The 70,651-nt window shown below is 43.4% G+C and overlaps 4 protein-coding genes and 2 pseudogenes across 4 annotated transcripts; 3 read left to right on the top strand and 3 right to left on the bottom strand.

The window, feature by feature from the left end:
- Window positions 1-332: 332 nt before the first annotated feature.
- On the top strand, window positions 333-6,830 carry LOC130890441 (HLA class I histocompatibility antigen, alpha chain G-like). The gene is made up of 5 exons (XM_057794355.1): window positions 333-918; window positions 1,151-1,429; window positions 4,094-4,369; window positions 4,469-4,579; window positions 6,712-6,830. The coding sequence occupies exons 1-5, from the start codon at window positions 333-335 to the stop codon at window positions 6,750-6,752; spliced, it is 1,293 nt and encodes a 430-aa protein (XP_057650338.1). The 3' UTR covers window positions 6,753-6,830.
- A 6,687-nt stretch (window positions 6,831-13,517) lies between these two features.
- LOC130890440 (HLA class I histocompatibility antigen, alpha chain G-like) lies at window positions 13,518-17,232 on the bottom strand. Its single transcript, XM_057794354.1, has 5 exons — window positions 16,650-17,232; window positions 16,137-16,415; window positions 15,166-15,441; window positions 14,954-15,064; window positions 13,518-13,848 (listed from the first exon to the last, which is right to left on the bottom strand). The coding sequence occupies exons 1-5, from the start codon at window positions 17,230-17,232 to the stop codon at window positions 13,802-13,804; spliced, it is 1,296 nt and encodes a 431-aa protein (XP_057650337.1). The 3' UTR covers window positions 13,518-13,801.
- An 8,084-nt stretch (window positions 17,233-25,316) lies between these two features.
- Window positions 25,317-27,380, bottom strand: LOC130890439 (class I histocompatibility antigen, Gogo-B*0101 alpha chain-like; the record flags this gene model as incomplete). Its single annotated transcript, XM_057794353.1, has 5 exons — window positions 27,299-27,380; window positions 26,848-27,117; window positions 26,416-26,691; window positions 25,568-25,843; window positions 25,317-25,435 (listed from the first exon to the last, which is right to left on the bottom strand). Coding segments are annotated over exons 1-5 (1,023 nt in total), but the record flags the coding sequence as incomplete, so codon positions are not given.
- Window positions 27,381-31,061: 3,681 nt separating this feature from the next.
- Window positions 31,062-31,484, top strand: LOC130862262 (60S ribosomal protein L22-like; annotated as a pseudogene).
- Window positions 31,485-34,166: 2,682 nt separating this feature from the next.
- On the bottom strand, window positions 34,167-36,555 carry LOC130890438 (patr class I histocompatibility antigen, A-2 alpha chain-like; annotated as a pseudogene).
- Window positions 36,556-56,262: 19,707 nt separating this feature from the next.
- On the top strand, window positions 56,263-60,251 carry LOC130890501 (patr class I histocompatibility antigen, CH28 alpha chain-like). Its single transcript, XM_057794460.1, has 6 exons — window positions 56,263-56,347; window positions 56,562-56,831; window positions 57,037-57,312; window positions 57,897-58,172; window positions 58,296-58,403; window positions 60,042-60,251. Exons 1-6 carry the CDS (start codon window positions 56,263-56,265, stop codon window positions 60,083-60,085), a joined length of 1,059 nt encoding a protein of 352 aa, XP_057650443.1. The 3' UTR covers window positions 60,086-60,251.
- Window positions 60,252-70,651: the final 10,400 nt, after the last annotated feature.

Genomic DNA, 70,651 nt, shown 5'->3' with positions numbered 1-70,651 from the left:
TAAAATTAATGCTTGCAAGAGCTGTTCTCATCCTACCCCCAACCCCTGCCAAAACTAATGAAATGGTACCAGAACATCCTTCTGAGTCTGGTTTTGTTGTTGTTTTTGTTGTTAGCCTTATTTTTATCTTTTTTTAATAAAAAAGAATTCATAAAGGGAACCCTTTATTTCCCAGTAATGTTTGGACACCCACATGTTCATTTCTGCTGTATGTGGGAATTTCAGAGAACCGCTCAGAATCATCGTGATCCGTACCCACACACCCACAACGCTATAAAACTCGACAGAGAGGAAGAAAGACCCAATCTCTTCAAGTTCTCCAAACATCAAGGATGGGGTTCAGGGTGCCATGCGTCCTCCTTCTGTTGCTGATGGCCTCCCTGCCCCCAACTCAGGCCCGCGCGGGTGAGTACGGGGTGGAGAGAGAAACCTTCTCTGTGGGGAGGAGTGAGGGCACCAGACAGAATCTGCACCCAGAAAACCATGTCTCCACCCTCGCCCAACCAAACCTCCCCTCTCCCAGAGATGGGCAGCCTCTGCCAAGTTCCCATCACCAATCCGCATCCGGAGCCCTGCGCCCTGCACCGCTCCCAGCGGGTGAACCAGTTCCCCGGTCTGGCAAAGTGCAAGGTCACCGCGCATTACCCCTACTCTCACACTCCCTGCGATATTTCACAACCACCTTGTATGATCCTGCCTATCGCAAACCTCGGTTCATGGTCGCCAGCTACGTGGACAACACGCAGATCGCAAGCTTCGACAGCGACAATGAGAGTCAGCGGGTGGAGCCGCGGGTGCCATTTATAGCGCGGGATCCAGAGCATTTGGACGAGTTGACTCGACTTGGCAGAGGCATCTTAATACTTGGCCGAATAGAACTGTGGACCCTGTTTGGCTACCATAGCCAGAGAGAGAATGGTGAGTGACCCTAGACTCGGAAGGCTACTCTACAGTGTCCTCATATTCCTAGGGCATTGGAAACATACCTTGGGTTAGTGAAATCTGCAAGTTAAACCATCCTGTAGAAGCTTGCGGAAATTTACTGGAATTTCATTTCAGTTTGAAATAAACTTTGACTAATCACGCACAGGCTTTGTGTATTGAGTGGGGCTAACCTAAAACACCTTGCTGACCTCCCTGGTTGCCACAGAGTCTCACACTGTCCAGTGGCTATTCGGCTGTGACATAGGGCCAGACCACCGCCTACTCCGTGGGTATAAGCATGTCGGTTATGACGGCCAGGACTACATCTCTCTGACTGAGGACCTGCGCTCCTGGACTGCGGTGGATACTAAGGAGGCTCAGATCACCAGGCGCAAGTGGGAGGCAGCTGGTGTTGCAAAGTCCTGGCGATCTTTCTTGGAGGGCAGGTGCGTGGTGTGGCTTCTCAAATACCTGGATAAAGGAAAGAAGATTCTGCAGCGTGCAGGTAAGAGGTGTAGGGTAGTTTTTGTCTGCTCTTGAGCAGAGTTTATAGGTAGGAAAGAAAACCAATTCCTAAGCCACAGATTGTGAAGTACTGTTTCCCACTGTGACACAGACTCTTAATCTGTTAATATTCAAAATCACTGTAGCTGTGATTACCCTCACTGGGGATTCTAGCCATTCACACCCTCCTATGTTCCCTAATTACTAGGAATCCTACCAGCTGCACCTGATACTGACTTACTTGTGTATACAGAAGTTAGAGAGCAATTGGGATGAGTGTAGAGGATAATGGTTTTAATCCCAACATTTTGAGAGGCAGGGGCTGGGGAATGAGTTCAAGGCCAGTCAGAACAGACAGGAAGGGGAGTAGGGAGGTTAATTAATGGAATAAAGTGGTGGCAGGCTCCAGTGAGGCAGGTTTTGTGAGCTGTCATTCATGCTGGAGTGGACTTTTCTGTGACAAAGGTGGTTTTGAGTATTAAGTAACTCCTTACTCCTGTGCCTGTAATTGCCAATAACTTTATGAGATTGCCAAATTAGTGTTAGATAATTAGACTTGGATGGAACTCCCCTCCCCCCCTCCCTCCCGCTTTGATCTGTTGCTGGAGTCTTATCAAGGGTACTTGACACCTGAGTGGGAACTCAGCAGGACCAAAGATGAGTTTGGGAAGATCAGTTTCATGGTTTCTGCTATGGGATATAAAACATGCAAATAAAGCTAAACCATCCATGCAGAGAAACTGCTGATGTGGCCTGCTTTCTCCCTGTGGAGTGGAATGGCATCTGAGAGCTGCACTGCCCTTGGCATGGATGATAAGACTTGCCTCTGAGACTGCTCCATCTGAGGTGGATGCATGTCAGTGCTGGGAACCAGGGTAGTTGTCTTCCTCTACATGGCATGAGGTCTATCACATGAGCACCAACAACAGCAACTCCAGGAATAACACCTGTGGGGCACTGGGCAGGATCCTCAGCAGACAGTGGCAGCAGCTGTGTGGCCTTTGCTGTGGTCAGAGAGACTTGCAACTGAGGCTGAGTCACCTACCCAGAAAGGCCTTGCCAGCCTAAGGAAGGAATGACAATGAGAAAAAGACATGTAAATGCTGCCTTTGTGATAAACTGGCTCACCATTTCTTACACCTGGGGAATGTGAAGGAGGCATAAAGGAAAGAGCAGGAATTAGATCTGTGCTTCTGCAATCCCAAAACCTGGGGATGATGGTAAGAATAAGACTGTAAAAGAATGAAAGTGAAGTAAAAGTAACAGAATACCCCTCAGGCCAACCTTTAACTCAGGGAAAAGACTATGATTCAGCATACAAACAGGGCCTTAGCAGTGATTCAGTCTGGGAAACCTCATAAATGGGAATATTTGCCTCTGAACCTCTTGAAACAGACAAAAAAAATATTAGTTTTAAAATTTAATGAATCCCTACAGAGGGTTCCTGAGACTGTGAGACAAAGATGTAGATAGGATCTGAGCTATTAAAATAGAGAAATAATTGAGCACTGTAACTACTCACCCCTCTATGGGACAAAGGCTGCACAATCTGAGGCAGGATGAAAGGATCATTAGGACAGCAAGAGAATGACTCCCACAAGCTGTCTTCTACCTTCAGATGTGTGCTGCACATGTACAGGTGCACACACACACACACACAGAGAGAGAGAGAGAGAGAGAGAGAGAGAGAGAGAGAGAGAGAGAGAGGGAATTTTAATGTCTGGTTTTAAGTGCAGACTGTGTAGGACAGATTAGGAGGTGTGTCACTGGGAGTGAGTTTTCAGGTTTCAAAATCCCAGGCCATACAATTAGCTTGTTCCTTTCCTTTATCAGTGGCCTTGGTCGTAGTGTGTTGTTACAGCCCTAGAACGGTACCAAGACATTTGCCATTGGTGCCATATCTAAGATGAACAGACACTTGCTCTTGCTAATCTAGAAAGTCACTAACTACTTCTTTTGTCATTGAGTTGGAGCAGAGAAAGCCTCCATGACCTCCACATCCCACAGAATCCACCCTTCTTTCATTCCTGTGACAAAATACCTGAGAGAAACAACTTCAGGGAGGAAGAACTGAAGTATTGTGCCTCTCCAAACTTTGACTAATAGTTCATCGCCATTCAGGGCCACAGCCTAGAAACCTTGCTCACATCTGGGAACATCCAGGAGCAGAGAATAGCCAGACAGACTATAACCCTCAAGGCCCACCTCCCAGCAACCTACTCCCTCCAGTTAGATCCTACATCCTAAATATTCCACTGGAAAATCAGTATCACCAGATACAAACCAAGGCTTCATATACCTGAGCCATGGGGGAATATTTTATATTCAAACCATAATAGAGATTCCATTTATTCAGGGATGGAGAAGTACCAATTCCGAAAAGGGTGAGTGGCAGTTCCCTTTTGATCTCAGCCCCTGATTCTGCCAGTGTTCACAGGTCAGCTATAGCTACTCAGTCACTGGGTTTTACTCCACTTGGAGGGGTACAGGTTCAGCCCTTTATTCTAGAACTTTCCAAGGAATAGAAAGTTTTTTTATCCTGAGCCGACACAGCTTAAGTGCTGCTCTCTAGATCTCCAGCCCATCTCTGGGGATGATCACATGATCAGTGCTCAAGTTGTCCACGGGAAGGAACAGAAGTTTGTTCTTCTCTGACTTTTCCCAGATCCTCCAAAAACAAATGTGACTCATCACCCCAGACCTGAAGGAGGCGCCACCCTGAAGTGCTGGGCCATGGGCTTCTACCCTGCGGACATCACCCTGATCTGGCAGAGGGATGAGGAGGACCTGACACAGGACATGGAACTTATTGAGACCAGACCTGCAGGGGATGGAACCTTCCAGAAGTGGGCAGCTGTGGTGGTGCCTTCAGGAGAAGAGCAGAGATACACATGTCATGTGCTGCATGAGGGGCTGCCTGAGCCCCTCGTCCTGAAATGGGGTAAAGGGGTGTGTAGGCCCAGAGTCTGTTTTAGGGAAAGCAGGAGCCCTTCTGCAGGGTCAGGGTCCCTCACCTCTATCCTCTCCTACTCTCTGGCAGAGCCTCCTCCATCTCCCGCCATCCCCATCATGGGAATCATTGCTGGTCTGGTTCTCCTTGGAGTGTTGGTCGCTGGAGCTGTGGCTGCCATTGTGATGAGGAAGAGTACAGGTAGGATAAGGACAGTGTCTGAGATTTGGGCCTTACTGAAAAATTTCAAGCCCTTGATGTAAATGTGTCTATCTCCTGTTTTGTTACTATAAAGTATGTTCATTCCTGTGTGCTTAGCCACTTCGGGAACTTTTTTATTTTGTTTCTTCCTAAAACTATTTTCTTTTTTTAATTAATTAATTAATTTTTATTGAGCTCTACGTTTTTTTCCGCTTCCCTCCTTGCCTCTTCCCTCCCCTTCAACCCTCTCGTATGGTCCCCATGTTCCCAATTTACTCAGGAGATATTGTCTTTTTCTACTTTCCATGTAGATTAGATCTATGTATGTCTCTCTTAGAGTCCTCATTGTTGTCTAGGTTCTCTGGGATTGTGATTTGTAAGCTGGTTTTCCTTGTTTTATGTTTTAAAACCACTTATGAGTGAGTACATGTGATAATTGTCTTTCTGGGTCTGGGTTACCTCACTCAAAATGGTGTTTTCTAGATCCATTCATTTTTGTGCAAATTTCAAGCTGTCATTATTTTTTTCTGCTGTGTAGTACTCCATTGTGTAAATGTACTACATTTTCCTTATCCATTCTTCGGTCGAGGGGCATTTAGGTTGTTTCCAGGTTCTGGTTATGACAAAAAAAAAAAAAAAAAAAAACTGCTATGAACATAGTTGAGCACATGTCCTTGTGGCACAATTGAGCATCCTTTACATATATACCCAAAAGTGGTATTATTGGGTCTCAAGGAAGGTTGTTCCCTAATTTTCTGAGTAATCACCACACTGATATCTAAAGAGGCTGCACCAGCTTGCACTCCCACCAACAATACAGGAGTGTTCTCTTTACCCCACAACCTCTCCAGCATAAGTTATCATCAGTGTTTTAATCTTGGCCATTCTTATAGGTCTCAGAGTTGTTTTGATTTGCATTTCTCTGATGACTAAGGATGATGAGCATTTCCTTAAGTGTCTTTCAGCCATTTTATTTGGGACTATTTTTAAAAAGAAAAACAAACAAACAAAAAACAGAAAAAAACCCTAACTCTGTAAGGAACACCTGGAAATAGAGGACAAAGGTTTCACATTGAGGTTTCTTGTGATGTGACACAAATCTGAGGTGGAGTCTCCAGGAGGGGGAAATATCTGGGAGGATACTTGATCCTTTCTATCTTTTTTTTTTTGTTTGTTTTTGTTTTTGTTTTTGTTTTTGTTTTTTTGAGACAGGGTTTCTCTGTGATTTTGGAGCCTGTCCTGGAACTAGCTCTTGTAGATCAGGCTGGTCTCAAACTCACAGAGATCCGCATGCCTCTGCCTCCCAACTGCTGGGATTAAAGGCGTACGCCACCACCGCCCGGCTTGATCCTTTTTTTTATGTTTCCTGATCCTGTTCTAGGTCTGTCTGCAACTATACCCTGGAATATTATGAGGTCTAGGATTAGGAGTTTCCTCTGGCACCAACTGGTTCTCCATCTTCTCTGTCTTTATCCTCCCAGAAATCAAAAAGGGTGTAGTTAGTTAACTTTTATCTTATTTTCACCCCATGGTCTCATGTCTTGGCATTGGAACACCCATCTTCCTGAAAGTCTAGAAAGGAAGCAGAGACCTAGTCCCCTCCCCCATCACTCTGCTAAATATTCCGCAGCTGAGCACAGCTTGAGTCCTTAACTCCACCAGTGTGTACCTGTACCTTGTGCAGGACCTGGTGTGGATGGGCTTTAGTGTTCTGTCCCTCGACATAAAGACTCAAGTTTGCAGCTTTTTATTTTTCTAAGATAAAAAAATTTAAGCCCCTAATTTCACATATAGAATTAGTTTATGGATAATTGATAAGAATTTGGATTCCATTATTTTGTCTATAAGTTGGGGATAAATAATATAAATAGCAATCAGTCAGAGACTTACATGGTGTTAATTGCTTCCTATTTCTCATACCTGAGACCAGACCCCATAGGAGAGAAAACGATATGTACCTATCAACTTGACAACTCAGGGCTGATGACGTGTTTGTTGTGGGTGATACTGTGATGATTGATAACAGTGACCTGAAACCTTTTCCTAGAATTCCCAGGCCTCTCTCAGACCCCATTGAATTAGACTGTAAAGCAGGGAGCTCAGATATTACTATTTTTCTCTCTCTTTGGCAGGGTGTCATACAGTACCTCAGGCTGACCTGGAGCTCAAATGAAGCTGCGAGGGCTTCAGCGTCAGCTCTTCTGGATTTAGAATCTTCCAGGACTTGCAATTCTGGATTTGTCTGTGAAGGGTGTTTCCAGAGATTAACTGGGGGGGGGGGGGAGCTGCACTGAATGTGGGTGACATCAGCCTATGATTTGGGGGCCCAGACTGAAGAACAGGAAGGAAAAGGAGAAAACCAGATAAGAGCCAGCGTCCCCACACTCTGCTTCCTGATGCATGAAGATGTGAGTCATCCCAGCCACAGCTCCAGCTGCCATGAATCCTACCAAGCCTTTCCTGCCAGGATGGATTGTATCTTCTTAAATCAAAACCAAAATAAATTCTTCTTGCCTTAAGTTGCTTCTTTCAGGTTATTCTGTCTTTGGTTTGTTTGTTTGTTTGTTTTTTGTTTTTTTTTACATTAATGAGTAAAGTGAGTGATACAGCTTCTATTCCCCTAAATCATCCTGCCTCATCCTGAATGCTGATATTGCAAGCTGTAATTGATGTCTGTTTTACCAGCTGTGAGGTAGACTGATGCATTGCCTAGGGGATCCTGGTCTACATCCTTGCAGCTTGTGAGGTGAACATCAACAGGCTCAGTCCAAGTTTATTATACAGAATTTCACTTCAGACACTCTGAATCTTGAGATATCCAAGGGACTCCTGTACATAGGAAAGTTGAGACTTTCTGTGCCTTTTTTTCTCATATAATACATCCCAACCAAAGCCTCCCCCGCCAGTCCCCCACAACTTCCCCTTCCTCCTCCCAGTTCCCTATAACCTTCCCTCCCCTCAGATCCATTCTTCCTCCAGTTCCCTTCAGACAAACCTGGGCTTCCAATAATACCAACCACACATCTTAAAAAGGTGCAATAAGACTAGGGATAAACAATCACATCAAGACTGGATGTGGTACCCAGTAGAAGGAAAGAAACCCCATATGCAGTCCCCACAAGCAGGCAAAAGAGTCAGAGACACCCCCATCCCCACTTAGGAGCCCCAGAAACAACCCAAGCTAAACAACCACAGAGGACCGAGTACAGATCTATGCAGGCTCCATGATTGCCATTTCAGCTTATGTGAGACCTTATGAGCCCTGCAGAGTTGATTCTGTGGGCTGTGTTTTCCTAGTGTCTTTGACCCCTCTGTCTCCTACAATCCTATTCCTTCTTCCTCCTCTTCTTTGAGGTTCCCTAATGTTTGACTGTGGTTCTCTGCATCTCTCTTCTTTCTTTATTTTTAATTTTTAAAACTTTAATGAAAAAATAGTTTATCCAACAAAGACAGATCAGAATAACATCAAATCCCTTTTCAGCCATCCAAAAAGCATGGAAAGTGTTATTATTTTTTATGCGGGGGGTGTTGTTCGGGAGGGGGAGACACGAGACGCGCGGGGTTGGGGAAGGAGAGACGAGACACGCGGGGTCCCACGTGGGTAAACTTTAATGGGGGAGGGTAACATACAAGGAGCGGGAGTGAAGAGACGAAAGGGAAAGAGGAGGGGAGAGCGCGAGAGAGGAGGAGAGAGAGAGAGAGGAGAGAGAGAGAGGGAGTTGGAACGCCCATTTTTAAAGGGCTCTGGGCATTTTGGGGTTTGTAGTCCACTTGGAGACTGTATTTTCTGCGCATGTGTGGCCTTGTCTCCAAAGGAACAACAGAAAGAATGGAAGAATTTATTTTAAACATTAAAAGTAATTAATTGATATCTAAGAATGCCATATTTATTTAATCTGTCTTGATTAATAATAAAATATAAGCATTCAAATAGCATAGACTAAGCAGTTCTTGACAAAACCTAGCCAGTATTCCAGCAAATACTAAACCTAAAAAAATAGTATATACAGAGGAGGTAGAAAGACAGTTTTAAGAGAAGACAAGAAAACTAAATTAATAGAAGATATAGATAAGGGAGAGTTAGAAAGAAATCTATCCTGTCTAACACACAAAATAGCAAATCCCTAATATTAATAGGGGTGAAAGAACCGAGCACATAATGATCAAACAAGCAGAGAAATCGCCTGTAAAGCCAAAGAAATTAGTAAATCTCTCCTAGGACCAACCTTAATGATAGTAATTGTTTCAGCTGACCCACAAGAAACACATATAGTGGCTGACTGGATCATAACACCAGACCCATCTATCTGCTTTCTCCCAGAAAACATCATCAGAAATGTGGTGAATGTGCAGAAAACAGTGAGTCAAGACAATGGAAACTGAAGACAAAGCTGGCATGGCTATTCTGATATTTGATAAATTTCAAAGCAAAATTACTCAAAAGTGGTTTATTTAGAAAGATGATACTACATATGCTCTGAATAGTGAAATTTCATAAAACAAACATTAATGAGTGTTAAAAAAGGTCTGATGTAGTTCCTGATACAGTAGTAGTGGGTGATTTCAATATTCCACTCTTATTTTTATACATAGATCATCCAAACCTAAAATCAATAGCATAATAAAAATAACCCTCCAAAATCAACTATAGAATAACTCAAATACATCTAATAGTTATCTGCAGAATATTCTATTTGGTCAGAAATTATCACCCAGTGATGTTAAATGACACCTGAGTGTACTGGAGTTTGGGTTTATTGACAGACAGTTAAAATGCAAGAATAGTTTTTAGTATCTAGTACAAAACTGACAGTTATATGGTATATAAACAGAAACATCTGTATTCCCAATAGAACCCATGATTAGAATCCGTGACTGGGGGGGGCGGGGTACTGATCTCTCATCAAAAGAAGTCAAGGTTCTGCCTTTTATCTTTAAAACAGGAAGGAGTTAGTGGGAAATGAAAACATACTGAACATAGCTTTGCACTGATTATTAAAAGTCATTCTTGGTTTTGGAGGTGGATGATAAGGGTAAATGATTTCCTATTTTTAAGAATTTATGGGGTCTACTGCAGGTTTTGTGGAAAAGACATTTGGGGATGGGTACATTTTTGCTCTTTGTTACATGTGGGCTATGGAGTGACAAAGCTTTACTGTTTCTTTCTTTTAAGACATAAAGACTTTTGTAGGAGAGCTCCATAAACTAGTTCCCCAAAGACTATAAAGTTAGTAACTGAAGAAATTTCTCCCTGCAAGTAATCATGTCTCTAAGAAGAATTTGTTTTTCCTTTTGACATGATATTTTGTGCTTTTGTTTATTTGTTTGCTATGTTTTTTTCTTTTTGACCTTTTAAGAAATTATAGATAAAAATACTTGGAAACTAATATTTTGTTGCTGTTATTATCAACTATAAATGATTCATCTTTTGTGTATTTTCTTGCTTTGGGGAAAAGATATTGCCAGGTATCAGTAATTATTTATGAAGAAAGATTTTTTTCTTTTCCATGTTTTTTGTTATTGATGTATTCAGGATTGAAAGGTTTCTTTACTTGAAGAGAACTCTTGAATTTGTTATTTGTATGACATGTTGGTATAGATGTTCTACATCACCTGGAGTGTTTTAGCCTTTCTAACACCTTCATCAAGATTATCCTACTTGAGCAATAAGCTTATGAAATGAGTGGAAATGTTACAGTTCTTCAACTGTTGAAGTTTGAATTGAAAAGTCTAATTAATTGACTTGGATTAGATTACATTTAATTGGTAGGATGAAATGTCTTGGGACTCAACCAAGATCTTTTTGTCTTGTTCAAGAGTTTTATCTGGCCGGACGGTGGTGGCGCACGCCTTTAATCCCAGCACTCGGGAGGCAGAGGCAGGCGGATCTCTGGGAGTTCAAGGCCAGCCTGGTCTACAAGAGCTAGTTCCGGGACGGGCACCAAAGCTACAGAGAAACCCTGTCTCGAAAAACCAAAAAAAAAAAAAAAAAAAAAAAAAGTTTTATCTGTTTTGTCTCTTGAGATTTTTACTTTGACAAATCCTACTTGTATTGTCTTGGGCAGTATCCAGAATGTTTAAGAGAGGGTAGTCGATTGAGTCCCTGAGTTTATCTCTTGTTCTTCTTCTCCTGTATTGATTTGTATTGAGCTGCACACCAAGGCAGAACCTCCCAGCTGCCTCTTGAAGTCCTCACTCACTCTGAGCTGTGTCAGCTGCAATTTGCACTTCCCCGTCAGTCAGAGCTCTACATTCAAGAGAAACTGACATTTTTATGATTGTCAATCACAAAATGTTAGTTTAAAAATGTTTATTACTTAGAAATATAGAATATAATGCACAATTTCTCTATTTTCTAGACTCCACAATAGTTTAACTTTATAGCCCCCTTTATAACCCTTTATAGGCTATCTTCTTAGTGGATAACAGAGTGGCTGGATCTTCTTTACAGCTGCAGCTGCCCCACTAATTAGGAACCTGATAGATTTATTACACATGTGTTATCAGAAACTCTGCTCCTTATCATTTAATTTAGAAATGAAATGTAAACTTCAAGTGAACCTTTTATTGCCTAAGAATTTCTATTGAATATATATTAGTTGTGTTTGACAAAGAGAGGGATGGATTTGGAGAAAGAAAAAAAGAGAGTGAGCGTCAGTACACATGTGTCTCATTCTGTTTCTAAGACCCTCAGATAGAAAAAAGTTATTCCTAAGTCCTGCTACTCTGTGGTATTCTTTTTACAACCCTGGAGCAGCCTGGGAAGCTGGTCTTTCTGGTTGCATTAGCATAGGCTGACTCCCTAGCAGGCTTAGTGTGTCCTAGGGAAACTGTGCATAGCCAATTACAATCTGTCTTCTAAAAAACTTCTTCCTAAGAGGCATCACCACAGAGAAATAAATCTGGGTTATTTGAAGAGGCAGCCAAGAGCCTCTTGTTGCTTCACACCATTTTTATAACATTCATGTTGCGGGAAAGAGGATCTAGACTAAGAGATGTGTACAGACAGATGTAAAGAGTTAGGTGATACATGACAATGAGGAATGTTGACAGGACCTCTTCACAGTAGGTCTGCTGGCCCATAGATACTTTGTCTTAAGGACTTGTAAGGGAGTAGACACTGCAGCATTAAGAGCTGGGGGTGAATGAGGATCCTTGTATAAGAGGCTAGGGTTGTCAATCAGGATGACTGTTGCTGCCACTGCACACAGACACTGGGGTCCATGTGTTGTATTGGGGGTTCAATCGTTGTGAAAAGTAAGGCACTAGATGGACCTGATAAGGAAAGGGCTGTCCAGGGAAGCTTTCAGCAATTATTATTTTTGTGGTAATATAGCTGAGAAGCTTATTATCAAAATCATTCAAACTGCAGTTCAGAGATATGGACAGTGCTGGATGTAGAGTTTCACAGGAAGCAGAGCTCCTGAGGGAGAGAGAAAAGATCCTGAAAGGGTGGGTGAGGGAGAGAACAAGAGAAGGGAGGCTAAAATTCATTTATAAGTGAGCTTGCAGATATGCCCAAGCAATGACTGATCTAACTTGAGGCCCAAGCCATGAGAGGGAGCTCAAGCCTGGATGATCAGGACCCAGAAGTTGAATAGCTCTGTGATCTAGGGTAGACCCAAACACAAATGAAAAATAAAATAAAATAAAATATAAAAAAGCAAATGAAATGATTCCCAATAAAATTCTTGTATGCTCATAGGTTGGTGCCTAGTCCAGTTGGCATCAGAGAGGCTTCCTCCAGTAGCTGATGGTAGCAGCTGCAGAGACCCACAGTCAAACATTAGGGAAGCTCGAAGAAGAGGGGAAAGAAGGATTAAGAGCCGGAAGGGTCCAGGACACGAGGAGAACACAACCACAGAATCAGCTAAGCAGGCCTCACAGGGTCGCACAGAGACTGAAATGGCAATCATGGAGCCTGCATGGATCTGCACGAGGTCCTCTGCATACATGCTGTGGTTATTTATCTTGGGTTGTTTGTGGGGTTCCTAACAGTGGGAGTGGGGGTGTCTCTGACTCTTTTACCTGGTGTGGGGCCTGCTAGTGGTACTCTGATCCTTCTACTGGGTTGCTTTTTCCAACATTGATATAATGGTTTATGTCTAATCTTAATGCACCTTCTTATGATATTTGGTTGGTATTATTGGGAGGCCTGCTTTTGTACAAAGTGAACTGGAGGAAGAGTAGATCTGAGGGAAAGGGGAGGTTATAGGGAACTGGGAGGAAGGGGAAGTTGTGGGGGACTGGCAAGGGAGGCTTTGGTTGGGATGTATTGTAGGAGAAAAGAAAAAGACAAAAAAAAAGGCACAGAAAGTCTCAACTTTCCTGTGTACAGGAGTCCCTGGGACAGCTCAAGATTCAGTGTCTGAGTTGAGATTCTGTATAATAAGCTTGGACTGAGGTTCTGTTAGTGAGTTCCTGCTGATGTTCAGACACAAGCTGCAACAATGTAGACCAGGATCCCCTGGTCAATGCTTGAGTCTCCCTCACAGCTGGCAACAGGAGTCATTCTTTTTTTTTTTTTTTTAAATATTTATTTATTTATTTATTATGTATACAGTATTCTTCCTATGTGTATGCTTGAAGACCAGAAGAGGCCACCAGACCTCACTACAGATGGTTGTGAGCCACCATGTGGTTGCTGGGAATTGAACTCAGGACCTTTGGAAGAGCAGGCAATGCTCTTAACCGCTGAGCCATCTCTCCAGCCCCCAGGAGTCATTCTTCAAGCGGACTGTATTCCCCTACACTTGAATACCAGCATTCAGGTTGAGGCAGGATGGTTTATGGGAATAGAAGCCGTGTCACTCACTCATCTCACTAATGTAAAACAACAAAAACAAGGACAAAAGAACCTGAAAGAAGCAACTTAAGGCAAGAAGGATTTATTTTGGTTTTTGATTTAAGAAAACTCAATCCATCCTGGGAGGAAAGGCAGGGTGGAGTTCATGGCAGCTGGAGCTGCGGCTGGGATGACTCACATCTCCATGCATCAGGAAGCAGAGTGTGGGGACGCTGGCTCTAATCTGGTTTTCTCCTTTTCTTTCTCCTTTCTTCAGTCTGGACCCCCAAATCATGGGCTGTTTCACCCACATTCAATAGCCTCCTCCTCTGCTGAGTTAATCTTCTCCGGAAACAACTTCACAGACATTTCCAGAATTGCAAGTTCTTGGAGATTCGAAATCCAATCCAGCTGGCTCTGAAGATTTGCTGTCGCAGTTACATGGTGAGATTCAGACCAGCCTGGGGTACAGAGTGAGAACCTACTAAACAGAGAGAGAGAAAAGTAATATCTGGGCTCCCTGCTTTACATTCTAAGATGGAAGAGTCTGGGAAGAGGCCTGAGAATTCTAAAACAAGGTTTGAGGTCCCTGATGTCAACCATCAGAGAAGCAGCCACACAATGAACAGTCCCAAATGTCACCATCATCAGAAGTCATGTTGACAGGAACATATGACTTCCCTCCTATGGGCTTCAGCCTCAGGTATAAGAAATAGTGAGCAGTTTATACAATGAAGTCTCTGACTGATTGCTATCTGAACATTCCCTAGACTGATTTCCAACTTATAGACAAAGATAATGGAAATTTTTATCATTTAACCATAAAAAACTTTATATATGAATTTATAACCTTACAATTTTTTAATTTAGAAAAATTAAAAAAAACCAAACTGAGTCTTCATATCAAGGGATAGAACACAAAAGCCCATTAATACCAGGTCCTATACAAGGTACAGGTGTACACCCCTGGAGCCAAGGACGCAAGCTGTGCTCAGCTGCGGGGATATTTAGCAAAGTGATGGGGGACTAGGTCTCTACTTCCCTTTTAGAAAAAGGGAATTCTAATGCCAGAACATGAGGAGTGGAAATATATTAATAAGGTTATCGAACTGCATTCTTTTCGATCTCTGGGAGGATAAAGACTGAGAAAATGGAGGACCAGTTGGTGCCAGAGAAAACTCCTAGTCCTAGACCTCAGATAACATCCCAGGGGATGGTCACAGACAGACCCAGAACAGGGTCAGGAAACATGAGAAAAGGATCAAATATCCTCCCAGCTATTTCCCCCCTAGAGACTCCACCCCAGATTTGTGTCACATCATGAGAATATTCAAAATGAAACCTTTGTCCTCTATTTCCAGGTATTCCTTACAGAGATGATGATGATGATGATGATGATGATGATGATGATGATGATGATGATGATAATAATAATAATAATAATAATAATAATAATAATTGTCCCAAAGTGGCTAAGCACACAGGAATGGATACACTTTATAGTAACAAAACAGGAGATAGACACATTTACATCAAGGGCTTGAAATTTTTCAGTAAGGCCCAAATCTCAGACACTGTCCTTATCCTACCTGTACTCTTCCTCATCACAATGGCAGCCACAGCTCCAGAGACCAACACTCCAAGGAGAACCAGACCAGCAATGATCCCCATTATGGGGATGGCGGGAGATGGAGGAGGCTCTGCCAGAGAGTAGGAGAGGATAGAGGTGAGGGACCCTGACCCTGCAGAAGGGCTCCTGCTTTCCCTAAGACAGACTCTGGGCCTACACACACCCCTTTACCCCATTTCAGGACGAGGGGCTCAGGCAGCCCCTCATGCAGCACATGACATGTGTATCTCTGCTCTTCTCCTGAAGGCACCACCACAGCTGCCCACTTCTGGAAGGTTCCATCCCCTGCAGGTCTGGTCTCAATAAGTTCCATGTCCTGTGTCAGGTCCTCCTCATCCCTCTGCCAGATCAGGGTGATGTCCGCAGGGTAGAAGCCCATGGCCCAGCACTTCAGGGTGGCGCCTCCTTCAGGTCTGGGGTGATGAGTCACATTTGTTTTTGGAGGATCTGGGAAAAGTCAGAGAAGAACAAACTTCTGTTCCTTCCCGTAGACAATTTGAGCACTGATCATGTGATCATCCCCAGAGATGGGCTGGAGATCTAGAGAGCAGCACTTAAGCTTCATGGGCCCAGAATGAGGACCTATCTATTCCTACAGTAAGTTCTACGATAAAGGTGTGAACTTGTATACCTCTGAGTGGGTTAAAACCCAGTGACTGAGTAGCTACACCTGATCTGTGAGCAATGGCAGAGACAGGGACTGAGAACAAAAGGGATTTTTACCTGATGTGGGATGTCCTTCTGTACATGTGTTGCTTTTATTGATTAATGAATAAAGAAAGCAGTTTCGGCCAATGGCTTAGCATAGTAAAACTAGGCTGGAAGTCCAAACAAAGATACACAGAGAGAAGGCAGAGTCAGAAGGCTCCAAGTAGCCACCCAAGAAGCCCCAGGATGAAACAGAAACTGATAGAAATGGGTTAATTTATAGAGAGAACTAGCCAGTAATGGCCTAAGCCATAGGTCAGACAATTGTAACTGATATTAAGCCTCTGAAAACAGGCAGGCAGAGAGAAACCCGTCCAGGGGGACCAGCTGGACAGAGAAGAACCTTCCCTTCCAATAGGTGGCTTAGGAATTTGTTTTCTTTCTTCCCAGAAATTCTGCTCAAAGGCGGACAGAAACTACCCTAACCCTCTTACCTGCACGCTGCAGAATCTCCTTCCCTTTATCCAGGTATTTGAGAAGCCAAGTCACACACCTTCCTTCAAAGAAAGATTTCCATGGCCTTGCAAACCCAGCTGCCTCCCACTTGCGCCTGGTGCTCTGAGCCTCCTTGGTATCCACTGCGATCCAGGAGCGCAGGTCCTCAGTCAGAGAGATGTAATCCTGGGTATCATAAGCGATCTGCTTATACCCACGGAGTAGGTGGTGGTCTGGCCCGATGTCGCAGCCGCAAATCTCCTGGATAGTGTGAGACCCTGTTGCAGCCAGGGAGATAAGTACAGTCTCCTAGATTAGCTCCATTCAATACACACAGCCTGTGCACGATTGCTTAAAGCCTATTTCACAGTGAAATAAAACCCCAATAAATTTCCTCAAGGTTCCCCAGGATGGCTGAAACTTGGCGGATTTCACTAATCCAAGATATGTTCCTATGTCCCTCAGAATATTTGGAGACTGTACACTAGCATTACGAATCTAGGGTCGCTCACCATTCTCTCTCTTGCTACGGTAGTTGAACAGGATCCTCAGTTCGATTCGGCCAATTATTAAGATGCGCCTGCCGAGACGCGTCAATTCATCCAAATGCTCAGGATCCTGCGCCATAAATGGCACCCGCGGTTCCACTCGCTGACTCTCATTGTCGCTGTCAAAGCTCAAGATCTGTGTGTTGTCCACGTAGCCGACGACCCTGACCCGAGGTTCACCGTTGCCAGGATTGTAGAAGGCGGTGGAGAAATAACGCAGGGAGTGTGAGCCTAAGAGTGGCGCGCGGTGACCCTGCATCCGGCCAGATCGAGGAACAGGTGCACCCCGTGGGAGGTGTGCAGGGGGCGCAGGTCCAAACGTGGAGAGAAGGGAGCTTGGAACTGACTGCCCATCTCCGGGAGAAGGGAGGGCTCGTTGGGCGAGGGCGGAGACATGGCTTTCCAGGTACTGTCCCAACCCAGTGACCCCTTTTCTTCCTTCAGAAATGGTTTCTCTCTCCACTTGGTACTCACCCGAGAGGGCCAGAGTTGGGGACAGGGTGGCTGCCAGCAACAGAAGGAGGGCTCTTGGCACTGTGCACCCCATCCTCCGTGTTTGGAGAACTTGAGGAGATTAGGTCTTTGTTCCTCTCTGTGGAGTTTTTTTAGCGTTGTGGGTATGTGGGGACGGATCACGATGAGTCTGAGTGGGTTCTCCGAAATTCCTACATACAGCAGAAATGAACGTGTGGATGTCCAAACATTACTGGGGAATAAAGGGTTCCAATCTGTGAATTCTTCTTGATTAAAAAGAAAAAAAATAAGGCTAACAACAAAAACAACAATAAAACCAGACTCAGAAGATGCTCTGGCACCATTTCATTACTTTTAGCAGGGGTTGGGGTAGGACGAGAACAGCTCTTGCTTAATCTTGGAGTAATATAGAGAGGAGAGTAATGCCTTTGAGTTAGGGTCAGTAATGGATGACTGTGAACAGCTGTAGAAAGTGTGGAGGAAAAAAAGCATGCAGTTAAAACACCAATACACATAACATAAAAATAATGAATTTTTTAAAAGAACACCAAGTCAGGCTGTGGTGGCACAGGCTTATACTCGGGAGGTAGATGCAGGTAGATGCGGGAGGATCTCTGTGAGTTCGAGCCCAGTCTGATCCACAGGGAGAGTTCCAGGACAGTCAAGACTACACAGGGAAACCCTGTCTCTAAAAACCAAAAACCCAAATTAAACCAATCCAAACCGAAGCAAAACAAAACAAAATAAATAAATAAATGTGTTCTAGTCCCTTAAATATCTATTATTACTCCTCTCTGTGTGACCTGACATCCTTGTGACTATTAGGTAAACCCTTTTGGAATGTACAAACAGACACCTAGCTTCCACAAACTCATGTCATGAGAGAGCATCTCAGGTCTGTAACAGATTTCCCTGCATGGATACAACCTGCCTGCCTGATGTTTACACCATTGTATTTCTAAGATCTGTTGTTTTTACCTTGTTGTTGCTGTTCTGTTACTATGAAAACAATAAAATTGTTACCATTTTAGGACATGGAATTTATAGGAACTGAAATCTGTGTTCCAGGCTATTGTCACTTACATTTGACTCCAGAATAAATTCTCTTTAAGTTGTGATCTCTGTTTTTATTTTTTATATTCACAGTGTATCAGGAGTATTCTGTTTACATAAGAAACATAGATGGTCATGCTTGTATCTTTCCACTGTAGTGGGAATCTAGTAGAGTCATTGTATCTAGGGTAAACATTACAATGTAATAGTTGTTTCTGTTTCTAAGGTATCAATAGAATGTATTAGTGTTGATGAATGTATCTAGAACTTTAAAAAATCATAGTACAGTGATTGTTTTCTATGATTTATAAACTTTTTCTGAGGAAATTTTCAGCCCCTTTCATGACTTTGGTCACAAGACTATCTGGGCACACTTGAAGGTCTTATTATTGGGTATTGTAAACAGTACACAATAAAGATTGAAGTTGTGGGGGCATGATGATTTTTTCAGAGAACATATAGATCAAAGGGGCTTTGGTATGAGGACCTTGTTGTGCTCCAAACACAACCTTTGTGTGCAATCAATAAATATGCTTCTGAACAGAGGTTTGAGGGTCAGTTCTCAGAAGCTGTTCCCCCTGCTGCAAGAGAGCCTAGAATCACATTCTGGTGACTCTTGTTCTTTGAACAGCACACACAACACAGAATATCCAACATTCTACAATGTCACAATTAAGTAACAATAAATTTACTAAGTGTGATGGAATTCATTTTAGGAATTTAGCAGGTAATACTGCTTTCCATGGTAATCTAATTGAAGCAACACACATGCTCTTCTATTCCATTCTCTTTTTTTCTTAAAGATTTATTTATTTATTGTGTGTACAATATTCTGCCTGCATGCATGCCTGCAGGCCAGAAGAGGGAACCAGATTTCATTACAGGTGGTTGTGAGTCACCATGTGGATGCTGGGAATCGAACTCAGGACCTCTAGAAGAACCACTGAGCCATCTCTACAGCCCTTTTACTCCAATCTTAATTACTAATATTAACTGAAATGTGACACAACACGCAGTAAATATATGCATATATGAGGGTTATAGAATAGATAGATACAAAGGTGAAGGAGGCAGCAGTAGCATTCCATATTTCAGAAGTGGGCTTATAGCAATGTAATAGAGGGCTAGAGAGATGGCTCAGGTTAAGAGCATTCATTGCTTTTGTAGAGGACCTGGGTTTGATTCTCAGCACTCACATGGTGGCTCACAAGCATCTGTAACTCCAGTTCCAGGGTATCTGAGGCCTTCTTCTGGCCTCTGCAGGCACCAGGGATATACCTGGTGTATGGCCATACATGCAAGCAAAATGTTCATACACAGAAAATAAAAATAACCCTTAAAGAAATGTAAAGAGTCTTTTAATATGGTAGGGAACCCAAACGATGCACAGAAGAAGCTGTTGCTCTAGAGTCAGACACTGAGCAGAAGACTGAGAAATGACTCTAGCTGCAGAGGCAAAAGGTGGGATCAGATCTAGGGAAAGGAATGGACAGATGGATGGACAGAGATCTAGATGGATGAAAGGAAGATGAGTAAATTATAGCAAAATAGTCCACATCAGCATAGTCGAGTTGAAGTCCCAGGGACAGTGTGGAATTCTCTGTCAGCCACTGGTCCACACACTGCGTGTCAAATGACAGATTGGTGTGGGGTCCATGACATTACAGTGCTGGGTGTTCACGTCTTTCTGGGATTTTGATAAAGATTGACTGGTGATGTCTCATAAGTTCTTGGGCCTGGTTCCCCTCATATGATTCTAATATACAGACATACTCCCACAGTCTCAATTCATCCCAATACATGTATAGAAGATTATATTCCCACACTTGCAACACCAGCTCTCAGAGGGAGGCGGGATGATTTCTGGGAGTAGAAGGTCAATCCAAATATACTATCACTCAGTTTTCTCATTCATATAAAACAAACAAACAACAAACAAAAATCTGAAAAAAAGAAGGAAGTAGCTTAAGGCAAGAAAGATTTGTTTTGGATTTTGATATAAGACCAACCCATTCTGGCAGGAAAGGCATGGCTGGGTTTATGGCAGCTGGAGAATGTGGCTGGGATGACTCACATCTCCAGGAATCAGGAAGCAGAGTGTGGGGACGCTGGCTCTTATCTGGCTTTCTCCTTTTTCTCCCTTTTCTTCATTCTGGGCCCCAGATCATGGGCTGCTGTCACCCACGTTCAGTGCAGCTCTCCCCTCCTCAGCTAATTTCTGGAAACACCCTTCACAGACAAATCCAGAATTACAAGTCCTGGGAGATTCTAAATCCAGGTCAGCTTACACTGAAGATTAGCTGTCACAGCTACATGGTAAGTTCTAGGACAGCCTGAAGTACAGTATGAGACCCTGCAAAAGAGAGACAGAAAAAAGTAAAATCTGAGCTTCTTGCTTTACAGTCGAAGACAGTGGGGTCTGAGAAGAGGCCTGGGAATTCCAGAAAAAGATTTGAGGCCACTGATGTCAATCATCACAGTAGCACCCACAATGAAGAACAGTTCCAAATGTCATCACCCCTGAGTTGTCATGTAGACAAGACATATTGTTTTCTCTCCATTGGGGTGTAACCTTAGGTATGAGAAATAGGAAGCAATTAACACAATGTAAGTCTCTAACTGATTGCTACTTATTATTATATATTCCCTAGACTGATTTGTAACTTATAGACAAAAATAATGGAATCCAAATTCTCATCATTTATCCATAAATTAATTTTATATGTGAAATTAGAAGCTTACAAATTTTTTATCTTAGAAAAATAAAAATTTAGAAAAATAAAAATTCACAAACTGGAGTATTCATATGTGGGGACAGAAGACAAAAGCCCATCCACACCACAGGACCATCCACACCAGGTCCTGCACAAGGTACGGGTATACACTGGTCAAGGGTTCAAGCTGTGCTCAGCTGCAAGGATGTTTAGTAGAGCAATGGGGGTACTTGGTCTCCGCTTCCTTTCTAGACTTTTAGGGAGAAGGGGTTCTAATGCCAGGGCATGAAGTCATTCCCAGCAACCACATGGTGGCTCACAACCATCTGTAATGGTTTGGTGCCTTCTTCTGCCCTGCAGGCATACACACAGACAGATTATTGTATACATAATAAATAAATAAATAAATAAATAAATAAATAAATACCTCAGTCTAAAATTTTGTCCTCTATTTCTAGCTTTTTTACAGAGTTAGTAAAAAAGAAGTTCTGAAGTGGCTAAGCACACAGGAATGGACACACTTTATAGAACAAATATCTTAGATATGGTACCAATGACAAATGTCTTGGTACTGTTCTAGGGCTGTTACAAAAAACCACAACCAAGGCAAATGATAAAGGAAAGGAACAAGTTAATTGGATGGCCTGGGCTTTTGAAACCTCAAAACTCACTCCCAGTGACATACCTCCTAATCTGTCCTACACAGTCCACACTTGAAACCAAACATTAAATTTGTGCTTATGTGTGTGTGTGTGTGTGTGTGCGTGCGTGCACACACATCTGAAGGGAGAAGACAGCTGTGGGAGTCATTCTCTTGCTGTCCTAATGATCCTTTCATCCTGCCTCAGATCATTCGGCCTTTGTCTCATAGAGGGTTGAGTAATTACAGTGCTCAATTTCCCTACTCAATTTCTCTACTTCCATAGCTCAGACCTTATCTACATCTATGTTGCACAGTATTGGGTACCTTGTGAGTGGGCTATTTTAATTTAAAATATTTCTTTCTTTTCTGTTTGTTTCAAAAAGTTCAGAGGGAGAATATTCCTTATTATCAAGGTTTCCCATACTGAATCACTGCTAAGGCCCTGTATGCAAGCTGAATCAGTCTTTTCCCTGAGTTAAATGTTGACCTGAGGGGTATTCTATTACTTTTATTTCACTTTCTCTCTCTTTACTGTCTTATTCTTACCACCATTTCCATGTTTTTGAATTGCAGAAGCACAGATCTAATTCCTGCTCTTTCCTTTATGCCTCCTTCACATTCCCCAGGTATAAGAAGTGGTGAGCCAGTTTCTCACAAAGGTAGTATTTGCATGTCCTTTTCTCATTATCATTCCTCCCTTAGGCTGGCAAGTCCTTTCTCCCTCAGTTGCAAGTCTCACTGCCCACAGCAAAGCCCACACAGCTGCTGCCACTGTCTGCTGAGGATCCTGCCCAGTGCCCCACAGGTGTTATTCCTGGAATTGCTGTTGTTGGTGCTCATGTGATAGACCTCATGCCATGTAGAGGAAGACAACTACCCTGGTTCCCAGCACTGACATCCATCCACCTTAGACGGAGCAGTCTCCGAGGCAAGTCTTATCATCCATTCCAAGGGCAGTGCAGCTCTCAGCTGCCACGTGGAGAAAGCATGGCTCAAGAAATCATAGCAAGGGGCTGGAGAGATGGCTCAGAGGTTAAGAGCACTGACTGCTCTTCCAGAGATCTTGAGTTCAATTCCCAGCAACCACATGGTGACTCACAGTCATCTGTAATGAGATCTGGTGCCCTCTTCTGTCCAGCAAGCATACAGACAGACAGAACACTGTATACATAATAAATAAATTAATTAATTAAAAAAAGAAAAAGAAAAAAAGAAATCATAGCAAGAATTGACAAGTGCATTGCATGAAATTGAAAAGCTTCTGAACACACACAAAAAAAACAAGAGCGTGAAAGACGGTCTAAGAAATGGGAGAAAATCTTTACCAGCTATACATCTGAAAGATTAGTATCTTCAGTACATAAATAACTCAAACATTTCCTGTTCAGTTAAATACGGATTACGAAAACAAGGTAAAGTTGACAATGAAAAGGTCTTGACAGTCTAAGTAGCAGGGCAGAGTTGCCATTAACAGAAATGGGGAAATGCATATGAAACAGTCAGGTTAGCACTGGGACAGATGAGTCTGAAGGTATTTGGCAGAAATATCTGGACTGAAGAAATCTATCTGGGAAGTAATAGTAAACATTATTTAAAACATTGGAGATAAAGAAAATCACCAACAGAGTGATTAGCTGAAGGAGAGAAAGGAAGACGTACTGAGTCCTGGCCCACTACTTAGTGATCTCAATGGAGCATCTACCTGGAGCAGATCACACAACTCTGGAACTGTGTTTAGAAGGCCCACAGACTAGAAAGTCCCAGACTTTGTTGGATCCAGGAGTCCCCTGGACATCTCAAAATTCAGAAATTTCGGTGCAGAGCTGAGACTCTGGGTGTTTGGTGCAGAAACTGCTGGTTTTTCAGATAATATAGCAAGAAGGATCCAAACAATTACCCCAAACTCCATACATCAGCCTCACTCATGGCTGAGTCATTCCTGAGGCTATTTGTGGTTGACTATACAAACATTCCCAAAATTGGGCAAAAGTATTTCAGGGACATCAAGGCCAGTCTGAGTTGCTGTATTAGTTACTTTTTTTCATTGTTGTGACAAAATATCTGACAGAAACAACTTTAAAAATATTTATTCTGATTCACAAGTTAAGAGGGTACATACAGTCCATCTCAACATAAGGCGTGGTGGAGTTCATGGCATCGGAAGCTTGTGGCTGGGACTCCTCAAACTTCAATGGATCAGGAAGGAGAGCACAGAGATCGCAGCTGGCTTTTTCCCGTTTGTATTGACCCTAGCCCAAGGGATGGCGCCACCCACATTCAAAGTGGGTCTTCCCTTTTCTTTTTTTTTTTTTTTGGTTTTTCAAGACAGGGTTTCTCTGTGGCTTTGGAGCCTGTCCTGGAACTAGCTCTGTAGATCAGGCTGGTCTCGAACTCACAGAGATCCGCCTGCCTCTGCCTCCCAAGTGCTGGGATTAAAGGCGTGTGCCACCACCGCCCGGCTTCCCTTTTCATTTAATCATCTCTGAACACAATCTTATAGACATACCCAGAACTGCATCTCCTAGGAGATTCTAAATCCAGTCAAGTTGACAGTGAAGATTAGCCATCCCAGCTACACAGTGAGTTCAAAGCCAGCCTGGGATACAGTACGAGACCCTGCCAAAAAACAAATAAACAAAACAAAAAATGAGGAAGTCCTGGGCTCCATACTCAACAGTCTAAATGATGGGTGAAGGAGGCCTGAGTATTGTGGGAAAAGGTTGGTGACTATGATGTTAATAGTAAGAATAATGAAGAAGGGTCTTGCATGGGCATTATTATTATCATCATTTTGTTGCTGCCCAAGAAAGAAAAGGGAGAGCATATATCATCATTCAAGCTAGCATGTTCAGAAATGTTTATTGTTTTCTCTATCATGGGTATGGCCTCAGATGAAAGTCATAAGAAGTAGTTATATAGGGAAAGTCTCTGGCTGTTGTCTGATATCTTTCTGAACTGATTCCTTATTTTTAGGTACAAATAAGGAAGTCTAGATTCTTATCATTTAAACATAAAATGATTTTCTATGTGATGCTGGATAATAGGAGATTATTTTGTTTTGGAAAAGTCCAATAAACGAAATTCTGATAGGACCGTCAACATCAGGTCCCACGTGTGATAAACTGGACAGAGGACCACTGAGACCCTGGAAGCTGCATGTGATGATGTCATCCTTCCCAAATGCAATCCCTGCAGCTCTAGCTTTTCCTTATGACCATGTTCTGAGTCACAGTCGAGCATGTGGTCATTGAACTGATGGAATTAAGGACTCATGTGGTGCCCAGCTGCAGGGATGTTTGAGAAAGTGGTGAGGGACTTGGTCTCTGCCTCCTTTCTACACTGTGAGTGAGTATTTCCCTAGTGCGTGAAGAGTTCAAGAGCTGGGACATGTGACCAAAGGATGGAAATAGAGTGGGGCAAACTGATTTCTGAAAGTTATCTGAGTAACCCTAACTACATCTGGGGAAAGAAAAGGACTGATAGGGATGCAGGATAATGGTCTCCTAGAGCACCCCCCCCCCCACAGCCCTGGATTTAAATGCGCTAGTACACAGAGTCCCATGTTGGGTAAGTATGCCTGTATAGTAGGTCTCACCATAACTAAACAGGTGATGAGCTCATTTCCACCTAGGGCTTCGACTCTATGGAGACGAAACGTTCAGACACCAATCCCTTCCCTTCCCTTCCCTTCCCTTTCCTTCCCTTCCCTTCCCTTCCCTTCCCTTCCCTTTCCTTCCCTTCCCTTCCCTTCCCTTCCCTTCCCATACTTCTCCTCATTGTCACAACGGCAGCCACAGCTCCAGCGATCACAACTCCGAGGAGAACCACACCAACAGTCATTCCAATCTTGGGCCAAGAAGATGGCTCTGGGAAGAGAAGGTGGGGAGGAGTGGATAGAGTTGAGGGACCCTAACCCCCAGCTCAGCACTGATCACTCAGGAATCTCCAGACCACCTGTTTTTCCTTGCAACATACTCTATGTTCACACCCCTCCTTACCCCATCTCAGGATGAGGGGCTCCGGCAGCCCCTCATGATGCACAAGGCAGGTGTATCTCTCCTCGTCCCCAGAAGGCACCACCACCGCTGCCCACTTCTGGAAGGTTCCATCTCCTGAAGGCCTGGTCTCCACTAGCTCCATGTCCTGGATCTGGTCCTCTCCATCACGTTGCCAGGTTAGGGTGATCTCAGCTGGATAGAAGCCCAGGGCCCAGCACCTCAGGGTGGCATCCCCTTCAAGTCTTAGATGATGGGTTACATGTGCCTTCGGGGGATCTGAGAGGAGGAGTAGGAAAGTTCAAGCATTTTATATTCTTTCCGGGGACTTAAGCAGTATTCCTGTGACCGTGCTGGCAATGGACAGTTGACTTGAGATGCTACAAGGGAACAAGTCCCATACAGTAGCCTGGAGTCAGGATTCAGGATAAACCATTCCCTGTTAAATTGTATAATCTAGTCCAGTAGAGACTCCAGGTTTGCCAACATGGAAAGGGATTTCAGATCCTGAGTGAGTGGGGCATTAAGAGACCCAGCATGACTCCATCAGGCCTCCACAAACACTGGCTGGGGACAGCGCCCGCCCGCCTGCCCACAGGTTGGGAGAAGTCATGGTTCGCAATGGGCTGCAGTTCTAAGGAACTGCAGCTTATTTCTGAGGTCTCTCGTCCATCTCAAGAAACATTCCGAAGAGAAAGGTGGGCACTTGGGAGAGTCACTCTCTGATGCTGGGCTAGTAAACCCAGGAGTACTCTTACTGCAATCTCCCATCTGATCGCATTTTCCCACCTCCAGGGACCTGAGGCCCAGTTCCAGCGCAGAGGGAGGAATTTCCTCTTTCTCCCTCTTACCTGTTCTCTGCAGTGTCTTCTTCCCTATCTCCAGATGTCTGAGGAGTGTCTCTACACACCTCCCCTCCAGAATGGCTCTGATGCGTCCTGCTACACCATCGGCTTTCCACTTGTCGGCAGCGATCTGAGCCGAGGTGTCGCCAGCAGTCCAGGAGTGAAGATCCTCGTTCAGACTAAGGTAATCGTTGCCGTCATAAGCGTGCGCATATTCGCCTCGGATGAGCCGCCCGTCCGGTCCAATTTCGCAGCCAATTAAACACTGGATGGTGTGAGAATCTGGTCCCTCCCCTGAAGTCAGCACTGCCCACAAGTCCCCGACCCACTCACTCCCGGTATTTGGACCAAAACTGATATCAAAACCGGGTCCCTGTCTCCTGGTGATCTGAACCCGGGACATAGAAGCCTGAGGCAACTTGGCTTGGGATCACTCACCGTTACTGTTGTGGTTGTAGACGCTCAATGCCAATCGCAGGTTTTCTCGGGCCCTCTGTGCATAACTCTCGGCATATTTTACCTCCTCTTCCCAGAACTTCTGACCCATTCGTTTTACCCATGACCCACGGGGCTCTGTCCTCGGACTCTCCGCGTCACTGTCGAAGCTCATGAACTCGATGTTGTCCACGTAGCCAACGATGATGACTCGGGGCTCCCGGACCCCGGGACCGGACGTCGTGGTAACAAAATAGCGCAGCGAGTGCGAACCTGGGGGCGACTTGCCATGAGACCCCGACCTTTTCCCCGGGGATCTGCGGGCAGGTCCACAGACCTGGAGGAGTGGGACACCCAACTAGGGGCACTGGAGGGGGGCGTGGCAGGCGTTGTGGCTTCCCGGGAGCTGCCCTTCTCTCCTCAGAGGTTGTTTCCCTGCGGACTCTGCACTTACCCGCGCTGGCCTGGGTCTCGGTCTGGGTTAGAGCCAGGACTGAAAGCAGCAGGAGAATGGGACGCGGCTCTGCAACCCCCATCCTTGGTGTCTGGAAAATCTGGGCGAATTGAAACCTTGTTCCTTTCTGTGGAGTTTATAGCGTCGTGGTTTGTGGGGAGATACCAAAGTGACCGTGAGTGGTTTTCTCCAGAATTCGGGCACGCAATAGAGTGAGAACATTTGTCCAGATGGAAAGACTGAACAGCTGACCATGTGGTGATTTTGAGACATTAACTCTGAGGTGAGCAGGAATCCCCAAACACACGTCTTCACGAAGAACTTATAGAGACCCCCTTCTTCCTGTATCTGGTGCTCTTTCTCACATCTGCTCCCTGAATCCTGTTCAGAAGCTGTGTCATATGAATGGTTTGGGTTCACGATCTCCTTTGTGCTCAGAGATTATTGAGGACCTCCAAGAGTTTTTATGTAGGTTGTATCTAACGACATTTACCTTGTTAGAGACTGAAGCTTAATTGGTCATGTGGCTGTTGCTTGCCTGTATACCCAGCACTAAGGAGACTGGGCTGACGCAGAAAGTTTGACCTAAGTTTGAGGCCAGTGTGGGTTACATGAGACTGACATTTTTTTAAAGCTATTTTTACTTATGTGTATATATGTGAGCTTGTGTCAGTGTTCACCAGAAGCATGAAGACGTCCATGGAGGCCAGAATAGGGTGTTAGAGATTCCTGTAACTCCAGTTCCAGGAGGATCAGGAGGTTGTGAGCTGGGAGTCCTGGGTGCTGGGAACCAAACTGGGGTCATCTATCAGAGTAGCAAGCACTCTTAACCATTGGGCCATCTCTCCAACCCTTGAGACTCTGTTTTAAAGTTAGGGTTAGGAGAGGGAGAGAAAGAGAGAGAAAAAGAGAGAGAGAGAGAGAGAGAGAGAGAGAGAGAGAGAGAGAGAGAGAGAGAGATTTTACAAGTGTATCTGCCTCTTATTCTGCAAGTGAGTGGTGGTTAAAAACAAATGTAACAACCCCTAATTAGTTTGAATTTACAGCCTTGATTCATACTAAGCTGTCAACAGATGAACTCACTATCAAGCACAATACAGTAAATATGGCAAGTAAGCTACAACCTTTTTATTTTATTTTCATGCACCCCATGAAAGTATCTAAGTAACATCATGTTTTCATTGAGCTTTAAGAATTACTACTTTTAGACCAGGCTGGTCTCGAACTCACAGAGATCCGCCTGCCTCTGCCTCCCGAGTGCTGGGATTAAAGGCGTGCGCTGCTAGTTCCAGGACAGGCTCCAAAACCACAGAGAAACCCTGTCTCGAAAAACAAAACAAAACAAAACAAAACAAAACAAAAAAAAAGAATTACTACTTTTAGTTAAGTTTAGTGATACTTGCCTTTATTCAGGCTACTTTAAGAGGCCTAGGCAGGGGAATTGCTGAGATTTCAGGCTAGCATATAAAAGTTTGTATAGCCCTTTAAGTAGGAGAACTAGAATGCAGAATGTCAGGGGATAGGAAGTAAATGGAATGGAGAACATCAATGGCCTGTTAGGTCCAGAAAACAGGCTGGTTTGTAAACGGTTTGAAATGACGCTCTCTGGAGCATTGGATGGGACTGAAGTAGGCGATGATGGGATGTGGCAGGTCTGTCCAGGATGCTGACAGGCTTCCTTCTGTAAGAGTCCGTTAACAAAACTGACTGAGAGACCCACAGGTAATTTGTCTTCTGTTTTGGTGATTCAGAATATTAGGCTGAGTTGGGTGGAGCAGAGAAGTCGTTACAACCAAATTCCATCACTTAGAATAATCACCACGCCAGAGATCCCTGTCTCGAGTGGCAGTTCCTGGTCTCTGTCACTTCCCTACCTGAAATTTACCTAGAAGTTCCACACAGAGGTTGGTAGCTGAGGAAAGGAAATCGGATTAGTAATCGAGTGACAATAAACTTTCAAAGAGAGAAAAGATCATCAGTTAGAATAGGACTAAACAGAAAAGGACAAATCTAAGCGCATTTCCCCAAACCCCATTAAATTGACATCACAGTCCTAATTTAGTCACGAGTGGCTTAGCCTCGTGTGGATCATGAATATGTTTCTTGTGTTTTAAGAAACACAGATCAAATCTAAGTCTTATGATACATACCTGAAAGCCTAGCACTTGGAAGGCAAGGTGAGCCTGATCGATATACTTGTGAGTACACGTGTGTATATGCATGTGGGGTGTGTGTATGTGTGTGTGTGTGTATGTATGTATAGTCTCCACCCTTGGTCAGATGTGGAAATTAGATTCCATTCTTTGGACCAAATAGAAGTTAACCCAAAGCCCTGATACCTTCACCTCTTCATATGGAAAATGGGGATGTGGGAGTTGGGGTAGGAGGCAGAGGCAGAGGATGTCCACAAGTTCAAGGGTAGTCTGGTCTATATAATGAGTTCTAGGACAGCTAGAGCTACACACTGAGATTCTGTTGTTTACTGTGGGCCTGGGAATTGGTAATGTGCTTATCGTGAAAGCATGAGATCCTGAGATCAACCCCAGAGCCCGTGTGGTATGGCTTGTAGTCCAGCACTGTGGAGATAGTGATAGGTGTGTCCCTCAGACTCACTGCCAGCCAACCTAGTCCCGTGGGTGCACTTCTGGCTATTTAGTACCTATCTCAAAAAGAATGGCATTCTTTAAGAACAAAAAAAAATTCTAAATTTATGTGGATGCAGAAAAAAAACTGCTAATAGCCAAAGTTGTACTTAGCTGGAAGAGAAATACTAGAAGATTTAAAATACTATCTCAAATTTTGTTACAGAGACATGGTTTTACAGAAGAAGAAGCAAAAAGGTGTGGTACAGGCACAGAAATAGACACAGACCAATGGAACAGAATAGAGGACTCAGATATAATCTATAGTTACAGTGTTAGAACAAGCCGCATTTGGGCTGGAGAGGTGGTTCAGAGGTTAAAAGCATTGCCTGCTCTTCCAAAGGTCCTGAGTTCAATTCCCAGCAACCACATGGTGGCTCACATCTGTAATGGGGTCTGGTGCCCTCTTCTGGCCTGCAGGCTTACACACAGACAGAATATTGTATACATAATAAATAAATAAATAAATAAATAAATAAATAAATACATACATACATACATACATACATACATACAACCCACATTCCAGAAGCAGGTGCTTCCCCATCCCCCATGCATCCTTCAAGGACTCAGGGCCAGCATCCCTGTCATCACAATGTGACACATTTCCACTGTTTAAAGATCTCTTATGCTCATGTTCCATACCCCTTTCCATTATCTCTCCCTTCTCCCTCCCTAGCTCCATCCTTCACTCCTTCTCTCTCCTTCCTGCCTATCTCTCTCATCCCCACTCAGAGGCAGCCTCCCCCCTCCCAATAAACCCCTTGTGTGAATTCTGTGTGATTTTTGTGACATTTCTTGGCCCTCTGATATCACAAAAAAAACTTTATTTTATACACCGTTATTTTATTTTCAACCACAATGCCTAAAACAGTCATTGGGGAAAACACACAAATCCATTCAGCATATGGTGTTGGGAAAACTTTATATCCCCATGTAGAAGAACCAAACTACATCTCTATCTCTCATCCTGTAGAAAATTAATCTCAAAGACCTTAAATGTAACACAAAACTCTGAAATCTGCTAGAGGAAAGCCGTTTTGATAGATGCACAGACCGTCTGTCAGGTTGGTCTGAAATAATTTACAGCTCAAGAAACAATAACAAGCTCCTCTGCCGCCATGGCGCCCGTGAAAAAGCTTGTGGCCAAGGGGGGCAAAAAAAAAAGAAGCAGGTTTTGAAGTTCACCCTTGATTGCACCCACCCTGTAGAAGATGGGATCATGGACGCTGCTAATTTCGAGCAGTTCCTCCAGGAGAGAATCAAGGTGAATGGCAAAGCTGGGAATCTTGGCGGAGGGGTTGTGACCATCGAACGGAGCAAGATCACTGTCACTTCCGAGTTGCCTTTCTCCAAAAGGTATTTGAAATATCTCACCAAAAAATATTTGAAGAAGAACAATCTCTGAGACTGGTTGCGTGTTGTCGCCAACAGCAAAGAGAGCTATGAGCTGCATTACTTCCAGATTAACCAGGATGAAGAGGAGGAGGAGGATTAAGACGCATTGGTCTGGAATGTTTTGTATTAATTCATAAATAAAATTTAGGAACAACAACAACAGAAAGAAACAATAACAAGAGCTGACAAATGGATTGCATGAAATGAAAAGCTTCTGCCTAGCAAAGGAAACAATTAGAGAGTGTACAGACAGCCTAAGGAAAGGGAGAAAATGTAAACCAACTATAAATCTGAAACAGGATTAATGTTTATAATACATAAATAATTTAAAACAGCAAAACCAAGAGCCAGGTGTTGTGATGCGTACCTGGAAGCCCAGGAACTGGGAAGCAGACTCATGAGACTACAAGTCCAGCTTCATGGACTGTGTTGCAAAAACAAACAAAAATCATTCCGGTTGAGAACTGAATGAATTCTTTAGACATAAGCAAGACAACAGAGGAAGGAATTGGAAATTCATTTAGTAGTTTAGGGAAGGGACAGAGGTTGTTTTTCCTTAAGGTATGAGCAGAGAAAGCAGTGTAAAGAAATTGGGCAGAGATCAGTGCCTCCTCTCCCTGGACCTCTCTGAGTTCAAGGCCAGCCTGGTCTACAAGTATAGGAAGTTCCAGGCCAGTCAAGGCCACATACTGAGATTGTTTCAACAAACAAAAAATCAAAACAAAACCCACAAACAAAAACAAAAGACTTTGGAAGACTGGAGAAGAGCCAAGAATTTCTGTATTTATAGCAAAGTGGGTCTAGAGGCAGCTGTTATTCGGATCATGGAGCTGCATGGATGTAGACAGGAGCTCCCAGGCTGTGCATCAGCCTCACTTAAGGTATGTTACATAAAATTTCCTGCTGCTGGGTATTGTGGCTTATATATGTAATTCTAACACAGCAAGAAGGGGAAAGAGGATTAATTACAGTTATTTCAAAGCCCATTTTTTTTATTTATTACTTTTTTAAATTGTGTGACAAACTACTCAGCAAAAGCTACTTAAAGGATGAAAGATTTATTCTGATTCATGATATAAGAGGGCACAGTCACTCTCAGCATGGGCATGATCAGTACATGGCAGCAGGAGCGTGGGGCTGGGAGTCCTCAAACTTCAGTAGATCAGGAAGTAGAGTGTAGGGATCCTCTCATTTGACTTTCTCCTCTTCTTCCTTTATATCCTTGGTCCCCAGGATGTGTCTTCAAACCTCAATTAATCTCTGGAAACACTATTACAGATGTGACCAGAATTGGATCCCCTAGGAGACTCTAAATCCAGCCAAGCTGACACTGAAGATTGGCCACCACAGCTACTTAGTGAGTTCTAGGCCAGTATGGGATACAGTGTGAGATGCTGATAACAGAGAAACAGAAAAGGGAAGAGTGAGTCCTGGGCTACATTCTGAGCAATGTAAATGAGGGATCAGGAAAGAGTCTGAGTATTTTAGCACAAGATTTATGGTCACTTATGTTAGTGGTGAGAATGGCATCCATGATGGAAAAGGGTTTTATGTGGGCATTCCATTTGGGGGAGGGGTTGAGAGAGACAAGGGAGAATATAATGATCATTCCTGAGTTTTCATGTTGACAGATATGTATTGTTTTCTCTCCCATGAGGTGTAGTCTCAGAGAGGAAATACAGGAAACAATTATATAGAGACTCTGACTGGCCACTATCTGAAAATTCCCTAGACTGATTTCTTACTTTTAGATATAAATAATAGATCCCAAACTCTTAATCCTTTAAAAACAAAGGAATTTAATATGTTATATTGGAGGGTTGGTGATTATTTTATTTTGGAAAAAGCCAATGAACCAAATCCAAGGCTTCACAGCTGGGAACAGAACTGACAAGTCCATCAACATCAGGTCCCACAGGGATCCTCTGAGCACAGGAATCACTGATGCCCTGGAGCTGGTCTCTGTGGGACAGCTTTCCTGCTACTCTGGGAACTGGATGTGCCAGTGTTAACCCAGGTCAGTTCATTCCTGCAGTTCCAGCTTTTCCTTCTCACCATGTGCTCATTCAGCTGGGGGAGCTGAGGAGGACTCCTGTGGTGCCCAGCTGCAGGGATGTTTGGGAAAGGGAAAGTGGCAGCAGGACCTGCTCTCTCTTTCCTTTCCGTACACTTACTAGGTGTTCCCTTAATGTGTAGAGAGAGCTCAGAGCTGGGAGAAGATGGTAGAAGGTGGAAAAACAATGATGAAGGAGATTCCTGGAAAAGTTTTCTGAGTGACTACATCAGGGAAATAAATGACTGATAGAGATCCAGGATAATGATGTTCTAGCCTCCTTGTAGCCTTGGACTTTAAAAAGTGATAGCACAACTAGGCATGGTGGCACACAATATTAATCCTAATGCTTTGGAGGCAGAAGCATTGAATCTCTGAGTTTGAGGCCAGCCTGGCCTACATTTTAGGTTCCAGGACACTCAGGGCAATGTAAAGATACCTTGTCTTAAAAACAAACAAGCAAGGCTGAAGAGATTGCTCAGAGGTTAAGAGCACTGCCTGCTCTTCCAGAGACTCTGAGTTCAATTCCCAGCAACCACATGGTGGCTCACAACCACCTGTAATGAGATCTGGTGCTTTATTATGGCCTGTGGGCATGCATGCATGCAGAACAATGCACACATAATAAATAAATAAATTTTAAAACAATGGAAAAAAAACCCTGCCAGTACACTGAGTCCCCGGTCAGGTAAGCAGTCACACATGGTGAGTCTCACATTAACAAAGCAGGAGATGAGCACATTTCCATCCATGGCTTCATCTCTACAGAAAACCCTCAGATACCAGTCCCCTCCCTACCTGTACTTTTCTTCCTCAGCATCACAATGGCAGCCACAGCTCCAGTGACCACAACTCCAAGTAGAACCACACCAAATATCCCTCCAGTTGTGGACTGCGAAGATGGGTCTGGAAAGAGAGGGTGGGAAGGAGAGGATAGAGTTGAGGCACCCTAACTCCTAGCTCAACACTGATTTTACTTAGGGTCTCCAGAGGGTCACCTGTTTTCCTTAACATCAGGTTTTATGCTCACACCCCTCCTCACCTCATCTCATGGTGAGGGGCTCAGGCAGCCCCTCATGTTGCACATGGCATGTGTATCTGTGCTCCTCCCCGGTAGGTACCACCACAGCTGCCCACTTCTAGAAGGTTCCATCTCCTGCAGGCCTGGTGTCCACCAGCTCCATGTCCTGGGTCTGGTCTTCCCCATCCCTCTGCCAGGTCAGGGTTATTTCAGCTCAGTAGAATTCAAGGGCCCAGCACCTCAAGGTGACATGGCCTTCAGGTCTAGGGTGATGGGTTATATGTGCCTTTGGAGGGTCTGAGAAGAAGAGTTGGAAAATTCAATATTTTGTATTTTTTTCTGGGGACTTAAGTAGTTTTTGTGAGTCTATCCTGGCAATGTACAGGAGAATCAGGATGTGAAAGGAGAGGGTGTGGTCTGGGGCAGTGCAAACTCCACACAAGTTGTCTTATACTCAGGCACTAGTATAATCTATTCCTTGGAAAAGGAAGAGTCCCAGGTTTCCCACCATGAAGAGAGGAATTCTGGGGCTGGAGAGATGGCTCAGAGGTTAAGAGCATTGCCTGCTCTTCCAAAGGTCCTGAGTTCAATTCCCAGCAACCACAGGGTGGCTCACAACCATCTGTAATGGGGTCTGGTGCCCTCTTCTGACCTGCAGGCATACACACAGACAGAATATTGTATATATAATAAAATAAATAAATTTTAAAAATTAAAATTAAAAAAAAAAAAGAGGAATTCTGGTCCTGACTTATAGAGTGAGAGCCTCGTCATTGCTTGAGTGAGATCTCCAAAGACATTGCATGTGGGCAGAGAACCCAGGCTCCGGGAGAGCATGGTTCTCAAGGGCTGCAGACTGAACTGGGCTGCTGTTGGTTATTTCAGAGATCTTCTTTCCTGCAATCTCAAGATCCCTAAACCGTTCTGAGAGAATGGCGAATCCTGGGGGAGTCATTCTCTTACATTGGGTAAGAAAATCCAGGAGCACTCCTACCCCCTTTGGACACAAGAGCCAGCTACAGTATTTCAGCTGGTACCATGTTCCTCAGTCCTTGGAGGCTTGCTCCCTCTTCTGAGTGCAGATGTGAGAATGACTTCTCAGCCCCTATTACCTAAGCGCTGCAGAATCGCCTTCCCTTTCTCCAGATGTCAGTGCAGCCAGGCAACACACACACCCTCCAAGAGCTGCCTCCGGTGCTCTGCTACATGTTTTGCCTCCCACTCTTGCTGGGTGATCTGAGCGGTCCTTTCTGCCACAGTCCACGTTCTCAGGTCCTCGAGGGGTCAGACTGATGTAATCACCGCCATCAAAGGCATGTCTATAGTACCCACAGAGGAAGAGTCGGTCTGCATCCACATGCAACCAAAGAAACACTGGAAGGTATGAGAGCCTGCTGCGTCCCCAAAGTCAGCTCCGTCTACAGGGCCCTGCCCACCCACAGAATTTCCACCTAAACTGAACTGGAAACCTGGTCTCAGTCCCATGACCTCCCGGGTCCAGGGTCTCTGCGGGCTCCGCAGCCTCGGACCGAGCCTAGAACCCGGGACCCGGGACGATTCGAGCTAATCTATGGGGACATTAAGGGTCATTCACTCACCGTCATCGCTCTGGTTATAGATCTGTGTTGCAAATTGCAGGTTTTCTCGGGCCGTGTGTGAATAATCCTCCAAACCCGTTCTCTCCAACTCCCAAAAATCCTGCCCCATCTGCTTCGCCCATGGCACGAGCGGCTCCATCGTAGTTGCCGCGCGTTACTGTGGAAGCGCAGGATTTGCGTGTCGTCCACATAGGCAACGGCGAAGACTTGGAGACCCGTTGGAGACGCGGTCGTGGTTACCTTATACCGCAAGGAGTGTGTGCCTGGGGGTGGTGCGCAGTGAGACCCCGATCCTCCCCCGGGGACCCCCAGTGGGCTGGCAGGAATCAGGGCGCGGGGCTCGGGACGCGAGTGTAGAAGGGGCCGGAGGGGTGATGAGAAATGGATTTTGGGATGCTGCCTGAGTCAGGTGCCCTGGCTCCTCCAGGCAGAGGCCCTTTCCTTTGTGACCCAAACTCACCAGCTACACTCAGGGTCTCAGTATGGGACAGAGCCAGGAGTACCGAGAGCAGCAGGAGGGTGGGATGCAGCTCTACAGCACCCATCCTTGGTGTCTAGAAAACTTGGAGGGATTGAGACATTGTTTCTCTCTGTAGAGTTTTATAGCGTCGTGGTTTGTGGGGAGATACCACAGTGGCTGTGAGTGGCTTTCTCCAGAATCCCGACATGCAGTGGGAAAGAGGGGACAGCCAGATGGAAAGAGGGGACAGCCAACATGGGTAGAAGCTACAGAAAGGAATTACGGGACAAGGAGCGAATTTCCAACCTATGGCTTCCCCACCTCAAACACTTTGAAGGCAAAAGCTCAGACCAGGGACTTACGGAGACCTCTTCCTCCTGTAATTGGTGCTCTTTGTCACATTGGCTCTCTCTGGAATGTCGAGATTCTGAATGTTTTGGTTTCTGGATCTCTTATTTTGCTTGTACATTGTTAAGTACCTCAAAATTTTATGTAGGTTAAATCCAACGACATTTACTGTGTTAAAAGCTGCTTATGGTGGCTGACATCTGTAATCCCAGATCTCAGGAGGCTGTGCTGAGGCAAGAGCTTTGAAATGAGTTTAAGGTCAGTTTAGCTACATGACACTGACATTAAAAAAGGTTGTGTGTGTGTGATAATCTGTGCGGATATATGACCAGTTGTGAAGATGTCATGGAGGTCAGAAGAGGGAGTCAGAGTCCCTAGAACTGGAATTGCAGGTGTTTGTGAGCTGGGTGCTAGAAATTGAACTGGGGTCATCTACAGGAGCAGTGAGCACTCTTAACCATGGAACCATCTCTTCAGACCCTTGATACTCTGACTTCAGAAAAGACTTTTAAAACCCTTAATTCAGACTAAGGTGTCAACAGATTAACTCACTGTCAAGCATGCTACAGTAAATATGGCAAGCACACATGAGATGCATTAAAATATTTTTGATGTCATACACCACATGAAAGTATCTAAAAAATTTCATGAGTTTCATCCAGTTTCAAATCCTATTCATTTTTTGTCTTCGAGGCACATGGCTTGTTTCCCCCACTCAAGAGGTTGAGGCAGGAGGGCTTCCAGGATTTGAGAAATAGCCTGGACTATGTCATTTGTGTGTGTGTGTGTGTGTGTGTGTGTGTGTGTGTGTGCTGGACATTGTAAGGAGGGGATCAATGACTGACCCACGAAGAGAAAAGCACAAGGAAAGTGTTTCAAATTTTATCTTTCTGGGCAGTGGTGGAACACGCCATTTATACCAGCACTCAGGAGGCAGAGACAGGTGGATCTGTGAGTTCAAAGCCAGGCTGGTCTAAGGAGGGAGTTCCAGGACAGCCATGGCTACACAGAGAAACTCTGTCTTGAAAAAGAATTAATGATGATGATAATAATAATAATAATAATAATAATAATAATAATGCAATAGCTTTATTTTTAGGAGGGTTTTACAAAGAACACTATGAGAAGAGAAGTAGATGGATCCTGATCCATGACCTTGGGAAATGGCTGTCTACTCCATGGTGCTGTCTGCTTTTGGGGCTTGAGAACTGGCCTGGCAATCTAATGTCACAATCTAAGGCTGGCCCTCCAGTTGTCCTAATCTCATTTGCTTTGTTCCATAATGAATCCAGGGGATACTTTTCTATCATTTGATGGGTGGTTTAGTGGTACTACATAAACTTCTTTCTGAGGTAGGAACTCTGGGGGGAAAATCAAATTCCTTAGCCCCTCAACTATGAGGAGCACATACATCCTGTTTTATAGAAGACATGTGCAAGACAAAATGTTAAAGTTCACAGAAGTCCATTTGACCAGACTTTTGCAGTCATTTATCCTTTTCAGAGTGTGGAATGAGGATAGCATTAATCAGATTTAAATACAGGCTTATGAATTGGGTACAAAAACAATGGGGGCATTTGAGGATGAGTGTTTAGTATCTGCCAATGCATAGAGTTTTAACTTTTTTTCGGGAGGGAGGAGTTTCAAGATAGAGTTTCTCTGGCCATCCTGGATCTCTGTAGACCAGCCTAACCTCAAACTCAGAGATCCTCCTGCCTCTACCTCTGGAGAGCTAGGATTAAAGACCTGTGCCACCATCACCCAGCAGTTTTAGCTTCTTTGCTATAGCAATCTTAGTGGGAAGGTGAACAACCTGTAACAGAGCAATCCTGATGGCATCAGCTGGTATGTGGAGTTCCATATGGAGGTATCAGATTGTGCAAACTTTTTGGTAAACTCCATACTCATTATTGGGAGTAAATCTAATAGTGTCTGTGTTTTCTTTTTCAAAATAGAAGTTCTAGAAAGAGCAATATCCTTAATAGCCTTAATAGAGCATTCAGCAGGACAAATCACTGGGAGAGGAAAGGAAAGAGTTAACTTCCAACTGCTTTTGGCCAAGGATATCAGCTTTGCCAAGCTAAAGCTGTTTGATTAACTCTAAAGCAAGCTTCTCTGACAGGCTGACCATGTCTTCTGTGCTAGCCAAGCCACTTATGCTAACTGGAAATTAAAAGATGATCCTCCCGCTTTATCCCAGCACTCAGGACCTATTTCTTCAGCTGTCTTCTCCAAGCCCTAGTCTCTCTCTCTCCTCTCTCTCTCTCTCTCTCTCTCTCTCTCTCTCTCTCTCTCTCTCTCTCTCTCTCTCTCCCTCCCTCCCTCCCTCCCTCCCTCCCTCCCTCCCTCCCTCCTATCTGTCTTTGAGTAAGTATATAGCTAAGGAACCTGCCTCTGTCCTGGAATACACTTTGTAGACCAGGCTGTACTCAAACAGAAATCTGCCTGCCTCTGCCTCCTGAGTGATAGGATTAAAGACCTGTGTCACCCCTGTCCAACAATATTACTGCTTTTAGCCAAAATTAGTTTTAGGTTTCCAAACTTTTATCATCACTCCAAATATGAGTCTCCTTGCCTCTTCTGCAGCATGGATTTCAGTACAGCTACAAACAATAATAATGCTAACATATCTGACATTTTTGCCTCTTAAAGATGGTTCTTATAAGTTTCAGGAGATCAACTTGGATCCACCAATGCCCACAGGTCAAGACAGACTTGAAAAAAGTACTACCAATCTATGGTTTGTTTCCCTACAGGCCTGTTTTCTTGGGTGAGTACCTCTCCCTCTCTGCCTGATTATTGGAATAACCCTCTCCTGTCTGCTGGAATCATGGACCTGAAAATTCCTAATGCACACCTAAGAAAAAACTTTTCACCCTTTAAAATTCCTTACCATCATCTTCTGACCAATAATATATATTTATTCCAGCAGATCTCTAACTATTTAAAAGTTTCAGACTACTCTGCTATCTGCTCAACTGCTATGCCACCTGCCCTCTGCCCTGCAGTTCATGCTCCAGGGATCTCCCCTGAACTCCCCTGGTCCTCTTCCATCACAGGTTGCTCCAAATGCTGCCCTCACATCTCACAGAGCCTGGACAACAATGATACAGTCTACTCTTCTCAGGCCTCTGCTGCGTTCCAGCCTATGGACCCAACACACTTTGCCCCCATGTCAGCAGGAAGTAACCATGAAACATTTAAACACCCCTTGTCACTCGCCTCTTTCTGTACTGAACTCTCCAGCTCAGGAGCCTTGACTGCTCCAAATAGTCCATTGCTAATTGTATAAATTCTGCTCACTGTAGTAGTATCAAAGAGTTCCACAATAGTCCGGAATAGAGGCTAACAAAGGTTTATTTATTTGGGGATAAACTCACAGTAAGGGTAGTGATCCACAGTCCTCTGCGTGTGATGGGAACTGGAACCGAATCCAGCAGAAAGAAGCGCAGGGCACCGCACACACTTTTAATCTGTACTTACAGACATGAGTCCACGCCCAAAGTGGATTGGTCTTAAAGGCTATTGGCTGAAGGAGTTCCCACAACAGCCCATGATTTTGATATGTATATTTTATCAAACAATTTCCATATGTACTGTTGTGAGAAGTTCTTCTGTGCACTGTTGCTTTTATTGGTTGACGAATAAAGTTATTTGGCCATTGCCAAAACAGGATAGAGTTGGGTGGGAAATCCAAGCAGAGATACAGGTGAAGAAGGGCAGTCAAGAGAGACACCGAGAGCTGATGCTGGAGTAACATGCCATGGCCACGTGACAATACACAGATTAATAGCAATGGGTTAGCTCAAGTGATGGGGGAAGCTTTGTTAACCAATCACCTCTAAGAAGTGGAACCTAATTAAGGCATGATTACCTGGAGCCCAGGAAGAATAACCAGGGATGGACCAGGTGCTCTCTCTCTCTGGGTGATTCCTGAGGGACACAGTGGAGCTTGGGCTTCCCATTCTCCTGGCATGAGTTTCCCCTTATAATAAGTAAAAATATATTGTTTATCTTCAAGCTGGCCTGGTTATTTCATGAATTGAGTTAACATTTACACTTAAGATGTATGGGCTATTCAGTAATAAATCTGAACCATCGGCCAAGCAATTATAATTAATATTAGTCTCTGAGTGATTTTTATAAGTGGCTGCAGGACCTCTGGGTGAGAGAGAAAAAGTTCCAGTGAGCCCAGAAGACAGGGATAAAGCTTCTGGCTACAATGCACTTCTGACAATTGTTCTGGTATGAAAATCTTTTTATGTATAAATTGAGACAGGTTGGTACTGCCCCCACATGACCAAAATGATTTATTAATTGCTTTTATTACAAACTTGAGATATACGTCAACTTCAGCTACAGCCTTGGTCCAAAGTATAAACCTTCCAGAGGAATGCAATCCTGATCACAAGGATAGATAGCCAATTGCAGTTCAGTTTCACAAGGGCAAAGTTGCTAGGTGTCTGATTTGTTGAACCAAGGTTATAGGTATAAAGCAACTTTGGTGCCAGCGTCTCTCTTGCTAAAGTCTGACTGATAGCATAAGACCCATGATTAATGCCCTGCACAAATTCCTCGGCAATTAATTTTCTGCACAAACCCCTAACCTTAGTTTTATGATGCAAGACTCAAGGTTCAGCCAACTAACTGTTTATGTTGGGTCCTGAAATTTACATGGGTGACAGGGAAGTAATTCACCAAGGTCCAGAGAGAAACAGTTTTAACAAGCTACTCCACAAGGAAAGTTTTCCCAACTAGCCAGGGCTACATAGGATAATCTAACTTCACAGCCCTGAGAAAGAGTTACAAGTTTCCCTTCTTATGATCTGGGGTTGCACACAGGATGGGGTGTGCAACTACATTAAGATGATGTAGGAGAGTCTTCTGTTTTGCGTTGATTTGGTTAAATGAAGAAACTGCCTTGGCCTTTTGATAGGACAGAAAATTAGGTAGGCGGAGTAGACAGAGCAGGATGCTGGGTAGAAGGCAGTGTGGCAGGCACCATGGATCTCCTCTCCGAGATGGACGCAGGCTAGAATCTTGCAGGTAAGCCACAGTCATGTGGTGATACACAGATTTCTTAGAAATGGGTTAATTAAGATGTGAGAGTTAGCCAAGAAGAGGCTAGAAATAATGGGCCAGGCAGTATTTTAAATGAATACAGTTTGTGTGTAATTATTTCTGGTAAAGCTAGCCGGGAGCCGGGCGGGGCCGCTCCATTTACTACATTAAGATTTGGTACACTTTTAAAAAATAATTCCTTTATTTTTTTTAAAAAAGAAACAAACTATCTTTTTTCATTTTACATACCAATCCCAGTTCCCTCTCCTTCCACCTACCTCCCAACCCCACCCCCATCCACTCCTCAGAGAGGGTAAGGCACATTGCTTTGGGGAAGGTCCAAGGTCCTCCCTTTGGTACACCTTTAATATCACTGTCCCTGGTAGAATGCCAAACACTGCACTATTACACACACACACACACACACACACAATTAAGGGCCTGGGTTGCTCTTTCAGAGGATCTAGGTCCTTGGACCTGGGACCAGGTTGTCTGACACCCTTTTCTGGCATTGTGAGCATACAGTACACAGATTTACATTCAGGGAAAACACCCATACACATAAAGTACATATAAATCTCAAAAACCATAAAATCATCATAATAATTCATTTGTAGGTCATGTATCTTGCCACATACCTCTAATCCCAGCCCTGGAAAGCAATGGAGCAGGAGGGTTGTTTTTTGTTTTTGTTTTTAAATATTTATTTATTTATTATGTATACAATATTCTGTCTACATGTATACCTGCAGGCCAGAAGAGGGCACCAGACCTCATTACAGATGGTTGTGAGGCACCAAGTAGTTGCTGGGAAGAGCAGGCTATACTCTTAACCACTGAGCCATCTCTCCCACCCAGGAGGGTTGTTAAGATATTAAGCCTAGTCAGACACAATGGAACATGTCTTTAATCCCAAAATCTGGAGGCAGGTCTCTGTAAATCTGAGGCCAGCCTGGTCTACGAAGTAAGGGTTATGGTTAGCCAGGCCAGCTAAGGCTACATACTGAGATCCTACCTCAAAACAAAGAGAGAGAGAGAGAGAGAGAGAGAGAGAGAGAGAGAGAGAGAGAGGAGATGGAGATTAAGGCTAGCCTACGCTGTTACCAGAGTTACAGTCAGACCCTGTGCCCCCCCCCATAGCCCTAACAGCTGTCTTCAACAAGGTAATTAAAAGACCCAAGCAGCATAAAACAGGGGGAAGAAAGGAAATTCATTTAATATGGGCATATTGATAGGACAATAGCAGCTCCCAAGTCTACCTTCTGAGTAAAAGACAAGAGGGATGTGTTTAATTAGGATGCCCAGGTCCAGGGTGTGGTCCTTTAACCACATTGTCTGTGTTAGGAATATTTCCTAACCAAGCTCTCTGACGACGCAAAAATTCCCAATCAAGCCAAATCAAAACAAGTCGAATTAAGAAATATCCAGGTTTAATGGGAGATCTGCACTCTCGGGTGGCCCCGAGGGGGAAACGGGAAGCCGCAGAAAAGCGACCCCTGGGAAGGAAGAAAGGGGGACCACGTGTTCTTCTTTTGGGGGATCACTTAAGTACCCCAGGAGTGGTCCTGACCCCACCCCCCAGGGAGTGGTCAGGACCTGGTCTGCTGGGATTTGAAGTCCAGACCAGGCCTAGGGGCTGGGACCTACACTCCCAACCTAATAGTCTGGTCTGCAGTTTCGCCCCACAATGTGGTCCTACGTGTTATTAGAAGCATGTGAAAGACTTTTTCTGGGGACAAGTTCCTCCTCTGGTTAGCAACAGGTTTCAGTGTATGTCCCTCAGCATGAGATTCCTAGGACGACAATTTCAGTTCCCTGAGTACCTTAATTCACAGTAATATTCATATTCAGAAGGAAGGACACAAGTGTCTTTAGACTATCTGCAGACCAGGTATATCCAAAACTTTATATTTTTACATAATCCTGGATGTGACGGCATTTGAGATTAGGGACTTTGGAGATAATGGGATCAGGATGGGGAGCCTTTATGAATGGGATTAGTCCTCTAACTCCAGAGAACCCAGGGAGCTCCTTTACCATGTCTGCGTGTTGAGAATTTAGCAAAAGGACAGTGTCCTGTATCAACCAGTAGAGGGCACTCACCACATCACATACTGAATTAGCCAGTACCTGATCTTGGATCTCCCAGCCTCCAGAGCTATGAGAAATAAACGTTTGCTCTGTATGAGCTATGCAGTCCCTGGTATTTTGTTGTAGCAGCACAAACAAATAAACCTTATCCACAATGCACCTACTACAAAATCATTCTCAAACAGTTATTCCCCAGGATCCAGATCTCCATTAATCCTGTCCTGGTGACAAATGCCTGAAATACTGGCACCCAGGAGGCTGAGGCATGAAGACTGAAGATTCCGGGTCAGGTTGGGATACGTGAGACCTGATCTAAAGGCAGGCAAGGAAACAAACAAATGAACATATGTACCACATGCACCCAAACATGTCTGTATATGTGAACATTGCATTCAAACACATCTGAAACTCTACCAATTTTCTTTGAGACAGATGTCCTACACCCCTGTTCTACCTGGTGCAAGGCAGGCAGACACCTGGATCTCCTTCATCTTACCCTAGTCACCCCTTTGCTCCACTGTCCTGCTGACAGTGCTGTTGCTAGGACCTCATGGGTTCCCCTTCATGTGTTTTGCTGTGTTTTTTATTCTCTTTCTTCTTCCTTCCTTTGTTCCTTCCTTAATTTTTGTCTGTTTTTTAGTTTGGTGTTTTTTTTTTTTTTGGTTTGTTTTTGTTTTTGAAACAGGTTTTCTCTGCTTAGCCCCGTCTGTCCTGGAACTAGCTCTGTAGACCAGGCTAGCCTCTGTCCCCAGGTGCTACCATCACCCAAGCTGACTTCAGACTCTTGCTATGTAGTTGAGGATAATTCTGACCTCTTTATTCTTCTGCCTCCACCTCTCATGTGCTAGGATTGTAGGTGGATGCCAATGACATAGACGGAATTGGGGTCCCCATTGAGGTTCTTGGTCTCAGCAACAAACTCATTTAAGAATAGAAGCAAAAAGAAGAACAGGGACAATTATATCAATTAAAAAGGAAAATCTCAGGTTAAACAAACTGCAATGCCTCAAAAGCTTCCTTGAGGAGAGTGGAGCATAGGAGGGATAAAGGACATTTTAAACTGGCATGGAGGTCAGACACATGGCAGACAAGCAGTCACATGGCAAGGAAGGCGGCTTTAAAGAAGGAGGAAGGAAGCTGAAAATGGAGAAGGGAAGACCCAAAGTGTTAAGGAAAGAATGCTTGGAGAAGAGGCAGAGAAAGGAAAAAGGACTAATTCAGAAATCGGGCAAACTTAAAAACCTACATGGCTGTGGCCCATGAGTTATTGCACTGGGGGCTATGGTTCTATGGAGAAAGAAATATGGTATCTCATTAGAGGACTAATTTTTCTTCCTATCTCTTTAGTATGGATTAAGGTGAGCACACCTTCCTATTCCTAGGGGTGTCCTTAGGCCAAGGAACCATCCTGCCCAACTGTAATCCTGGGTCTCCGTCCAGCCCAGAGATTCTGCTCTCTTGTCAGGAGTTTTTTTCTACTCTAACACTTAGTCGTATCAACCTTGTATGAACACGTATTGAAGGAGGATTTCTGATGAAGAACAAAGATGTGCAGTTGCCCACTTCTGAAAGGGTAGAAATACAAACCTGCCAACCACTTTGACAAGAAAAGGTCTCCCAGAAAAGATGCTTTCTCTGGAGACTATAGAAACACATAAAGTCTGTTTATTTTATAAAGTGGTACAATGGTTCCTTTATAGGGACCCTGTAGAGCCCACGTGGCCCAGAAGTTGCTTTGTAGACCAGGCTGGCCTTGAACTCAGAGATCAGTCTTCCTCTGCCACCGTGCTGGACCCTTACATTTTAATTTATTGTGTCTGTGTGTCTGTGTGTACACACTCAATGTGCAGATGTGAGAAGATAGCCTTTGGGAGTTGATTCTCCCCTTCCACCACGTGGATCTCCATGAGTTCAAGACCACCTTGAGCTACACAATATTGATGCAGAAACAAATCCAGGTGGTGGTACCCCAAACCTTTAATCCCAGTGCTAGAGGGAAGATAAGTGAGAAGAGAGAGGCTCTGTCAGCTTAGTGTGCAGTCTCCCAGCCTTGGTAGAGGTAAGACTTTTCTAGTGGCTTGGCTGCTTTGCTTTTCTGGTTTTCAGGTTGAAACCCAATATCTGTCTCTGGGTTTTTATTATTTGTGCTGCTAGCAAGTTCCTTCACCTACTGATCCATTTCATTGGCCCCTCATCTGAATTCCCTTGCTGGGAAGTACATGGACTATGGTTAGGACAGTTAAGATATCTGTGGTAAGATCTCCCCTGTATCAATAGGTCCTTATCATGTCTCATAGGTTTCTGGATTTTCACCAGCACAACTCTTAGACAAATTTAAACATTTAACATTTTTGTTATGGAAGTTTAATGCCACCACTGTAGTATCATAAGGACGTAGGAATGTTATATCAGGCCCAGGCATGGTGGCACACACCTTTAATCCCAGAACATAGGAGGCAGAGGTCTATGAGTTCAAGACCAGTCTGGTCTACATAGCAATTTCCAGGTCATCCAGGGCTATATAGTGAGCCTCGTTAGAATCCAGCTACTTCCAGGTCACAATTCTTGCAGCATTCGCAACCCCATCCTCACCCCCAGGTACCACTAAGACCCTGTCTATGAATCTCTGGATAATAGACTTTAGGTATCAGGATTTCTCACAGGAGGAAGTGAGTTTATGTCAAAGTAGGTATTGGTGGCCACAGCTTCTGTTCCCCATTTCCTCCTCTGCCTCTTGCTGGGATTCAGAGCCTGGCTGCAGGCTTCTGCTGTGTAACCATCTCGGTTCTCAGAGAACTATAAAATGGTACACCTGTTTCTGCCACATGGGCACTTATTCCTCTCTTCAGAGGCCTCACACATGTCGTCTGTCTCTGGTGCGGGGGCCTGAACTCCTCTCAGAACCCACCATGCTGTTGTCTGTCATCCATGACATTAACAACTGTTTTAATAAGTTCATTATCCTATTAACAGTCCATCTCAGTGTCCATCTTGAATTCACATCCCAGTTGTTTAAAAAAGAATAGTATTTATTTCTGTACCCCTGGACCAACCTCAAGCTTCCTACATTCCCTCTGAAGAGAATGACATCTTACAGGAAGTATCGTCCAGTGTGGGATTCACACACACGGGGGTGGGCCCATCACTGACCACAGACCCATGAGTGGTGCCTAGGAAAGGAACAAAGCTTTCCCCTTAGAAGCCCAGGGTCCCCTCTCACAAGATGAAGAAAATTCCCCTTCTCAACAGGATGTCTAATTTCACTTCCTCACCTGTAACCCCAACATTTTCAACAAAGGAAGATGAACAAATGGATACAAGTCCATTAATTATAAAATATTTAAGTGCCATAAATTGTTTATCCCCGCTTATTGCTGTGTAGTGATTTACAGTGATCATCTTCTGTTCATCTTTCTTAGATTCCCTTAGGCCCTTATTTGTCATTTCTCTTTGCTTCGTATTTAGAGGGAGAAAATTAGCCTGGCATTGAACACCCCAGGTATACCATGAATCTTCCTCAGTATTTTCACCAATACTTAAATATGGTTTAGATTCTACAGTTTTAACCCAAGGGTCCAGTTTTGTATAATACAAGGATAATTTTTTTTATAACAAGATAAACATGTTCTCATTGTTCAGAAAGCTCCTGTTGAATGAGGAGGCCCTGAAGCCTCTAGATCTTTTTGGTTTTTTTTTTTTTTTGGTTTTTTTCGAGACAGGGTTTCTCTGTAGCTTTGGAGCCTGTCCTGGAACTCCCTTCGTAGACCAGGCTGGCCTCGAACTCACAGAGATCCGCCTGCCTCTGCCTCCCGAGTGCTGGGATTAAAGGCGTGCGCCAAAGCCTCTAGATCTTAAAGTCAATGGCTGCAAAACCCTGCTCTAGTTTAGAACATACCATGGCGAGCTCCAAAGCTCACCTCAAAATGCCTAGCACTGAATATATCTGTCCACTTTATTCTCCCAAGCAGCAAGCAGTCAGGTACATTGGAAATGCTGGCTGCCACTAATGGATTCCTTTCTATTTATTTATTTATTTATTTATTAAGTATGCAGTATTTATTTATTTATTTATTTATTTATTTATTTATTTATTTATTTAACAGTATGCTGCCTGCATGTATGCCTGCAGGCCAGAAGAGGGCAACAGAACTCATTACAGATGGTTGTGAGCCACCATGTGGTTGCTGGGAATTGAACTAAGGATCTTTGGAAGAGCAGTCAGTGCTCTTAAATTCTGAGTCATTTCTCCAGCCCCCACTAATGGATTCCTAAGCCTCCCTTCTCTTGTTCTCTCCCTCGCCCACCCTTTCAGGATCTTTTCTCTCTCCCTCAGGAGCTCTGCTTCCTGTGAAACTCTACATCCAGCACCGTCCTTATCTCTGAACTGCACTTTGAATGATTTTGATAATAAGCCTCTCAGCTTTATTACCACAAAAATAATGATTGCTGAAAGCTTCCCTGGACAGCCCTTTCCTTATCAGGTTCATCTAGTGCCTTACTTTTCACAACGATTGAACCCCCAATACAACACATGGACCCCAGTGTCTGTGTGCAGTGGCAGCAACAGTCATCCTGATTGACAACCCTAGCCTCTTATACAAGGATCCTCATTCACCCCCAGCTCTTAATGCTGGGGTGTCTACTCCCTTACAAGTCCTTAAGACAAAGTATCTATGGGCCAGCAGACCTCCTGTGAAGAGGTCCTGTCAACATTCCTCATTGTCATGTATCACCTAACTCTTTACATCTGTCTGTATACATCTCTTAGACCAGATCCTCTTTCCCGCAGCATGAATGTTTTAAAAATGGTGTGAAGCAACAAGAGGCTCTTGGCTGTCTCTTCAAATAACCCAGATTTATTTCTCTGTGGTGATGCCTCTTAAGAGCAGTTTTAGAAGACAGATTATAATTGGCTATGCCAGTTTCTCTAGGACACACTAAGCCCTCTAGGGAGTCAGCCTATGCTAATGCAACCAGAAAGCCCAGCTTTCCAGGGTTGTCAGAAGAATGCCACAGAGTATCAGGACTTAGGATTTTTTTTTTCCTGAGGGTCTTAGAAAGGGAATGAGACACACATGTGAATTAACGGTCACTCTCTTTTGTTCTTTCTCCAAATCCATCCCTCTCTTTCTAACACACAACTAATATATATTCAACAGAAATTCTTTAGGCAATATAAATTTCGCTTGAAGTTTACATTTCATTTCTAAAGTAAATGATAAGGAGCAGACTTTCTGATAACACATGTGTAATAAATCTATCAGCTTCCTAATTAGTGGGGGCAGCTGCAGCTGTAAAGAAGATCCAGCCACTCTGTTATCCACTAAGGAGATAGCCTATAAAGGGTTATAAAGGGGGCTATAAAGTTAAACTATTGTGGAGTCTAGAAAATAGAGAAATTGTGCATTATATTCTACATTTCTAAGTGTAATAAACATTTTTAAACTAACATTTTTGTGATTGACAATCATAAAAATGTCAGTTTCTCTTGAACGTAGAGCTCTGACTGACAGGAAGGTGCAAATTGCAGCCTGCACAGCTGGGAGTGAGTCAGGACTTCAAGGGGCAGTTGGGAGGCTCCTTGGCATGCAGGCTGTAAAGCAAAGATGTGTGTGTGTGTGTGTGTGTGTGTGTGTGTGAATGTGTGTGTGTGTGTATGCACGTGTATGTGTGTAATAGTGTTTGGCACTCTGCCAGGGACAGTGATATTAAAAGTGTACCAAAGGGAGGGCCTTGGACCTTTCCCAAAGCAATGTGCCTTACCCTCTCTGAGGAGTAGATGGGGGTAGGGTTGAGGGGTAGGTGGAAGGAGTGGAAGGAGAGAGAGTGGGAACTGGGATTGGTGTGTAAAATGAAAAAAGATAGTTTGTTTTCTTTTTTAAAAAAAATAAGTGAAAGAAAAGAAATTATGAACTGTGGGGCGGAGGGCAGGTGGCATAACACTTGAGAAGACAGCAGAGTAGTCTGTAACTTTTACATAGTTAGAAATCTGCTGGAATAAATATATATTAATGGTCAGAACATGATGGTAAGGAATTTTAAAGGGTGAAAAGTTTTTTCTTAGGTTTGCATTAGGAATTTTCAGGTCCATGGTTCCAGCAGATAAGAGAGGATTATCCCAATAATCAGGCAGAGAGGGAGAGGTACTCACTCAAGAAAACAGACCTGTGGGGAAACAAACCATAGATTGGTAGTACTTTTTTCAAGTCTGTCTTGACCTGTGGGCATTGGTGGATCCAAGTTGATCTGAAACTTGTAAGAACCATCTTTAAGAGGCAAAAATGTCAGATAAGTTAGCATTATTATTGTTTATAGCAGTGTTGAAATCCATGATGTAGACGAGACAAGGAGACTCATATTTTCAGTCATACTAAAAGTTTGGAAACCTAAAAATAATTTTGACTAAAAGCAGTAATATCGTTGGACAGGGGTGACACAGGCCTTTAATCCCAACACTCAAAAGGCAGAGGTAGGCGGATCTCTGTGAGTTCAAGTACAGCCTGGTCTACAGAGTGTATTCCAGGACAGGCTCCAAAACTATAAAGAAACCCTTGAAAAAGAAAGAGAGAGAGAGAGAGAGAGAGAGAGAGAGAGAGAGAGAGAGAGAGAGAGAGAGAAAGCAGTAACATCTTAATTTTTTTCTGTGTGTGTGTGTGTCTAGAGGAGTAGATGTGTATAGATTGGGAAGATGTTTTTATTGTAAGAAGCATTTTAAAGTCTGCATTTAAAAATAGCTAAAGGGAATATAAAATCCTGAGCTTGTGCCTGTGGTAATAGTGGTGACATTTTTTTGCGAGCCAGATTAGTATCTTATTAGAGTTTTATTTATTTTTTCTTTCTATACCTCAAATCACCTTTGCTAATAAGATGTTTAGCCCCTCCTCCCATAGGTCTGTATGGTCTTTAGCTATTAAATCTAGGTCTGAGATTTTCTGTAAAGAAGTAACGTGGGGAATGGACCCCACTTTTTACCAGACAGAGGAATTGATCCCAAAGTGTACACAGCACAAACAGAGCTCCAGCCCCATTCAAGGCAGGGCATAGTTTTGTCCATTGTAAGAAGTTTAAACATTTTAAGTGCTAGGGGGCTAAGTAAGGAATTGATCATATCAATACTTAGCATGCTTACAAATATATTTTAAATACATTAGAGAATCTGGTAATTTATGAGATGATCAAGCATTAATTTGTATTTTTAAAATATCCTTAATAACTTACAATTTAGGGGCTGGAGAGATGGCTCAGTGGTTAAGAGCATTGCCTGCTCTTCCAAAGGTCCTGAGTTCAACTCCCGGCAATCACATGGTGGCTCACAACCATCTGTAATGAGGTCTGATGCCCTCTTCTGGCCTGCAGACATAAACACAGACAGAATATTGTATACATAAAAAATAATAAATAAATATTTTTTTAAAATAACTTACAATTTAAATAAAACTTATCCTTAACAGTTTATAGTGTAAATTAGTGACTAGATGATTAGTCGTTAACTTGTAATTATTTTTAATAGTTTACAATTCAAGTAAACTTATCCTTAACAGTTTATAGTTTAACTTAGTTGCTTTTATAAATTTAGAACTTTATGTTTCATTCCTTTTAGGTTTAGTCTTAAAAACAATAATTTTGAATTGAGGTTCTTTTAGTATGGAAACCAAAGCTCTTAATCATAAATATAATATATAGGGAGACTGTTAATTTTATAAATCTTTTTATAGTGTATTATGAAATAAAATCAGTGTAATAAAGAAACCAAAATAGTTGTTCCATGGAGTGAAAGGGGTGAGGAGGTTTATTCCAAGCTGTGCAGAGGAAAATTTTTCAGGGTTAGATTAGGACCGGAGAGTTCAAGTTTCAGAGGCAGGTTCCTTAGCTATATACTTACTCAAAGACAGATAGGAGGGAGGGAGGGAGGGAGGGAGGGAGGGAGGGAGGGAGGGAGGGAGAGAGAGAGAGAGAGAGAGAGAGAGAGAGAGAGAGAGAAATTTCCAGTGGGACTAGAAGAAGACAGCTGAAGAAATAGGTCCTGAGTGCTGGGATAAAAGCGGGAGGATCATCTTTTAATTTCCAGTTAGCATAAGTGGCTTGGCTAGCACAGCAGACGCGGTCAGCCTGTCAGAGAAGCTTGCTTTAGAGTTAATCAAACAGCTTTAGCTTGGCAAAGCTGAGATCCCTGGCCACAAGCAGTTTGGAAGTTAACTCTTTTCTTTCCTCTCCCAGTGATTTGTCCTGCTGAATGCTCTGAATCTTAAGGCTATTAAGGATATTGCTCTTTCTAGAACTTCTATTTTGGCAAAAGAAAATGTGGACACTATTAAATTTACTCCCAATAATGAGTATGGAGTTTGCCAAAAAGTTTGCACAATCTAGTACCTACATATTCTTACCTTTAGCTGGTACTCCATGTACCAGCTGATGCCATCATGATTGCTCTGTTACAGGTTTTTTTTTACCTTCCCACTAAGACTGCTACAGCCAAGAAGCTAAAACTGCTGGGTGATGGTGGCACAGGCCTTTAATCCTCGCTCTCCAGAGGTAGAGGCAGGAGGATCTCTGAGTTTGAGGTTAGGCTGTTCTACAGAGTTCCAGGATGGCCAGGGATACACAGAGAAACTCTATCTTGAAACTCACCCCCCCCCCGGAAAAAAGTTAAAACTATATGCATTGGCAGACACTAAACACGCATCCTCAAATGCTCCCATTGTCTTTGTACCCAATTCATAAGTCTGTATTTATCTCTGACTAATACTATCATTGTTCCGCACAGTAGAAAGGATAAATGACTGCAAAAATCTGGCCAAATGGACTTCTGTGACCTTTAACGTTTTGTCTTGCACAAGTCTTCTATAAAACAGGATGTATGTGCTCCTCATAGTTGAGGGACTAAAGAAATTGGTTTTACCCCCAGAGTTCCTACCTCAGAAAGAAGTTTATGTAGTACCACTAAACCACCCATTAAATGAAATAAAAATATCCCCCTGGATTCATATGGATCAAAGCAAATGAGATTAGTACAACTGGAGGGCTAGCCTTAGATTGTGACCTTAGATTGCCAGGCCAGTTCTCAAGCCCCAGAGGCAGACAGCGCCATCTACTTCCCTTCTCATAGTGTTCTTTGTAAAATCCTCCTAAAAATAAAGTTATTGCTTTATTATTATTATTATTATTATCCAAGACAATGTTTCTCTGTGTAGCCATGGCTGTCCTGAAACTGCTCTTTATACCAGGCTGGCCTTGAATTCACAGATCTGCCTGCCTCTGCCTCCTGAGTGCTGGTATTAATGGTGTGTGCCACCACTGCCCAGAAAGATAAAACTTTAAAACACTTTCCTTGTGCTTTTCTCTTTGTGGGTCATTCATTGATCCCCCTCCTTGCAATGTCCAACACACACACATACACAGACACATACATACACATACACACACATACACACACACACCTCAGTCAGCCTGGCCTCAACTTTCAAGTGCTGGGATTTCAGGTCTCTGTCACCACACTGATCTTTGGTCTGTATTTCTTAAAACACAAGATATATATTCATCAGAAAAATGAGGCTAAACCATTTGTGACTAAATTTTTCTTTTAGGAATAGTTGGTTTAATGGGATTTGGGGGAATGTGCTTAGATTTATTGTTTTCTGATTATTTAGTCTTATTCTAACTTACTGTTTTCCTGCTTGAAGATTTATTACCATTTGATTATTTGTCTGAGTTTACTTTTCTCGGCTACCAACTTCTGTGTGAAATTTGTAGGGAAATTTGAGATAGGGGAAGTGACAGGAACTAGGGACTCTGGCATGCTGACTTTATTTATTTATTTATTTATTTATTTATTTATTTATTTATTTAGAGTAAGGGTCTCTCTCTCTCTCTCTCTCTCTCTCTCTCTCTCTCTCTCATACTGGCTGTCCTGGAGCTCACTATGTACTCAAATTCGTGGTGATCTGCCTGTCTCTGCCTTCAGAGACTGGGATCAAGGCATGCCCCATCATGCTTAGCTTACACTGTTTTTGTTGTTGCTGTATATTTGTTTTGCTTTTTCAATTGTTTTATTTACTTTATATTATTTTACATGCAAATGTGCAAAACTGCACTGTTCACAGAAATGTACAGAGAGTAGGAAGGCAGTCTCCAATTAGAAGCTGACAACACAAGACCAATCTGGCACACGGAAATAACACAAGGCTCAGGCTCAGCACAATCAGACCAGTAAGGGCATTTCAGGAAAATGCAAGGAAGAATACAGTAGGAATCAGTGTATGAATCTCATGGAAAGTTGTAGAAGTCAAGGCATAAGTCAGAATTCATCATGATGATCTTAGAGAGCTCCTCCTTAAGAATACAGTTTCTCAACTGCACCTCTTGAAGTTTTGTCCTGCTTCTTCTCATCTTTTCCATCATATCACCCATATCCTCTCCATCCATATATCATCCTACATCTGCTGCTGGGTATGGCTTGTAGGAAGTTAGGGAAGTCGAGGATCCTCTCCTCTTCTCTTGTTTCCTGTGGGCTGGGGGCCATCACCTCTTCCTGAAGGGCAGCCTTCTGTCCATTCTGCAGCAGCTACTCTATTTCTTCCTTTTCCTGGGGTATCCCCTGCCGTGTCCTCCTCTTCTCAGTTCTCTCCACAACACGTGCTACCAGCAGACATGTTCTACACAGCCAGGCCTGATGCCAGCCTGCCATGTGCAGGGAAGCAAGGAGTTGGTGTTCAGATACCAGTGGTGACTGTGCCCAAGGCTGTGTTGCTCTGCAGCCTTAGTTATCCTGGCTGTTTTGAGTAAAGGAACTGGCAGCAGAGGTTGGGCAGGGCCTTATTCTTCTCTCCTCTAACCTGCCTAATGTCCTGAATCACAAAGGAAGAAAATAATTACCTCTGGTCTTCTCCCTCAGTTTTATTAAGAGTCTCTTAGGGCAAGAAGCCTGTCAGCATCCAGGATGGATTTGCCACATCCCATCTTCATCTACTTCAGTCCCATCCATTGCTCCAAAGAAAATAATTTTTAAATCATTTACAAACTGTTCTCTGGGTCCAAACGGGTAATTACATGTTCTCCAAGCACACTGACTTCTGCTAAAAAACATTTACTGTTCCCCGACATACTGTATTCTTCTCCTCTCACACACACAAAAATTATATAGTGCAGGCTTTTCTTCAAATCCTGGAAGCCCTCCTGCCTCAGCCTCTTGAGTGGGGGAAACAAGCCACGTGCCTCCAACACCAACAAATAACAATAGCATTTAAAGTTGGATGGAACTCATGAAATCACTTAGATACTTGCGTGAGGTGACTGACATCAAAGATACTCTTATGCTTCTCAAATTTACTTGCTATATTTACTGTAGTGTGCTTGACAATGAGTTAATCTGTTGACTCCTTAGTCTGAATTAAGGCTGTGAAAAACTAATTAGAAGTTACTAATTCTTCACCATTGCTACTTACTGGCAGAAGTTCAGGGCAGTCTGACTTTTTAAAAGTCTTTTTAAAGTCAAAATATCAAGGGACTGAAGAGATGGTTCAGTGGTTATAGTGCTCACTGCTCCTGTAGATGACCCCAATTCAGTTTCTAGCACCCAGCTCACAAACACCTGCAATTCCAGTTCTAGGGACTCTGACTCCCTCTTCTAACCTCCATGACATCCTCACACACTGGTCATACACCCGCACAAATTAACACCACACACACACACGTGCGCGCGCGCTCACACAGACACAAGTCTTTTTTTAATGTCAGTGTCATGTAAATAAAGATGGACTTAAACTCATTTCGAAGCTCTTGCCTCAGCACAGCCTCCTAAGCGCTGGGATTACAGATGTCAGACACCTTGAGCAGCTTTTAACACAGTAAATGTCGTTGGATTTAACCTACGTAAAACTTTCAGGTACTTAATAATGTACAAGCACAAATAGGAGATCCTGAAGCTAAAACATTCAGAATCTCAGCATTCCTCCTGATCAGGACTCAGAGACAGCAGATGTGAAAAAGAGCACCAGTTACAGGAGGAAGAGGTCTCCATAAGTCCCTGGTCTGAGCTTTTGCCTTCAAGGTGTTTGATGTGGGGAAGGCACAGGTTGGGAATTCCCTCATTGCTTCTGAATTCCTTTCTGTTGCTTACAACCCGAGTCAGCTGTCCTGTCCTTCGATCTGGACACATGTTCTCACTCCACTGCAGGTCAGAATTCTGGAGAAAGGAACTCACAGTCACTGTGGTATCTCCTCACAAACCACCACGCTATAAACTCCACAGAGAGGAACAATGTCTCAAACCCTCCAGGTTTTCCAGACACCAATGATGGGGACTGCAACTCTGTTTTCCACCCTCCTGCTGCTCTCAGTACTCCTGACTCTGATCCAGACTGAGACCCAGAGTGGCGCTGGTGAGTGTGGGTAAGGAAGGAAAGGGCCTCGGCCAGGAGGAGCCAGGGTGCCCGGGCTGGGCAGCATCCCAAAAGCAATTTGTCATCACCCATCCAGACCCTCCAAGCCCTTCTCCACAGGCATTCCGAGCCTTGTGCCCTGATGCTTTCCAGCCCGCGCACCTGCCCGGGGTATCGGGAGGAGGGTAGGGGTCTCACTGCGCACCGCCCTCAGGTTCACACTCCTTGAGATATTTGGTAACCACGACCGCGCCTCGAACACGTCTCCGAGATCTCCAGGTCTCCGTCGTTAGCTATGTGGACGACACGCAAATCCTGCGCTTCGACAGTGACGTGGTTACTAAAATGGAGGCGCTTGTGCCATGGGCGAAGCAGATGGGGCACGATTATTGGAAGCAGATGAAAAACGGTTTAGAGGGTTATGCACACACGGCCCGAGAAAATCTGCGATTTGCAATCCGGATCTATAACCAGAGCGACGACGGTGAGTGACCCACCCCTACACGTCCCCATGGACTCCCCCGAGTTGCCCCGCGTCCCAGGTCCTATGTTCCAACTGAGGTTGCAGGGCGGGAGAGACCTGGACCCGGAAGAGCAATGCACTGAGACCGGGTTTCTGGTTCATTTAAGTGGGAATTCTGTGGGTGGGCTGAGTCCTGTAGAGGGGGCTGACTTTGGGGCGGCTGCAGGCTCTCATACCTTCCAGTGTTTCATTGGTTGCGATGTGGGTCCAGACGGACACCTCCTCCGTGGGTACTATAGACATGCCTTTAATGGCCGTGATTACATCAGCCTGAACGAGGACCTGAGAACTTGGACTGTGACTGACAGGACCGCTCAGATCACCCAGCGACAGTGGGAGGCACAACATTTAGCAGAGTTCTGGAAGACCTTCTGTGAGACCCGATGCATTGTAACTCTACTCTTGCACCTGGAGCTAGGGAAGGAGATTTTGGATCGCTCAGGTAAGAGGGACTGAGAAGCAATTCCTCCATCTGCACACATAGGGTGCCACCTCCAAGGAGGAAGGAAAATGGGACAAGCTGAAATACTGTAGTTCTCTCTTGTATCCAGAGGGGGAGGAGTGCTCCTGGTTTCCCTGATGAACAGCAGAAAATGACTATCCCAGGACTCGCCCTTCTCTCAGGAGAGATTAGAGTCTCCTGGGAGGATAGGAAAGAAGATCCCTGAAATAACCAACAGCAACCCCAGTCATTCTGCAGCTTGTAACGAACCATGGCCTCCCAGAAGCTGAGCTGTCACCCAGTGTCTTTGGAGGTCCAACTCAAGTGATGATGAGTTAATTCCTCATTCTTCTACCCAAGTCAGGACCAGAAATCCTCTTTTCATGGTGGGAAACTTGGGAATCTTCCTTTTCTAAGAAATAGATTATACTAGTGCCTGAGTGTAGGCAACTTGTGGGGTTTACACCATGTGCCACCCCCTGCATCTTGATTCTTCTGAACATTGCCATGTAGGCATATGTATATAGCTTAAGTCCCCAGAAAAAGTTTTAAAGATGTTTGAAGTTTCTAACTCTTCTTCTCAGACCCTCCAAAGGCACATGTAACCCATCACCCTAGACCTGAAGGAGATGTCACCTTGAGGTGCTGGGCTCTTGGATTCTACCCAGCTGAGATAACCCTGACCTGGCAGAGAGATGGAGAGGATCAGACCCAGGACATGGACCTTGTGGAAACCAGGCCTGCAGGGGATGGAAACTTCCAGAAGTGGGCAGCTGTGGTGGTACCTACCGGGGAGGAACACAGATACACATGCCATGTGCAACATGAGGGGCTGCCTGAGCCCCTCACCCTGAGATGGGGTAAGGAGGGACTGGATGCACAAAACCTGATGTCAAGGAAAGCAGGTGACCTTCTGGAGACCCTAAGTAGAGCCAGTGCTGAGTTGGGAGTTAGGGCCTTTCAATTTTATTCTCTCTTCCCAGAGCCATCTCCTTGGTCCCCAACTGGAGTGATAGTTGGTGTGATTCTCCTTGGAGTTGTGGTCCCTGTAGCTGTGGCTGCCATTGTGATGCTGAGGAAGAAAAGCACAGGTAGGGAAGGGATTGGTGTCTGAGGGTTTTCTATAGAGAGGAAGCCATGGATGGAAATGTGCTCATCTCCTGCTTTGTTACTATGAGACACACCAATGTGTGACTGCTTACCTGACCTGGGACTAAGTGTACTGGAAGATTTTTTTTAAAAGATTTATTTATTGGGGGCTGGAGAAATGGCTCAGTGGTTAAGTGCGTTGCCTGCTCTTCCCAAGGTCCTGAATTCAATTCCCAGCAACCACATGGTGGCTCACAACCATCTGTAATGAGGTCTGGTGCCCTCTTCTGGCCTGCAGGCATAACCACAGGCAGAATATTATATGCATAATAAATAAATAAATTTAAAAAAAGATATTTTTATTTATTATGTGTACATTGTTCTGCATGCATGTATGCCCACAGGTCATAATAAAGCACCAGATCTCATTACAGGTGGTTGTGAGCCACCATGTGGTTGTTGGGAATTGAACTCAGGACCTCTGGAAGAACAGGCAGTGCTCTTAACCGCTGAACAATCTCTTCAGCTCTGCTTGTTTGTTTTTGAAGACAAGGTATCTTTACATTGCCCTGGCTGTCCTGGAACTTACTATGTAAGCCAGGCTGGCCTCAAACTCAGAGATCCACCTGCCTCTGCTTCCCAAGTGCAAGGATTAAAGTTGTGTACCACCATGCCCTGTTGTGCTATCACTTTTTAAAGTTCAGGGCTATGAGGACACTAGAACATCATTATCCTGGATCTATCAGTCATTTATTTCCCTGATGTAGTCACTCAGATAACTTTTCCAGGAAGTTACTGTCATCATTGTATTTCCACCTTTTACCATCTTCTCCCAGCTCTGAGCTCTCTCTGCACATCAAGGGAACACCTAGTAAGTGTACAGAAAGAAAAGAGAGCAAGTCCCTCAGTCACTCTCCCTTTCCCAAGCATTCCTGCAGCTGGGCACCACAGGAGTCCTCCTCAGCTCCCCCAGTTGAATGAGCACATGGTGAGAAGGAAAAGCTGGAACTGCAGGAATGAACTGGGCTGGGGTAACACTGGCACATCCAGTTCCCAGAGTAGCAGGAAAGCTGTCCCACAGAGACCAGCTCCAGGGCATCAGTGATTCCTGTGCTCAGAGGATCCTGTGGGACCTGATGCTGATGGACTCATCAGTTCTGTTCCCAGCTGTGAAGCCTTGGTTCATTGGCTTTTTCCAAAATAAAATAATCACCAACCCTCCAATACCACATATTAAATTCCCTTGTTTTTAAAGGATAAGAGTTAGGATTCTATTATTTATATCTGAAAGTAAGAAATCAGTCTAGGGAATTTTCAGATAGTAGCTAGTCAGAGTCTCTATATAATTGCTTCCTGTATTTCCTCTCTGAGGCTACACCTCACGGGAGAGAAACAATATATATCTGTCAACATGACAACTCAGGACTGATCATGTGTATTCTCCCTTGTTTCTCTCAACCCCTCCCCCAAATGGAATGCCCACATAAAAGCCTTTTCCATCATGGATGCCATTCTCACCACTAACATCAGTGACCATAAATCTTGTGCTAAAATACTCAGACTCTTTCCAGATCCCTTATTTACATTGCTCAGAATGTAGCCCAGGACTCATTCTTCCTTTTCTGTTTCTCTGTTAACAGCATCTCACACTGTGTCCCAGGCTGGCCTAGAACTCACTAAGTAGCTGTGATGGCCAGTCTTCAGTGTCAGCTTGACTGGATTTAGAGTCTCCTAGAAGATCCAATTCTGGTCACATCTGTAACAGTGTTTCCAGAGATTACTTGAGGTTTGAAGAACCAACCTGGGGCCCAATGATAAGAGGGAGAACAGAAGAAAGCCAGATGAGAGGATGCCTAAACTTGTCTTCCTGATCTACTGAAGTTTGCGGAATCCCAGCCCCATGTTCCTGCTACCGTATACTGCATCATGCCTTATGCTGAGAGTGACTGTGCCTCTTAAATCATAAATCAGAATAAACCTTTAATCCTTTAAGTAGCTCTGTGGCTATTTTGTCACACAATGAAAAAGTAATAAATAAAAATCCATAAGGGCTTTGAAATACCTGCAGTCAATCCTCTTTCCCTTTCTTGCTGTGTTAGAATTACATATATGAGCCACCATACTTGGCAGCAGGAAATTTTATGTAACCTGCCATAAGTGAGGCTGATGCACAGCCTGGGAGCTCCTGACTACATCCCTGTAGCTCCATGATCCAAATAACAGCTGTCTCTGCACCCATTTTGTTATAAATGCAGAGATTCTTGACTTTTCAACAGACTTCAAGTAAGTAAGTCTTTGTTTTGATTTTGTTTGTGAGGTTTTGCTTTGATTTTGTTGTTGTTGTTGTTGATGTTGAAACAGTCTCACTATGTGGCCTTGACTGACCTGGAACTTGCTTTACACAAAGACCAGGCTGACCTTGAACTCAGACAGGTCCTAGGAGAGGAGGCAGGGATTTCTGTCCAGAGTGCGGAGATTAAAAGCCTTTGTTATCAAGCCTGACCTTGTTCTTGTTGTGAAGTTCAGAGAATTCCTGTGCACAGGGAAGTCTGAGAATCCCTGGTCTAAGGCCTTCTAGACAGGAGCCCAGAGCTGCACAGTCTATTCTAGGTATGTGCTCTAATGAGATCATGAGCACTGGAGGGGCCAGGGTAAGTCTTGTTCTGTTTCTGTTCTGCAATTAATCATCCCTTTGGTGGTTTTATTCAACTCCAAGGTTTGAAATACCATTTAAGACCACCTCCCAAATAAATTTCTCCAGCCTAGGCATGAACATTTCCAGGCTCATGTGTCTCTGTCAGTCTGGCTGCTTTGTGTGCATTTCCCTGTCTGCAACCAGCAAATCTACTCTGCTGCTTGTGCAGTCCTGAAGTTTTGTTACCGCCTTACTTCAACCTGTAGTACAAATTTAACCCAGTAGGAAATATTGTAATGTCCATGTTTTAAATGAATCCAAAACTCAATTTCTTTGCACTGTTTTCTCTTGCTCACACCTTGAGGAAAAGCAACCTGTATCCCTTGCCTAAACTACTGAATGATTTTCCAATTCCTTCCTCCATTGTCTTGCTTACATCTAAGGAATTCATTCAGTTCTCAACCAGAGTCATTTTTGTTTGTTTGTTTGTTTGTTTGTTTTTGCAACACAGTCCATGAAGCTGGACTTGTAGTCTCATGATTCTGTTTCCCAGTTCGTGGGTTTCCAGGTATGTACCACAACACCTGGCTCTTGGTTTTGTTATTTTGAATTATTTATGTATTGTTGACATTAATCCTGTTTCAGATTTATAGCTGGTAAATATTTTCTCCTTTTCCTTAGACTGTCTTTTCACCCTCTAATTGTTTCCTTTGCTGGGCAGAAGCATTTCATTTCATGCAATCCCACTTGTCAGCTCTTGTTTTTCTTTCTTGAGCTGTAAATCATTTCAGACCATCCTCACAGATGGTCTGTGCATCTATCAAAAGGGTTTTCCTCTAGCAGATTTCAGAGTTTTGTTTTACATTTAAGGTCTTTGAGATTATTTTTCTACAGGGCAAGAGATAAAGATGTAGTATTGTTCTTCTACATGGGGTATAAAGTTTTTCCAACACCATTTGCTGAACGAATTTGTGTTTTTCCCCCAATATACATTTTAGGCATTGTGGTTGAAAATAAAATTACAGTGTATAAGGGTTTTTGTGGTATCAGGGGGCCAAGGAATGCTACAAAAGTCACACTGTGCAACAGATTTTACACAAGGGATTTATTGGGGGAGGGGGGGACCAAAAGGCTGCCTCTGAGTGGGGATGTGAGGGGGAGATGAGAAAAACAGGAAGGGAGGGACAGAGGGAGGGAGGGGGAGGGCGGGAGGGAGAGTGGTTTGAGCGAGGCAGGGAGGGAGGGAGAGAAGGAGGGAGGGATGGGAGGAAGAGGTGATGGCTCAGACTTTACAGAGGGTATGGAGCATGACAGTAAGGGACTTTGGCACAGTGGCAAATGTCACCATGTGGAAGGAGAGAAGTTGTTAGAAGACCTGAGAAGGATCCTCCCTTCAGAGGAAGGAGCTAGCTGCAGCATCTCCCTGGCCCTTGTATCCACCAGAGAGTACTTCAACCAAACACTGACTCTGAAACCTGTAGCAGACAATAACTGAAGTTTTCTCTCCTAAGACAGTACCAGGCAAAAGGTGAAATAATACACCCAGAAGAAAGAACACCTAAGTCTCTTGTTGAAAGATTTATACAAGATTTTCAGAGATCTGGTGTGTTAGAGCCTGAAGCACAGAATATAGAAACTTCATTTCTGCTCTGGTCAGGAATTGCCTCTTAATTAAATACGTAAGCACAGAACAGTATACTTGGTTGGCTGAGATGTTTCATGACTAAGAATTTTAAGTAACTGCACAAGTCTTTGAAAATTACTCCAGTAAACAGAAAGGAAGATAAATTCCCTGAATCTTGTCTCATAGATAGAATCTTTTCCGACACAAAGGCATAACTTTTAGGCATAACTCTTTTAAAAAAAATTCTGCTATCGTTGTTTATAACAAGATCCAGTGTAGCCAGGCTTACTTTGAATTCATTGAATATTCAAAGATGACCTGTGGGGCTGGAGAGATGGCTCAGAGGTTAAGAGCACTGCCTGCTCTTCCAAAGGTTCTGAGTTCAATTCCCAGCAACCACATGATGGCTCACAACCGTCTGTAATAGGGTCTGGTGCCCTCTTCTGGCCTGCAGGCATAGACACAGACAGAAAATTGTATACATAATAAATAAATAAATAAATACTTTTTTTTTTTAAAAAAAAAGATGACCTGTGTATTTGGATTTTTCTGTCCTACCAGCCAGATCTCAAATAACCACCCAAAGATGTATTATTCATTATGAACACTGTCTTAGGTGTGTTACTAACTAGCACAACTTGAATTAACCCATTTTTATCAATCTACTTTTTGTCTTGTGGCTTTATTACCTTTATTCTGTATTGCCCATGTTGCTTCCTCTCCATCTAGCTGGCGACTCCTCGAGTTTCGCCTTCTTCTCAGCTTTCTCTCTCCCCCAAAATCCTGCTTAGCTACTGGCCATCCACCTTTGTATTAAACCAATCTGCGTGACAAATCTTCATAGTGTACAAAATGATTACTCCACAAGAACCTTGAACATCTGATTCTCCTGCTTCTATTTTTCAAAACTATGTCTTAAAGGTTTATTTACTTTTAATTTATGTGTATGTGTGTATGTCTCTATGTGGGTATGTACACATCTCTACAAATGCCCTTATTGGCCATATTCTTGGGTCCTTAGATCTCCTGGTAATAATTATGAGTCTTCCAACATGGGTGTGGTCCTCTGCAAGTGCTCTTAACTATTGATTCATTTCTACAGCCCCTGCTTCTACTTCTTGATTGCTGAGTGTGCACTACCATACCAAGTTTTATGGGATGATGATCAAACCCAGGTCCTCCGTGCCAGGCAAGCACTCTGCTGAGCTGCAACTCCTGCTCCAGTTTCTTATGTAGTGCAGCTGGCCTGAAGCTCCCCACCCTCTTCCTGCCTCAGGCTCCTGAATACTGAGATTAGAGGTGTGAAACACTATCCCTGGGACAAAAGCAAAACTCTAACAAAGAGTTTAATGTCCCTTGTTGTGTGAACCACAGAGTTTGCTTTTAAACGTTTACAGGTTCATAAAAGTAGGTCAGTGAAAGAGTGACGGACTTACCTTTAAATGAGAGTACAAAAATCAGTATAGGTCGTGGGGGTTGAATATACCATATGGGAAAACAGTCTCAAATATACCCCAAGGCTACTCACAGTTAAAGCAGATTAGGAACTGGAAGTTTTGCAGATAGTGGAGTGACTTTTTCCACTCTCTGGTTAGTGAAATTATGACTGTCACAGTGGACCCTATTTCTCTTCTTGTGTTCCAGACCTCTAGGTAGCCAGTTAGATTTTCATTAGATTTTAGGAGGAGCCCTTCCCTCGTAATGAATAGCTTACAAACTGAGGACTGATGAAGAAGGAGAATGGAAAGAGGGAAGATGAAAGGAAAAAAAATGAAGACTAGAAGATATTGAAGAAGGGGTGGGGATGAAAGTGAAGATGATGAAGATGCTGATGAAGACGAGACAAGACGATGATGAAGGAGGTGGCAGATACAAAATGAACACCAATTGATTTCAATCTTTAAAAAAATTTCTTTTTATACTTTTTTCTCCAGTCCCTGGAAGTGAGTTGTAGTTATTTTTCCCTTGTCCCTCTTGTGTTCACTTGTCTATTTTCGAGATTCCTTTTCTCAATACCATGGTTTTTAACTTGTTTGTTTGTTTGTTTGTTTGAAAACACCTTGAGTAAAATAAAACTGGAAAAGAATCTCCTTTTGGAAACAGCACCACAGCTGCGTGGCCACTTTGAATCTCCATGAACCCAAGGTCCTGTCCATGAGCCACCTGCCTGAGCCCAGCTGGGAGCAGAGCCTGTAAGTTCTAGAGCTTTATGGGTCACATGCTCTTACCCACGCAAGCTTGGTGTCAGAGGACTGTGTAGTTGGAGGGGTACTGGGAGGTGCAAAATCCCAGAGATGCACATGGGACAGGATTGACTCCTCGGGAAAGAAAAGTTTCAAAACAGTATCAGTAAACGCTAACAAAAAAATAAATAAAATTATCTACACCTTTCTTTTGTAAGCTCATTTTTATCCCTTCTTGTCCCAGACTGTGGAATAGATACCACCACACTGCTCTCTGGGGAGGAAGAAAACCCTTCAGCTACTTTTACTATGCTGGATGCTGGAGGGTTGATTCTGCCTCTGCAAAGTAGTGCATAGAGTTATAGTTTTTTCCCTGCTTTCTGCACAGTGGGCTTAGAGATTACACTGTCTCTACGTGAATATGAACAGTTAGTCTTACCAACATGAGCTCTTCTTTTTTCTTCCCCTTCTTCTTCCCGTTCTCCTTATTCATCAGTCCTGGGTTTTCTCAGCTACTGATTATGAGGGAAGGGGTGATGTGGGAGTGTCATATATCAATCTGATGATTTCATTGATTAAGTAATAAAGAAACTGCTTGGCCCTCATAGGTTAAAACATAGGTGGGTGGAGTAAACAGAACAGAATGCTGGGAGGAAGAGGAAGTGAGCTCAGACTCGACAGCTCTGCTCTCTGGAGCAGACGCCATACTCTCCCCTCCAGAGTAGATGCGATGAAGCTCTGACCCAGGATGGACGTAGGCTAGAATCTTCCTGGTAAGCACACCTTGGGGTGCTACATACATGAATAGAAATGGGCCAGGCAGTGTTTAAAAGAATACAATGCGTGTGTTGTTATTTTGGGTATAAAGCTAACCATGCGGGAGCCGGGCTGTGGGAAGAGGCCCAGACATGGGGCACTGAATCTACAGAAAGCTTGAGAAAGCTTGGGAAAGAATAGAGTAAAGCATGTTTTCTTGGTAGCAGCAATTTCTTGGTTCTGTTCTGCTTGCTAGAGGCAAGCAAGCGCTCTCATCTAAGAGAGGCTTCCTGACTCAGCTTTAGCTGCAAAACTCTGCAGCTCTTAAGAGGTTCTGTCAAGAAACACTTAAATAGTGTTGATAAAAAGTTGACCGAATGCTTGTTTGTTTTCGGCCGTAGCAGGAAAAAATTTGTGCTGTTTTAAAATGCCGGCTTTCTGGGCTATCCTGCCAGGGCAAACTCTGATTCTTTGAGGCAGGAGGGCCAGCTACAGAGAGAGGACTTGAGTGTTGTCTGTTGCAGCTTGTTTGCTGGCAAGGACCTTGAAACACCACAGAGTTGTGGTGATAAACATGGCTATAGCCGGTACCTCCACCATGAGGCTGGAAAGCTAAGGAATGGGATGGATTTAGCTGGCAAAGCACGGCTTTAATCCTACCCATATTGCTCAGTAATTTAAAGGCTCGTGTGGTCAGAAAAAGAGAGAGATACAGTAAAGAGAGATTCAAAGACAAAGAAAACTTTAAATGATTTACAGTGTGTTTAAAAATATATGCAGGCTGAAAGATAAAGTTTTTAAAAGTAAAAAAAAAAAACAAAAATAAGGAAGTAGTTGGGTGTGGTAGTGCACACCTTTAATCCCAACACTTGGGAGGCAGAGGGAGATTGACCTCTGAGACTTCAAGGTGTGGTAGCACACGCCTTTAATCCCATTGCCTGAGAGGCAGAGACAGACAGATCTCTGTGAGTTCAAGGACAGCCTGGTCTAAAGAGTTATTCCAGGAAGAAGATATACAGGAAATATAAAATAAAAGTAAAAGTAAACGAAATAGAGGTTAAAATAAAGCCGCACAAAGATGGAAAATACAATGAGAATCTTGATACTATATGCTATTATGCTCTGTTTGAATTGTTTGAATGATGAGGAAGGAGCAACAGATGCTAAAAGATATTTGTTTATAAATGCTGCTGAACTAATCCAAGATAGATATTTTCAAAATACCTTGACTTTAAAATTTGGATCTAAGGACATGATGCTTTGGAAAGGAGTTTCTTCTTTTGTTTTCACAGAGGATGAGATCCTGTGTATTGCTTCTATTCCAATATGGTATGATAGACCACGCCCTCCTGAAAGGTTACTGTGAACACCCTCAAAAAATTACTTCACTCAGCTGCCAACTGAGATAAATCTAGCACACAGGTTATACCATGAAAGACCTAAATAACAGCGCCCCCATTCAGCAGGAAACAGTTTGGAGAGAAATAACTGCGCCCATATTCCCAAATATTGTTTATAAATGTTCTTTTACATTTAAAGGGGGAGATGATATAGATGTGAATAATTTGCATTGATATGAATCTTGGTTTACTGATATTAATTTAAGGTCAATTTTATTATATGTATATGTATTTCTGATATTGATAAGGTATTGTGATTGTGTAGCTCATATAAAAATGTTATGTATATAAGTTGTTAATGAATAGTTATTTATAATAGTCAAGTTTGTAGTCATGTTAGATTTTCTAGATGTGCATAGATATATTTTAGATAGACATCCTTCATATCTTTCAAAGATTATAAAATATGGCATTTTAAGTGTTTAATAACTTAGGGTTTTTCATGACAATGAGACACATCTGCTCCTGGCAGCACCAATCTACTTTAAGAGGAAGATGGGCATTGAAGAGGATCCTTATGGAGTTTGATAGCCATTTGGGCAAGAAACTGCTCTTGCCTGGACTGTTGCATAAACTGGACACAGAGAGGACTGCTGAACTTGCCTAAAGGTGAGATGATCTTTTGGAGTTCCTGATTCATGAAAGAATCTGCGAGACATCCTGCAGGACACAGCAGATAGTGACTGAACTGCCTTTGAAATTTCCTGCTTCATGGAAATGTCTTTGGATACTATGGACCTATAGGCCAAAGATGGATGCCCCAACGGTAGAGAGGAACTTTGGGTGACTGTCCAGGCAGCAAGATGTCTCTGTGATTTCTAGTTTTGTAAGTTGCTTATTTCTTGTTTGCTTAGGTAATATTATATCCTTCTGGAGTCTTTGATGGAGTTGAAGAATGGTTAGTTATAGTTATAGTTTTCCTTAGTTATGATAAGAGATAAAATAGATATAAATATTGTAACTGTAATTCTTGCTTGATAACCATTTTATTATATGTAATTTTACTATATTAAAGTTAAAGCCTTCCTTTTTTTGTTTAAACAGAAAAAGGGGAAGTGATGTGGGAGTGTCATATATCAATCTGATGATTTCATTGGTTAAGTAATAAAGAAACTGCTTGGCCCTCATAGGTTAAAACATAGGTAAACAGTAAACAGAACAGAATGCTGGGAGGAAGAGGAAGTGAGCTCAGATTCGACAGCTCTGCTCTCTGGAGCAGACGCCATACTCTCCCCTCCAGAGTAGATGCGATGAAGCTCTGACCCAGGATGGACGTAGGCTAGAATCTTCCTGGTAAGCACACCTTGGGGTGCTACATACATGAATAGAAATGGGCCAGGCAGTGTTTAAAAGAATACAATGCGTGTGTTGTTATTTTGGGTATAAAGCTAACCATGCGGGAGCCGGGCTGTGGGAAGAGGCCCGAAGCTCCTACTACAAAGGGGTCCTCTTAAAATCTAACTGGCTACCTAGCAGTCTGGAACATTCAAGAAATAGGGTCAGTTGTGACAATTCATAATTTCTCTAACCAGAGAGTGTTCTTTCTGTGTACTTTCTCTTGTTTAATAAAAAAAAAAATTGAAGGAGGGCTTAGGTCAGCAAAGGGTGGATTTGAGATGTCTGAATGGGTTAAGCAGACTTGTGACAACATGGCTTCTCCTTCAGCGTGTTTAATTGTGACGTTCGACAGCTATCCTTTCAGTTTAAGATGAAACTTTAAAAATAAAGCCCTGCCCCCAATGGAGACTCAGCAGATCCCCTAGGATTTTATTTGAAATTGACATTCTCCCTTGTAATTTTTTTATTTTCACTGGAAAGGAAAGAAAAGATGCTCAGTTTTATTTACATGTATTCCTGCAGACCAGAAGGGGCACCAGACATTATTACAGATGGTTGTGAGCCACCATGTGATTGCTGGGAATTGAACTCAGGACCTTTGGAAGAGCAGGCAATGCTCTTAACCACTGAGCCATCTCTCCAGTCAAGATGCTCAATTTTAAACACTAAAAGTGCACAAGTTGTTTTGTTACAATAAAGCTAAATAAATGTGCCAAAAATAAAAAATAACAAGGATTAGAACTGAAAGACTTTAATTACTGATCAGAGAAATGAGACCTGGGTTATTTACGGCTCTTGGAGGAGAAGTGACCCCTGAATTGCCTGGAAAGACCTTTAGTGAAAACTATCTAACCTCAGCTCAAAATAGTGGTTTGAATGAGATGGCCCCAGACACTCATATGTTTAAATATTTGTTACCTAGTTGGTAGGATTGTTTTACAATGATTAGGAGGTGTGGCCTTGTGAGAGAGGTCTGTCACTGAGGATGGGTTTGAGGTTTCAAAAGTCCATACCAGGCCATTCTTTCTGTGTCCCTCTCTCTTCCTCTCCCTGCACCCATCTCTCTGCCTCCAAATTTTGGGTTAGATGTACGATCTCAGCCAGCGCTCCAGCTCCATGTTTTTCTGCCTGTTTCCTAAAATGATGGTCCTGGATTCACTCTCTCAAACTGTAAGCCCCCAATTAAATATTTTCTAAGTTGCCTTGGTCAAGCTATCTCTTCATAGCAATGGAACAGCAGCTAAGACAGAGGGGAAGTAACATTTGAGTTGCCCAGAGTGTAACCTTTAATTGAAAACTACTTAAGCCTGGTTCCTTATAAGATCATTGTCTACTAATCTTCATGGTAAGTAGAAAAACGCAAGATCTCCTGAGTAAACTGGGATGTGGGGTTCATGGGAGAGGGTAGAAGGGTAGGGGGAAGAAAGAAAAGGGAGCAGAGAAAAATATATAGCTCAATAAAAACAATTTTAAAAAGGAGGAAAAAAGATTATTGCATAGCTGAAGGTTTTCTGATAAAGACAGGCTTACAGTTGCCCCTCCTATAAGGGTCAAATGACTGACCAGTTAACCACTTCAACATGAAAAACATTCTCAGCAATTCTACCAGATCTAGAGACTTTATAAATAGTATAAAGTAACATATAAAGTGGTACAATGATCGCTTTGGCCACTGTCAACTCTCATCCTCTACTCTGCAATGAACTCTGCAAATCTTCAACTCTATATTCTATCTTGTCTGGTTTTTGTTTGTTGGGTTGGTTAGTTTTTTTGTTTTTGTTTGTTTGTTTTGAGATTACAAGAGCTAAGAATCTAAACTGAAACCAGAATAAGATACCAGAATAAGAACAATTTTTTATCATTCTGGGTATGGAGGCCTATACCTTTAATCCCAGAACTCAGGAGTCAGAAGCAGATCTGCCTGGTCTACATAGTGAGTTCCAGGGTAGCTAGGGCTCTTCAAAAAGCAACCTCCCTCATCAGGCCCACTTAATATCCACCGTGCCTTTTAAGTTTCTGAATTCTCACCAGCAAATCTGTTTAATGTCACTGTGTAATGTAATAAGGAAGTGCTCTGTTTGATAACCTCAGACCAAACCTCAAGCTTCCTTTCTTCTTTTTAAAAGATTTATATTCATTTTTATTTTTAGTCACGTGTTATTCTTTGTGGGGGTATGCACTCTTAACTGTGGAGCTATCTTTTCAACCCCGTATCTCCTACTTTCTTTCCTTCATCAAGCTCCAGGCTTCAGAAGCCAAGCAGCCTTTTGCCCCTCAGACCCACCGAGTGCATGCTTTGTACTGACTGGACCCT

This window comes from Chionomys nivalis, chromosome 19 (genome assembly GCF_950005125.1).
Source record: "Chionomys nivalis chromosome 19, mChiNiv1.1, whole genome shotgun sequence".
Classification (NCBI taxonomy): Eukaryota; Metazoa; Chordata; class Mammalia; order Rodentia; family Cricetidae; genus Chionomys; species Chionomys nivalis.
The sequence above is the reverse complement of the archived record's forward strand: the minus strand, read 5'-3'. Positions and strand labels throughout refer to the sequence as shown.

Excerpts from the sequence above, each read along its gene's own strand:
- LOC130890441 (XM_057794355.1), top strand. The coding sequence starts at position 333 with ATGGGGTTCAGGGTGCCATGCGTCCTCCTTCTGTTGCTGATGGCCTCC. Across the intron at positions 919-1,150 it reads CCATAGCCAGAGAGAGAATG|AGTCTCACACTGTCCAGTGG; the intron begins GTGAGTGACCCT and ends TGGTTGCCACAG. Across the intron at positions 1,430-4,093 it reads GAAGATTCTGCAGCGTGCAG|ATCCTCCAAAAACAAATGTG; the intron begins GTAAGAGGTGTA and ends GACTTTTCCCAG.
- LOC130890440 (XM_057794354.1), bottom strand. The coding sequence starts at position 17,232 with ATGGGGTGCACAGTGCCAAGAGCCCTCCTTCTGTTGCTGGCAGCCACC. Across the intron at positions 16,416-16,649 it reads CCGTAGCAAGAGAGAGAATG|GGTCTCACACTATCCAGGAG; the intron begins GTGAGCGACCCT and ends TGGCTGCAACAG. Across the intron at positions 13,849-14,953 it reads TGTGATGAGGAAGAGTACAG|TAGGTTCTCACTCTGTACCC; the intron begins GTAGGATAAGGA and ends CTCTCTGTTTAG.
- LOC130890501 (XM_057794460.1), top strand. The coding sequence starts at position 56,263 with ATGGGGACTGCAACTCTGTTTTCCACCCTCCTGCTGCTCTCAGTACTC. Across the intron at positions 56,832-57,036 it reads CTATAACCAGAGCGACGACG|GCTCTCATACCTTCCAGTGT; the intron begins GTGAGTGACCCA and ends GGGCGGCTGCAG. Across the intron at positions 58,173-58,295 it reads GCCCCTCACCCTGAGATGGG|AGCCATCTCCTTGGTCCCCA; the intron begins GTAAGGAGGGAC and ends CTCTCTTCCCAG.